A 60,948-nucleotide genomic window follows, 5' to 3' on the forward strand; every position below is an offset into this window, starting at 1 on the left:
AATCTGATTACTAATTTTATTTTTACCTGTGCATTCTGATGGGGGTTTATATTGTACATATGTTTTGTCCGTATCCTGTAGTGTGTTGTGTCTGTCTGTGTACTTAGACCAGTATTCAACTAGAAGTGTCTCTTCGGATCTGCTTGTACTTGAATATGGGCGTACCTGCGGGCAACTTTTGTCCAATTTAAAAAAAAATGCAAATGCACGCTCACTTTGTGTTACTTGATGAATCAGGCCCTTAATGTTTTGGGGTACGTTGGTTTTACCTGGTCTAGCTTTTTAACAAATTTTTTTACTTTGAAGAAGCAATTTTCTCCAGAGGGGGAGACAGATAGTGATACCAGTTATTAACGTATTAGATAAAATATATATCTTTATTTTAGGAACATTACATAGGGGAAAACGGGCCAGAAGTAAAAAAAATAGTCATGTTCAAGATACCAGCAGTCACGTTTACAAAATAAGTACAACCCCAAAATGTAAACATTTAGTTCTAATTTAAGGATAGCAATGGTATCTTATTTTACCAAATTGAAGAGCCAGAAATAAAGGCGATGTTTACAAAAAATATTAATATGATTAATTTTGTAACCTTGGGTGACCGTAAAGGGTCACACGAGAACCCTACAAGTCTCCCTTGTCACCAGCACAACAAGGGTTAAAGGGATTCTATTAGTAATAAACTGAACATTTTGCTTTGATCTGCTAGGAGGGCTTGGCAGAGTTCTGATTCATTTATCTTTTCAAAGACGTAAATTCTCAGTCCTGTCACATGGCGATATCACAGTATTTACCTGTCTATTGTAGATGTGCTTTGTGTATCTGTATTCCTCACTGTCATGCAGGCTGCTGATCACGTACAGTAGCAAACATTGGAGGATGCAGTCACTATCTTTGTTGGACCATCGTTTAGGTCTGGAATCTGTTGCACACATTCATTTTCTATGTGTAACGTGTGCAAGGTTACTCTGTGACAATCTGTGACAATCATTTGTAACAACGAGAAGCCGATACCATTATATACCAGATAACCACACAGTGCTTTGTGGCTTTCCATCTTACTAAGTAACAGGTCCTGCTTATAGGCAGCAGTTTATCACCCTGCTAAGCCCACCCACATACATATATTGTATATTGTTTCTGTGTTACCACCAAGCAGCTACTAAATGTCACAAAGAGCTGAGCTTCTCACATTTGCATACAATAGCCTAAACCTCATTACTCATAGCTCCCAACATTTTCAGAGGACACAAAAGTCATTCTTCGAGACAATCTGAAATATTATTTATTTATTAACAGCAGATCAAATATGTCTCCTTCATATTAATAATTCTTGGGTGCCCCAGTTCACCCAGGACATTCCTAGATTTTGGCTCAGTAAATATTTACTTAGGAATAGTAGAAGTGGGCTGGTATAAGGTGGTATGTCATACCGCCTCTTATCTTACTGCCTTCGTTGTAAAACTAACAAATTCCATTCATTTACATTTTCCTTATCGTCACTTCTAAATTTCGACTTCGTCCACTGTTTAGAATGCTTTTATTCCAACAACTTACACAGGTACCCTGGGTTCCTGTCTCTAATAAACTCCACCCTTCCCTCTTAGAATAAAATAAAGATAATTAACAAAATTATATAGGAGTTTTACTATTTTTTTATGGTCCATGTATTAATTTTGCAAAAACAATGGAATAAAAACATCAAATTCCCCCAAAAATAAAAAATCGGAAATCCAAAATACAGTCCCTTCTCCATAAAAATCTGAAATTTTTACAGATTATTTTGCATGGGGTTATGAATGGTTTTAGGTGGTTTTTGCTCCTGTGCGGCTAGATAGCCCGTCTAGCACACTTTAAGGAATACGCCTACTCAGGTTCTCAGAAGATGCCTTTACAAAGTGAAAGAGCTCTTATGAAAGAGGTTTCCCTAGAGGTGGGAAAATCTCAAGAGGTGCATTGTGCAAAAGTGTAGATGTAACATCAAAGTTCAATCTCCTAATCTTCAGAACCACACTATTCATTACATAAAACTTTTCTGTGTTTAATCTCAAGAACTGTACTGTTCAGTTTAAACTTATTTATGGCTTAAATTAATCAAGAGAGTGAGGGGCATTAGGCCTTTGTTACATGTGACTCATTTCTTGTTTTGTCGTTCTTATTTTTACATTGGGCGAAACGCGCCTTTTAATGCGCTTCACCACCAAAGTGCAACTGGGAGGTTCAAAACGCATCTTATTGTTTTATTGGATTAAATTTTATCTCTGCCAACTCAGACCTGGTGCAAAGGTAGACACTTTCCATACTTACCAAGGAATGTCCTCACTCTGCCCAGCTCCTCCCACGACCCATTGCAGCTGCTTCTCTGTCAATACTTTGGTCATTTTGCCCAGAAAAACACGTGCATCTTGCCAGAAATCTAGGCACACCTTTGCAAATCAATGGGCCACCAAAGAGGATTTTTTGCTGCACCTGAGCCATTTTTCCTTTATAAATGAGGATGAATGATAAGTGCAGCCAGTGCTGGACATTCCCAAAAACATTTTCAGTACAACATGAAAAGCTCATTCGTTGCTCGTCCTCCCTGCAAGAACTGTTTCCTGCTCCACTCTCCCAAAACAAACCCATATATCTTTTAAAGCCCCATTTACCCCAATTGACTCTCATACCTCCCCACTTGCCATAAAACAATCCTTCGGTTTTCCTACTTACTCTTGCAATGTCCCCTTTCCATCAGGCACCACACAAAAGGCTATGGAATCCCTGCTCTCAGCCGTCACTGGGAATACCAGTGTCCACCAACTACTAATCTAAACTACTAACTTAATCTAATTTAGTGAAGTTAGCAGGAATCACACAGCTGTGTCCTGTGGAGGAAGAAGAGAGACCATCTGGTACAGCCTGCATGTCCCCCTCCTCTTATCTCCGATGTGCAGCTGGCAGTGTGTGACCTCCCTGATTTGTATGGAGGAGGTCACGTGATGCCGAAGTTGGCTGTTCTGGGCAAATAATAAGATCTAGTTCAGTCTTAATCTCTGTTTTGTGCCTGTCAAGCATAACTCATGGCCCCAACTCCTATTCAAGATGGGTACACACTGAAGAATTGTTCAGACCGAGGTGTTGTCTCAAACGATTGTACCTACGACTGAAGGTCCGATCAGTCTGACAATTCGTGCCTACACACTGACACAATTTACCTTCAGATCTGTGCTCTTCATCTGGTCCTTCATCTGGTCCTTTAGTCCGGAGAATGACAGCACAATATTCATTCATTCATTATTGTCACATTGTCACACTGACTAAAACCGCCTGGTTATAGCTATCCACATGTCCTAAGGAATTTCGTTAGCATCTGTGACTCTGAAACAAAATATTCTGTCTCAGAACGAACAAATGAATTATTCCTTCTACAGCACTCTCTACATTTATTCACCAGGACATTCATCGCTAGCATCGGCTGAAAAGAGCACGACTCTGTAAACTCTATGGAGATCGTCAGCATGAGTGCACACACACTACATGATCGTTAGGTGATTGATCGGAAAATATTAAAAGGTGCGACCAACCAAATGAAACGATGATCAGCACTTTGGGACGATTTTACATCATCGTGTCACTATACACACTCACAAGATATCTGACCAAACGGTCAGATGTCGGCTGATTTGTCCAATTAATGGACAGAATCCTGTAGTGTGTACCCAGCTTTACTAGGAGCTGGGGCAATTGTTTGTTTGAGGCAACAGAGTTGGAGCCAATGGAGTATAAAGCACCAAGTCACAAACAAAAAAAGGAGCTCTGGGCCAAGGTCAATTCCCCGTGGGTCACATACACCCCTCGGGCTATCAATGCTCTAAGCAGTGCACCAATGAAACAGTTAAAATGTTAATATAACAAGAGCCCCAACCTGGAGGTCTGCAATAGGCATCTAATGTTTTGTTGTGCAAGTTAAATTTTAACTCTGTCACATCAAGAGCAAACTACTTAGAGAGATCAGTGTCTGCCAGTGATTGTTGCGTAACCTCGTCACATGATTTATGCTCTGGTCATACCATGGGATCTTTGAATAGCAGACTGTGAGTTTCCATGAAGTATGCACTGTATCACTTCCATTTTTTTTAAGTGCTATGTTTTTATGGTTCAAGTTTCAGAACTATAGACAATAGCCTTCTTTTTGTTTGCTGTACTTTATTTCACATTTAAAAAATACTGCAAATAGCAAGTTCATACTTCTCCCCCTACAGACAGTTGGTACTTCCCTGCTACTGTCAGGTCATTCACCTTCCGTAGCAGAATCCCAAGTCCCAGGGTTACACTTTATTGTCTGATTTTGAATTAAATGTCATAAAGAGCACTAGTATACTTTTACGTTCCTGATTTTTTACTGACATTGGGCATGATTCATGGAGGCACACATACTGAGCGCAACGTGCGTTTGATTAAAAAAATAAGCTGTAAAAAGCTGCTTATGAAAATAGAGTATTTACACCCATAAGTTGAGGTATAGAAATCTCAGAATGCATCCAGTCTGCACCATTAGTATATGTGCCAGGTTTACATCAGTCATGCTCAGGGCCATCTTTTCCATTGGGCACGATGGGCAGGTGCCCGGGGGCCCCACCGGCATGGGGGCCCCATAGGCAGGGCTCTTAATGAGAATAAATAATCCTGCAAAAGAAAAAAACCTGCAAAAAAAACCTTCAAGGGTCACTAAGCAAGTACATCTATCTATCTCTATCTCTATATATTTATATCTATATCTGTATCTGCATCTCTAAACATCTACACACATATATATTTTCAGAGGGCACAAAAGTCATTCTTCGAGACAATCTGAAATATTATATGTTTATTAACAGCAGATCAAATATGTCTCCTTCATATTAATAATTCTTGGGTGCCCCGGCTCACCCAGGACATTCCTAGATTTTGGCTCAGTAAATATTTACTTAGGAATAGTGGGCTGGTATAAGGTGGTATGTCATACCGCCTCTTCTCTTACTGCCTTCATTGTAAAACTAACAAATTCCATTCATTTACATTTTCCTTATCGTCACTTCTAAATTTCGACTTCGTCCACTGTTTAGAATGCTTTTATTCCAACAACTTACACAGGTACCCTGGGTTCCTGTCTCCTGTGTGTAGGGGCCCCAGTGTAGGGGCCCCGGTGCACTGCTCTGCCCGGGGGCCCATAATGTTGTTAAGATGGCCCTGGTCATGCTTACACTGAGGTACACTTACACCCTACCAGGTCATAAGCACCAAAAACAGATTTTTAACATTTGTTTTGATAGCAAAAAACTCTTATTTAAATAGAAAAGCTTCTGTAATAAACCAGATATAATTGAAGGCGGCAAAAAAACGCTCACAAAATCTTATAATATATGGATGATCAATGAAGAAAGCACCTATCAGCTTCAGAGGTGAATTCACAATCAGGCACTTTCTCCACGCCCCCCTCCCCCTCTAACCTCTCCTCAGCCAACCTGTCCACTTCTTTGGGATCCTGTCCCCTAACACTCTCCTCTATCCCCTGGCACCCTGTCCCCTTCCCTGATATCTCTAACACCACTTTATATGGAGTTTTTCAGCTTTATGGGCTATTTATTTATTATATTTTAGCATGTGAAAAAAACCCAGGAATAATAATTATTATATTAAGGACTTCATAAAGGGGGTGTGCAGACCCCTAATTGATAAGAGGTATCCCCATAGCCTGGGGGTGCCCCAATATATGGAAAATAGGAGCCATGAGGATCAGTTTTCACAATAAGGATGATAAGAGCCCCATCAGTGTAATGACGTACAGCAAAGTACCAGCAGGGTGGTCCCCACCTTCAGGGGTACCACAGAAACATCACCAGCATAGCAGGCACAGGTTGGCACTACAGGGAGAAAGACAGTGAGAGTCTGAGAGTGCCTTCTACCAGGTTCCCCATTGAGTAGCCCCCTACGAAAGTTGCAGCAAGTCTATTTGGAAAGTGCAGCTGGTGTGGAGGTTGGAGACTGTGTGGCAGAGGAGTCCCTGGAGAGTGGGATGGAGGTCCTGAGCATCTGTCCATTGTCCATCTGCATGACTACAATTGGGTGAGCTGAGTTATAATGTGGAAAGTCTGTGTGATACAACCTCTGGTCTGTGCCTGTGAACTACTGCTACCAGCAGTAGCAGCTGGTATCTAACCTGCTGTTATATTCTGAGTACTGTGCAGGAGTGTGCTGAGTGGAGAAAGCATTACTACCTGCTTATGATATGTGCAGGAGGAGACTGGAGTTTATATGTGTAAATCTTTGCAACTCTTATGCTTTTGTGTGTTGAAGGAAGAGGCGTTAACAAAGTTTGTTTCCTGCTTTAAACTGAGACGGCCTGGCGCCCAATATTACCCAATATTATTGTTATTGCACCCAGAGCCGTAACGAGGGTGGTGCGGGCGGTGCCGTCGCCCAGGGCGCAAGGTCAAGGGGGCGCAGCAGCCACCCGCTACCTGCCTCCAGAGAGAGACATTTACTTATAAGCTTCAACCCTTAAGTCCCGCAGTGGAACGCATGTGCGTTCCACTGACAGGAAGTTCGGCATTTGGAACGCAGTTTGCGTTCCAAATGCCTTCACCTCGTGGTCCCCCTTCTCCGCTGCCCAGTCCTTCATTCCTCCGGTGACCTGGTCCGGCCCGTTGCCCAGGTGGGCGATGCCCACCGCCCCAGCTCCTGGCTCAGGATTTCGCCCCCGGTCAGGTACACCTTGCCCCGCAGCCGAGCAGTGTCCCGTAGGAAGAGGGCTGTGCCGAACACCTCCCCGGCCTGTGCCCTAAAGCCCAGACGGCCGAGCTTCTCCGCGTACATGGAGCAGGTCTTCGTGCTGTTATTGGTCAGGTAGAACACCCGCTTCCCGGCATGCTTCAGCCCATTAACCAGTTTGGGTGCACCGGGCACGGCCTCGTCCTCCCGCCACAGCACCCCATCGCAGTCAAGCACCGTGTCCACCGAGGCCAGGAAACGCCGGGACAGCTCCCCTGACAGGCGTGTACACTTGGAGACCGCCATCTTTCTTCTGGGGCAGCTTGTGACAGGGCTGCTTAGATCATGGAGACACAGGTTATTACTGTTCAATCTGTTATGTTATTTACATATAGATAAATGATTGTACCACACACTGCAAAATAATTGTGGTACAACTGATTTTGAGTTATGAAGCTATGACATCTAAGTGACATGCAGTGAGTCATGTACAAAACACGATATACCTGACATGATGCATGGTTTGGTGAAAGAAAAAAGAAAAATATGTACATATTGCAGTTTTATGGCAAAAAAAATATACTTTTTTCAATACATCAGCTATGGTAAAATTTATGAGAAAATAAAATTTATTTACTGAGCTATATGAGAAAAACAGATTGTGTACATCCAGTCCAGCTGTCTCTTTCTATGTCCACATCTATTAAATGACACACTATAAATATATATATATATATATATATATATATATATATATGAATTATTTCAGTTAAGTGCTAGCCACACCCACATTAGGTTGGCCACACCCACTTGTCAAATGACACTCCTACTTACATGGGGGGGCGCCGGTGCCCTGTCTCGCCCAGGGCACCAAAACTTCTAGTTACGGCACTGATTGCACCACACACACTCTGGTGTCCACTCCATATCATGACTGTCTTAAAGACCTGTGTATTCAGGAAGGGGGGGTGGCGTTCGGTATTGGTTGCCCATACCCACCAGCTAGGCAACAAGGACCGAATGTAGTTCCATCATAGGCCACCAGGGGTACCCTTCAGATATGCATCAAATCAGGTTATACCTTATGTACTTATGGTTTTGAATGGTTTTCCTACAGTGCACCTAGATGGTCCATGTTTTTAGGCAGCTCCTGATTTTTTTTTACAGTAGGCCGGGGAGGGGGGAAATTCTTGAGAGACGAAATGTGCAAAACTTTAGAACCTTTAAATTAAACTTTTCAGTTTTAAATCCATACTTGCCAACTCTCCAGGAATGTCCGGGAGACTCCCAAAATTCGAGCCAGTTTCACGGACTCCCGGGAGAGCAGTCAAATCTCCCGCATCCCGCTACGGGCGTCTCAAAATGACGCAATTCGCGGTGAATCGCGTCATTTTGCCCCCGAAACAAAATGGCATTTCCGTCACGGGCGGGGCTAAAATTACGTGTTTGGCCATGCCCCATCCCCTCCCGCCCTCCAGTCTCATCCCTCTCCCGGAAATAAGTTGCCCAAAGTAGGCAAATATGTTTTAATCTAAAATACAGTACTGCTCGATTTAGCCTCATTTGTGGCTTACATTAGCCAAGAGTGTGAGGGGACGTAGCCTCGGACGTTTTTTGTCTTTGTAAATGAGGACCAGTGATTAACACTCCCGGGTCTGTCCTCTCTGCCAAAACTCTTCCCTCTAAACTGTGCACTGGAAATGAAGCAGTGACAAGGGTGATGTTCAAGAGCTGCACCCTGAAGGGCTGCATTGTGAATCTTCTGTTTTCTGGTATTAAATTGTTACACTATTATAACAAGATCACATCACTACTGCCAGAGACTGTTGCGTGACCTCAGCATGGGGCGCATGTTCTTGTTTGAATCTGGGATCTTTGTAAAGAAGTTTCCAAGAAGAATGCTGTGTACCACTTCCATTTTTTTTAAATGTTATGTTTTTATGGTTCAAGTTTCAGTACTATAGTCATTAACCTTTTTAGCTTGCTGTACTTTATTTAAAACCACATTACAAATAGCACGAATGTGTGGCAAACCATAGTAACCTTTTAACGTATTATAGACGAAGATGGTAACTGAAGACATGTACTCAAAAAAAATCCTTACTTCTTTAATTGTATCTCCTGTTTACGTGTACAGTATATGCTGTAGTAGTGTCAGATACCTGGTGAGTGCACACATCTCAACCACACGGCTGTAGCTCAGTCTCTCCTATGTCAGGTGATGCAGGTCAAAGAAGCAGGTGAAGTATATGTGAAGCGGGTGAAGTGGGGCACAGACACAGGTGATTAGAATAATGTGCCACCAGGTCATCTTCAGATGTGAATAAATTATGCAGCATTTAATTGCCAGCCCACTTTACAGAGCCCCTGGATAACACAATGAGCCTGATAATGATGCAAAAAAAAGTACCTGTACACCAGCAGTTCTGCACTTGTATCTTGAGTTGCGCTATTTTAATATACGAATCTGAGCGTGACCTGCCAGCTATCGTCTGGCTATCTATCGACTCTGTCTCTTTTAGTCAATACAGGACACAAAATTGTGAGGTTAATTCCATGGGGTATATTTACTAAACTGCGGGTTTGAAAGAGTGGAGATGTTGCCTATAGCAACCAATCAGATTCTAGCTGTCATTTTGTAGAATACCCTAAATAAATGAAAGCTAGAATCTGATTGGTTGCTATAGGAAACATCCCCACTTTTCCAAACCCGCAGTTTAGTAAATCTAGTCCTTAAACTTTTATGCCTTCAAATGTTCAATTTAGACTGAAACTCCACCCACTTTTTTACACCCCACCCCCTCCAACCACACATACACTTGTAGTCCCCCTGTTTTAGTGAGAACCGATGGGGCCAATAGGTGTCTTTTTGGTGTCCAGAACGCTGTCTGTCTTTATTTTATTTTGCAACCATTCATTTCTATTGCCTCAACATGACATCTGGTGGTAGAAAATGGGAACTGCATGTAAAAAAACAACTTAATTGAGCCTTAACACTGTTGAAAACACACTTTTGCAAGATGCAATGGGTTTCCTTAAAGCAACACGGAGTGTTACATAAGTGACACACAAAATGCATTTTTATAGTTTTTTTTCTTACTTACAAAACACATCTTCTGGCATGCATACATGTATTCATCACTATCAGTCGGCAAGACCTGCCCTGTAGCTGGTACAAGTGGTACGGATAAAATATACCATCCTAAGAGATGCACAGAGCCTGAATCGGATGCATGTGCACGCCCTTACTGTACATTGCCTAAATGCTTCCATCCCTTCCCTCCCCAATTCTGCCCTTCAAGTCGTAGGCACTCGGAAGTGTCATTTGTGTTTGGACATGAATTGGATGCAATTTCGTTCACTGGCGTGAAGTCCATATATGAGCATGTGCAGAGCAATTTCATGCAAAGGGAGTTACGTCGGAAAATGAACCAGAGCCTCAATGTCTGCAAACACCACATAATTACTACAAAAGTACTTCTGCAGTGTAGCTGAACAAAAAGTGTTGCGCTAATCTGGGTGGTGGAGCTGGTCAATAACGGCCACTTTGTCACAACAGTTATTAATGACTATTCTTTGAACCGACAGCCATTGTTTATTTAAATCATATTTCCTCTGCAGAGAACTTATTTCTTTGTAATGCAGTTTCTTTTCATTCACAATAATGTTCTTATGTATGATGCTTTCTAGTCTACACTTTAGCTACTGTACATCTGAAAATACTAGAAACAGAAAGGGCCCGATGCAGAGGTGTTCACAATGTGGGAGTAAATAAGTACATGAGGAAAATATCGTAATTTTACCCATATACAGAGCCGTGCATATAAGATACACTACGTAAAATGGTGTAGTACACACTCTGTATCAGCTGCAGAGAATTGAGGCTGGTAAGACGTGCAAAAAGGAAAAAGGGTATACATATCCACTTATAATAAAACATAACACAATGATGCCCCAAGGACTATACACAGGACACGCGGTCACTCCCTAAGGTTAAAGGAAAGGAAATTTCACAACCAGCAAAGAAAGGGGTTCTTTACAGTAAGGGCAGTCAAGATATGGAATTCACTGCCAGGGAAGGTTGTGATGGCAGATTCAATAGATATGCTTAAGAAAAGGTTAGTCAGATTTTTAGCGGAAAAGTGTATCCAGGGATACGACTGTTAATTAAAATGAAGGATAGTAGTGGATATAGGGTAAAAATAGGACTGCAATATTGAGTCTGGGGGGATTTTCACAACTGAAACAGATTGGCTTAATCTGGATCAATTTCAAATATAAGTGCTGGATCGCAGGAGATCCAGAATAGGTTGAACTTGATGGACTGGTTTCTTTTTTCAACCTCATCTACTATGTTAATATGTTACTATGATGCTGTAAAAAATATAACTCGCTGTACCGGGATTTCCTGAAATCAAGCTTTGAATTCCCCAGAAACATTCCTCACATTCTCAGCGTGCAGTTGGTAAACACACATAGATATATAAGCTGATTCTGGACTTCAGTTCAAGTATTGACCATTTGTCACATGACATGTGACTACTCCCCATACGTGTCTAGAATGGATTACCTTATTGAGTCATGCAGATGGAATCATCGTCCTGTCCACTTCATACCCTCTATGGCCCTAACAGAGCCATTACCATTATTTGCCCTTTATAAGACTGTCACACATATCAACTTTCATTCAAGAACAGTCAAGAGATGCCAAAATTTTATATATGCTCATTTTAGATGCTTTTTATAGCAGAAATTCCCAGTCCACCATCATGGTTGCAACAAACATCCATGACGGTCCACAGAAAGATGTGTTAGAACAGGGAAGCATTTCAGACAGTGCATAGGGGTTGGAGATGAGATAATAAATTATATCTTCACATTTAATTTTTTGCTTTACAAGAGTCTCTTTCTTTTAAATACCACGGTGGCTCCTTATATGCTATATTGGCATTCCACATGTAACATAATAACTAGTGCACAATTTACAACTAACCAAGTCAGATAAGTGAGTGAGATAGTGCCAAGATTTTATACATAATCTTGTAGTTTGGGAACAGCAGTACAGTTAATAACTGTAAAATACTGCACCCTTGATAAAAAAAAGCCCCTGTATATTTCACTTTTCTCTTATACTAGGAAGCTGCATAGCCAAGCCAATATTTGATTGATTTTTATCTTACTTAGTAAACAATGCTACATTTTATTGGTACTGTATAGTGTATAAATACTGCAAATCACATTCGGTGAATATTCACTTTAGTAATAACATACTATTGTGAGTTTCAGCTTGACTCGATCATAATGAGGCATCAGGTGAGTTTTCTTATACATACTATTAACATTTTTCTTATGTGCCACTCACAACATCTAGGGCCTGATTCATTAAGGTACTTAAATTAAGAAGTTTCTTCTTTAAGTCTCCTGGACAAAACCATGTTACAATGCAAGGGGTGAAAATTAGTGTTCTGTTTTGCACATAAGTTAAATACTGACTGTTTTTTCATGTAGCACACAAATATCAACTTTAAATTTCAGTGTACAAATAAGCTATCAAGTATTTGTGTGATACATGAAAAAACAGTCAGTATTATTATAACTTATGTGCAAAACAGAATACTAATTTGCACCCCTTGCATTGTAACATGGTTTTGTCCAGGAGACTGAAATAAGAAGTTTCTCAAGTTAAGATCCTTAATGAATCAGGCCCCTAGTTTGCAGAGCTGTGAAATAATTTCTGAAGCAGAATCCTTACATTAGTTTAAATAAGTTTTTATGTCACTCCAGATACATAATAAGCCCTAAAACAAAAATGTGGTACTTTTTTGTTTTGACAGCGAACACGGTAGCAAATATAAACACATGAATCTCCAACATACTTAACTTATATGTCTGTAGTGAGTTGTTTTTTCATTTTTATTTAATCTACTTAACCAACTAAAATGTAACATTAGTTCTATTTTAGAATGTAAAGATTTGTGAGACTGTAGATGACATGGTATTATAGACACTGCTCTTGTCTCTAATATCCGACTTAAAGACTTTGAACTACCAATAGCTTTTAGGGGTTTTCATAGACTCCTTGATATTTGCTCTCTACCAATGGATCTAAAGGTAATGAATATTTTGGCAATAAATCGCTATCTATTGAGACAATGTCTGATTCTTTTTTATAACGACATACCAAAAAAACTCTGCAGTTTTCCATCGCATTAGTGCATACAAGTGAATATAATTTGTTATAGTGTATTATTATTTTTTGGTATTAAAAAGTACCTGTTCTTCAAATTTAACTTTAGTGAATTGTTATCTTGATCCTTATTCGCATAGATTTAGAACCGTTCTACATACTGACCCTTAAAATCTCTGGTGGCCTTATAACAAAGACTACCTCACATATCTGGTGGGTTTAGTATACAGACCCCATACTATAGAAACTCACTGTACCATTTAAAGAGCCAATTGCCTAGCAGATCCACCCACCCGCCCCTCCAGTCACAAGCTTTTCTTAGCGGATATCAACTCTAAATATGTAATAACAGCATGGCACATGTGCAATGACGTAAAATAAAATACCATGGAAAACAGCTGCTGGTCATAGATGCACCAGATTGATCACAGATCTAAAAGAATGTCACACACCTGACTGTTGGGATAGTCTCTTAGAATCGGGACTGTCCTACCTGAATTGGGACAGTTGGGTACTAACTAAAGTGACACATTCCATTAATAAAGTAACTTTCTCATGTACTTAATAATGCATTTATATATATATTTATGGATGTATATGTATACATATATACATGTGTCTGTTTGTTTGTTTACGTGTGTAGATCTATGTTTCAGATGTATATCTGTCTATGCATTTTTTTTAAAACAAATGATAAATATATAAAATGGTGTTATGTTTCATTAACATCCTCTTCATTATCTCACCGCACCTTCATCATCCTCCATTTTACCGTTTAGCCCTTTATTATTACCCCTTCCATCATTTAATCTTTACATCCCTCTCCTTCATCGTCCCCTTCCAATATCCCACCTTCCATCATAAGACACCCTGTCATCATTACCTTCATCACACCTCCCATCCCCTACACTGTAGAATGCAGCAGATCGTGTCCAGATCCTGCTCCCTGCAACAAATCCCTTTTATTGCTGGGAATGTAGATTTTACCTTCAGAGCAGTAAAGTATATGACAGAACAACAGGCTCCAGTGCAGTGCTGTGTAATACCCTTCTCGTCTGGGAAAGTAGATTATATGTTTTCAGCAGTGAGAGATTTAAAGTGATTGCCCCCTTTGTGCATCCTGTAACTCACATGTAACAGACACTGGCATGACATGATAGGACATGTAGTTTCTCAGCAGCTGGAGAGACCAAAGGGTGTGTCAGGTCTGCTGGCTGGTGTAGGGGGTGTAAGCAGGGTCATTTCACCAGTCAAGTTGGAGGGGTTTGGATATCTCACCACTTAAACAAAAGGTATAGATCCACCCCTGGTCAGAGGACAGGTGATGACATCAGGTTATACTCATAACAGGTCCTGATTTGTGCCATGACAGATGGCTAAAGTGATTCGGTAGAAATGTTACTTGCCTGGTTTTTGACTCTCCGATACCATCACTTTGCATCTGTAGATGATGTCATTGGCCTTGCACCGGAGAGACATGCAGCTCTGAGAGACTGTCTCTTTCCTGTGTAGAGCGTTTGTGCCACTCACAGCATTTCAGGTGATGATGTCAGCTGGCAGGCCAGGATATCTGTACACCAGAGGTGCTACGAGTCCCACAAATGAAAGTTGGCCTCTGAAAATCTGAAGACCCTTCTGCATATCTTCCCACATTTACATATCCTATATCAGGACACGGCCACGCTTCCTCCGAAAAGGGGTTGAGAAAAGTTCGGGGTGTGACCACATCATGATGGTCATAGCCATGGTCCTGGCTCCCAACTCCCTTCCCCCAAAAAGACTCTTGAATTGCCATTGCTAGTGGGGACATACCTCCCAACTTCCCAGGAGTCGAGACAAACGTTCCAACCATGGGACAGTCCACTCACAACGGTACTGGGAGGTATGCTTCTGGGAACATGTCCCTGAAGGAGCAAAACACTCAAACTTGGATCTGTCCCCAGGGACGTTGGGTCACACGAACTTAGCTGCACAATTTTGTTATACTACCAACTCATATTCTAACACACAGACACCAATACGAATTGTGTCAAAATACCTGATTAATATAATACCTGATGCAGACATATGTATCACAAAGCCAAACATTTTAACCTTATATATATTCCGAGAAATATATTAAATATCTAAATATTTACTTTTTAATGACTAAAAGGCAATCCAGCTAAATATCTATATTAGCCTCTTGTTTACCTCTCTTGGCTCACAACAGTATATTGTTTAGGCTCATCTACATGATTGGGAGAAAAGTTGGTCACTGCTGTGATAAAAAGGTGACAAAATTTGGCACAACTTTAGCAAACTTAACAACAGTAACAAAACAAAGTAAAAACATTTGCGAGTGACTGCTGTGGGCGCTGATTTGGAATGAACCTTTTTAGTGAAGTCTCTTTAACTTATCAGTGTTCTATATATACAATGTATTAGCTATAATAGAATACAGTTTCTTAAATAGGTTTAATTAAGGTTTATGATTTTTGCGTTTGCCAAGAATTGGTTTTGTCAAAGCGTTGTCACTATATACAGTGTCACAGTTGTGGAAATTGACCACTTGTTCATTGGAAAACTGAACAAATTGCATAATTGCCACAGGATTTATTGCCAACCCCTAGCAACCCTAACAACATTCCCCTCCCACAGTTACTCCATAAGGGGGTATTCGTTAGGTGCCAGTGGTGATAGTAAGGTGTTTGGTCTCTGGGAGAACCCCTCTCCTAGACTAGGTCCCAACTATCTTGTAGTGTGTTATTTAGGATACATGTCCTGACCCCCCCAAAGTTCCTAGTTCCATAGGTGTTGTCACAAACGCCCAGCCTGTTTCAGATACAGCAATCTGAAAAGCTGGCCATGACTGGAGTCACCTTAGTCACTCACCAATGAATACACCTTTTCTGCCACCATGAAAGATTGAATATAGTGTCCTTACATTCACCAAAACCACTTATTAATGTTTCACACTTAAATCACATACACATGTAGCATGAGCCTCACTGGGCTTTGTAAGTTCACAAAAAATCACAGAGATTAGATTAGATTTAATCTAATCTGAAAAATGTTTCCAAGGCTTAATTACAAAACAGTTATTAACAAGACATACAGAATAAGTTGCACAAATAAGTTTCAGAAATAAAATAGGGAATAAAACCTACAAGTTAAGACTTAGGGCTAGATTTACTAAGCTGCGGGTTTGAAAAAGTGGGGATGTTGCCTAAAGCAACCAATCAGATTATAGCTTTCATTTATTTAGTACCTTCTACAAAATGACAGCTAGAATCTGATTGGTTGCTATAGGCAACATCCCCACTTCTTCAAACCCGCAGCTTAGTAAATCTAGCCCTTAGTGTGTGTGAGGGAACACAATTGAGAAAAATGAATCATCTCTGTCTTGATAGACTTCCTCATGAAAATGCACACGTTATTGTCTAAGGGAGAAGATTTGAAACCTTTTTCCACATAGCTAACCTCCAGGGGGGAGGGGGGGTGAGAGCTGTCAATAAGGACAGATTGATCTACAGAATGTCACAGGGCTTTCAAAATGAGTTAGGGATATCCTGAGATCTGGAATGTTCACAGGGCCTGAGTTCTCACCTCTGCTCATTCTGCTTGACCGATCACGTCCACATCCTCTGCATACAAAAAGATGCCTATCTATCCCTGGGTCTGGCTAATTTCAAAACATTATTGACACTTGCATAGGTTCAGACTGTCATACATGAATTCAACAGAAAATAACAATCAGTCATTAGATATACTACATAATCGTCACAGGTGTACTGTCCAAATCTGGATTAGTGGCAGCAAAGAGTAGATCCAGAGAGAAAACCTTTACAACGCCTGATTAGGAGAGAAAGGCGCAGCCCTTGCAGAGAAGAGGGATAGGAATACTGGTCTTCATTTAAAATGGTCTGCATTTAGGAAATTCTGGAATCGTTAATTGTTACGCAGCCGCATGAAATCTAAGTGGGTATTTTGCGTTGCCTGCAAAGACTCTATACTGGCAACTCTAAATTCACACTCAACTTCGCACTCATAAGTGGTACCTGTACAGGCAACTCTAAATCCTCACTTACATGGTACTGTAAACACTGTACTGATAGGACCCTCATAGCCCCAAACCACATACATAACCATTGGGAATACTGTATGTCTGAGGGCAAATTGTTATCTGTCTAACCTGAGCAGTCTGTATTTATGTGTAACTAAGAGTTGCTGGAGGAGAACATAATTAATGTTTCATGATATGTGGTTTGTGTTGCGCCTATGCCTTATTGACATCTTAAAACACTATCCATAAAAGCAGTCAGCGCTACAGGGAATATGAGATATATAACCGTGTACACCTACATTAGGCTACATACCATGTCTACCTGTTCATTTGACTTAATCCATTGGATTATTTTTAAGACTTTAAAATCTGTAAACACCTGCCATGTGAATTATACTTTTACAAGGCTCCAGAAAATGTTTACTGCAGATTAATAAGCATTTCTGATGTCATTGCAGGTGCAGAAAAGATCCGTCTATGTGTATGCTCTGCTCTTTCTTTGGACTCCTGTGCTGATAAGAACCTGTCTGGAAGACTATCGAATACACAGGGCAATTAGATACATCAACAGCACTATAATTCAGTAAGTATAAAGGTTACCGTGTCCGGGGGTAATGTTGAGTTGTAGTACCTCCACCAAGGTAATTATGGGATCTTCTGCTTGCCTTTCCCTCTGAAATTCACCAATAATGGACAGAACTATTGGGTGAAGCCCGTAGGTGTATTGATGTATAATAGACCATTATGTGAATATGTGTCAGTAATCAATTGTCTCTAAATTACTACTGTATTCATAGATGCCCTTTACCCCCAACAAGATCTCCACTATCCAGCACACGTGTATTTATATATGCCTATGTAGTTGATATCATTAGTTGGGTCAGGCTAATTGACACTGATCGGTCTGTCCGATTAATATTATTTTATCACTGTGATAAAAAATATAGTTGCACAGTAATTCATCAAGTTTATCTTGCCAAGACAGCACCAGCAAAAATTGGGTATGTTGACGAAACATTTCTACTCCAGAGATTGTTATCACTTCCTGCTTTCAGGGTTGGGTACGATTTGCCAACGCTGAACCTTTCGACGGTCAGAGCGTCAACGCCAAAATGTCGACAGTCAGAATGTCAACAGGTTCTGTGTGTCTACATGGTTAAGATAGTGACATTGTGACTGTCGACAGGTGGTAAAGTGGACAGTCACAATGTATTGTGCCGGAACCCAAGCACAATATAGCCTCCGGACCTGCCGGCTCAGTACGGAAATAATACAATAAAAATATAAAAATAAAACATCAATACATAAATAAAAAAATAAACTGAGTGCCCCACCCCCAAAAAAAACAAACCAAACTTAACCCTAGTGCTGCTAGGAAAATCGGAGGGATATCAAGTGTGGGGTTCCCCATATTTTACTAGTACCAACAGTAGGCTTTGTCAGCCGGAGCTGGTGACACTATAGCAGGGGAACCAACAGTGTGGGGTCCTCCTGCCATAATGACAACCAACCGCAAGATAGTCAGCACAGGGCTGGATTCCCTAGGGAGATGGGGTCTGCGGACAAAAAGCAGTCGTCATCCCCACCCCCTAGCAGTAGCCTCACACCTGGGAGGTGGTTGTGGGGTAATAACAAATATTTTATGGTTAAAAACATAATTTTGTCCCTGGTACACTACAGGACCTGGCAAGCCCAGGCTGCCATTAGCAGCTTGGGCATGCTGGTAGTACTACAAATACCAGCACACCAGCATACCCATGGATGCAAGGACATGCTGGCACCTGGAGAACCAGAAGTGCCAGCATTCCCTGGCACCCAGGGCCCGCTGGGATCTGTAGTACATGAAGACAAAATGTAAAAAAAAGTACATCCCGTTTAAAAAAAATAATTTTATTTGAAATGAAAAAAACTGTAGTACTCACCAGCATCCAGATACTTCATCTGTAAACCATACATGGAGATCTTGCAGCTTGAAACCTAAAAAAAAAATACCATGTCCAAAAAACAAAACAAACACATTCTCAGTGCTGCTGCATTGAAACAAAATAATCCACAGAATCCTTACATGTTAAAAAATAAAATCCATGTAGAACGACGCTAACTAGCTCTTCACGTGAAGAGCTCCCGCCGTGCAATGAGAGAACTACAGCCACTAGGTCTATTTATAACATGGGGCTTTGCCATGGCCACAGTGCTGAGGTCATGGAAATCCCCATGAATCAGTAAGGCTAGCTTGCGTAATGACGCACGCTAGTCCTATTGATTCATGTGAATTTCCTACGATCTCATTACTTTGCTACCAGTCGACAGTCACAATGTTGCCATTTTATCCATGTAGACACACTGAACCTGTCAAATTCTGACTGTCGACATTTTGGTGTTGAGAGTTTGACTGTCGACGAGTTCATCGTTAACAAATTGACCACATTCCGCATATGGATGGGTTCTACTATAGTGGATCAATTGCATGCATCTCCGCTATTACCTCCATATTTGCCTTGTGAGCACTGCTGCATGCCAGGTGCTGGTTTGGTAATGAGATTTAACAGATCATTTACCATGATCCTCTTTTTTGCCTCATGCTCCTTCAATCTCAGAGGCTGGTCTTAATGTACAGTTATACTTAATATATGCTGCAACTGTGCTCCAATAAAACAGAGCTCTGCGCTGGCAAATTTGTACGGCCCCATGTGGTGGTATTAAGTTGGGTTTTTCTTTCCATCCAAATGCAGAAAGATCAAGAATCAACACGCCTACGTTGTCAAGTTCTCAGAAGAACAATGCCAGCAGCTTAATGATTCCGACATAGCTACTGCTCTGCAGCACGAAAATACTGAGAGGGTTTTAAATGCGTTTAAAAATCAGAGGATTTATAAAGGGACAAATATGGTGTTCGCTTCTTTCAAAGACATATACAATAATAAAACAAAGCAAATTGGTAGGTTGCATGCAGAATACCGTCTCCTTTACCCTGTTGGGTCTGGTTTGTCACCAGTGGGATCTCTGCTGAACAAACCACCTTTTTCGGGATGTGTGATATTCTACACTTTTCTCTCTCCGTGTACAGCATCCTGCACTTTCCCTAAGAGTCCCAGTAACATCATAGACAAACTTCCTGTGCTTAAAAAATATAATGATAGATCATTTGTTTATACTCGTGTCTACAGAAAGGAAACCAGTAAACAAGCTGTTGGCCGGGCTCTGGAAAGCATTAATATGGTGGTTCCAGTCTATCGCTGTCATCATTATGGCTGTTTTAAATGCTTTACAGAAGACTATGGTAATAAACGCATCCAGAATGAACGCTGTGTCACAGACAAAGACTTTAATAGGACTTAGACCAAGAATAAACATTAATAGAAGAAAGTGCGACACAAATGTAAAAGTAGTAATTGATATTTAATAATGTTAGTTATAGAATTAAAAATACCCAAACAGTACGTCTAAATACCTAGAAACCATTCTTCATCTTTGGAGCAGATTAATGAAAAAGTATCTGTGTATTGCTGTAACAAGAGCAATGGTATTCAATGCATTGATACAAATAAACTCTCAAGGAACAATACAGATAAAGTGACACATGATGCATCATATGTGCTACAATAAGTTCCACAATGACTTTAATAAATGACGCGCCAATTTAACTAATAGAATTGCAATTTATTTCCTGTTTTTATACACACGTCACTAATCTGAATGCAATTTTTTTTTGCCTGCAGGAAAAATCCTGGCAATTTTTGAATGTAGCGCACGAAGGGCCTGAGTCATTAAGGAGAGCAAAGCACAAAAAAAAGGAGTAACTTTACACCTTGGCAAAATCATGTTGCATTTGAGGGAGAGGTAAATTTAAAATGTGGGGACAGATTTAAAGTTGCGATAGGTCATATCCTAGATCAGTGATGGGCAAACTATAGCCCACGGGCCAGATCCGGCCCACTTAGAGGTTCTATCCGGCCCGCCAATATTTTAAAAAATTTCATTAAAATATGCCTAAGATTATTAAAATAGAATTATTTGTTTTTATATTTAAATAAAAAAAATAGATACGAGGAACTTATAGAAATGCAGTCACAGCTTCATTCATCCCATTAGTTTTATAAAAATTTGTATTATATATTTCGATATTTGAGTTTTTTGATAAATTATATTGGCCCGTCTAAAGTTTTTCTTTTTTATTTGGCCTGCTCCTGAAAAAGTTTGCCCATCACTGTCCTAGATCAACCTTAAATTCCAGTGTAAATATAACGGGCCTGATTCATTAAGATTATTGAAGAAAGATGTTAATACAAACAGTGTCAGGCCTATTTATTGATTATAGAGAACTTAGCTACTTAATTCAACCCTAAAAATAAAATTGTATTCTGTGACCTGTAAGATTTTATAAATATATGCAGTAATAAAATGTATATATTACCCAGTATTGTTTTATTACTGTGTTTGTTATCAGTTGCAAAGCACTCTGGAATCTGCAGGCGCTATATAAGTAAATGTTGATGATGATGATGATTGTTCTCTAGTTGCTCTAGAGCCAGGTTCTCAAATTGTGATATGAGTTTCACAAGGGGAACCTCATATAGATTCAAGGGGAATTTCAGACTATTAGACAGAACATTACATTTATTAGTAGTAAAACATATATAAATCAATCAGGAGTGGCTTGGTATACATTTGATCAGACTAGGGTGTAATAGGTATAAAAAAAAAAAAAATAAGGGGATACTTAGCAATCATTTACACAGGGGTAAAAAAAAAAACAACAATTAAAAGACTGATTCCACTTCTAACTCCAACTTAAAATGTATATATTTTAAAAAGCTTAAACTGTAAGGGTCAATAATATAAAATATTGTGGTACTTGGCATTGATAGTTGGTTACATACATTCTCTTGTAAAGCCTATATAACAGCTGCTATTACCTCTTTGGTTACACCATTTAAACTGCAGGGTAAGAGTATATAGAGCCCACAATCAGTAGCATCATTCTCCCTACAACACTATGTACTATTACTGCTTTCAGTTCATGCACATAATAATTTCTGCAACTTAATGTGACATTTACATGCACCTATCATGTATAGTGACACCATCCAGCACAATGTACACAGTGATAGCCCCATACTGCTCTATGTATATTGCTCCCTCATTATAACAACAGCTTAAAACACATGTCAAGAACTGGTTTCATGGCTAATGTGGCTTATAATGTTATTGATCTATTTTAAAGCACTCCTACCAGGGGCGAACGGACCCAAAAAAAAAACACCCCCTGCTCCGTTTCTTCAGCGCTGTCCTATACAGCAGCCGCGGCGCTGTCTAAGAAGCGTCCGCGGCGGTGCTGTATACACTACAGCACCGCCGCGGACGCTTCTTTGACAGCGCCGCGGCTGCTGTATAGGACAGTGCAGCTATAGCGGCCACTTAGTTAGCGCAGGGGGGGGGGGGTTTCTGGAGACTCAGAAACCCCCCCCTGCGTGCGGCACTGCCTACGCTGAGAGAATACCTGGTGGTCAGTGAGAGTGGCATGGTGGGGCCTCACAAACCAACGACAATAATAATACTAATAAAATATAATTATTATTAGAATTTGTCATCCTGACAAATATCAGGTTAATAAGGGATATTGTCGCACAAGTTTCATATAGAGAGACTAATTTATTACTCTCGTAGACACCAATGTATGTACATTAATTATTGTACTGTTGAGGTGGTACCCACCAATTTGTAGCAGTACAAAACAAATATTATTTGAAAGTAGATAACTTTTTTGTGAGACTCAATATGTAAATTATAATCAGTGACAACAATACTCACGTTGGAATTAAATTACATTTGTGGCCTTCAATATTAGGTCAGAATATTCCACCTGTTTATATTATTCCTAGTAGGTTGGTTTCATATTGTTTTTTAGTTTTCTTTGGCTTGAAAAAGCACACAGCGAAATGCGTAGTTTTAATTAATTCAAGTGAGATAACAGTAAAATTAATTTAAAAAAAAAAACATAATAAGAACTATATAAATACAGGGATTATAAGGCATACACAACAGATTTTATTATAACTTTAAAGTCACATATTCACTTTGTTATTTCGCTGTTTTAAATATATCCATTTTAAAGATTATAAATAAAATTGCTGTTTAACAAAATTGGTGGGGTTTATAATCATTGGTTAGAATGATGTTTTTCAGAGACTGTCAGTGCACCATGTTAAAGCCAATTCTCTTTCTCTAACCTCAAATATCAGGTTAATACAGCTAAGCAATATGACATGCTGGGAATTGTAGTCCAACCCATCTTGTATTATGTAAGAATCAGTCTTGTTCGCTTGATGAGACTCTGCGAGATGTTAGGGCAATAAAACATTGTTGATTTGTGCTCAGACCTCTACAAGGTGCAAGCAAAAATATCAACAGCATTTTACTTAACGTAATACCCGGAATGGCAAAACAAGGCTGTGACGAGCGTTCGCACTTAATTGAATTCCCATGTTAAACTACAATTCCCAGTAGAGAAAAACAGAATACTACTTCAGAGAAATCTTATTTTCCCACAAGCTGTGCCACCACACTGATTTAAAACCTAAGCATACATTTATATAGTGAAATAGTTGGCACAGTCACAGCTTAAACATAAAGAAGTAGATATAAAGTCACATATAGAGCAAATGTGCATTAAAGTTTATTTTTACATAAACACATATAAACATGGGAACCTTAGAGATTTTTATAGCAGTCTCGCAGTTTTTAATATAGGCAAATCGTTATCATTGTGTTTGAGGCATATAAAGAGATAAAGAAAAAAAAAAACATATATAGTGTAGTAGCTCTTTGCAAAATGTCACTAAAGGTAGTTCTTAATTCAAAACACAAAGTGCACAGGCATGTATGAAATAGTAACACTGATCCCAGTTTTGTTTCACAGAAGAACCAATTGACTGTGCCCTTTAAAACAAACATGTGGTTTCCTCTATGTATGCTCCTCTGAAGTAATCTTCAATAACAAAAAGTTCTTATAAGAATATTTATCCCCTCAACAATGGCAGTACAAAGCGAGATATAGTGTGGTAAACTAATATATAGCATACTTGCCAGCTCCCGGGGGAGATGGCATTTCTCCCTCATCCCGGATTTCACCTGACGCGATTCTCGGTGAATCACTCCATTTTGTAGGGCGGGAGGGGGCGGAACGAGGCCAATCGCGTCATTTTGGCCCCGCCCCCCCACGACGCAAATTACGGTTTTGCGGGGGGCGGGGCCAAAATGACGCCATTGGCCTCATCCCGCCCCCTCCTGCCCTCCAGTCACGCCCCCTTGTTTCCGGGAGTTGGCAACTATGATATATAGCCTAACACACTCACATTCCCAGTAGGCAGATCTTTATATAGACAACATTCCATTCACACCCTGAATACATCACAGCCGATAAGAGCAAGTGTAGCATTGACCAAAATAATAGGGTGTACACTGGCTGACAGACAGTTATTGCAGCTAATTATTGTGAATCAGAGATGGAGAAGTCCCATAGAAATGTATATTTTTTTATATCTATTATGAAAGTTTCTAACCCACCAACAGGAGAACAAAGCTGGGAAAACTGAACATACGGTTATACGGCACAGGAGGAGCTCAGCTGCAACCCAAACATTACTTTATTCTAGTGCCAAAATGTTCCACCAATCAGATTCCTTTTCCTCTGATGTCACTAGTATCTGGGCAGATTTCTTCCAGCTCCTGACTCCCCCAGAAATCTTTATACATCCGTTCCCTAACCATAATGCTGCATGAAGGGGCTCAGTGAAGGTGGCAGTGACGGTGTGTAAGTGTCTGATATGGTCACACACAGCATAAAAGGACAGCTGTCCAGCCTCATAATCCAGATATATCCTCACTCTATCACAGGGAATTTTGTAAGGTAACCAGATCACTTTAGTGTCATGTGTCACTGAAAACTGATTATTATACCTATCCAAACACCAGGACTTGTTATTATCTCCAATGTATGACTGATCTCCTTTCCTGTCTATACTAGGATAACACATCCCTACCCCCCACCACTCTGATTTACTGATCTCCACTTCCCAGTAATGTCGCCCTGAGGAAAATCTCCCGATGCTTATTACCTGATTACACTGAAATCTTTCATTTGTTTCTAGACATTTCTGGTTTATATCTGACCTGGATACAGTTTTCCTGTCACCTGATATATGTATATTATTACCAGTTGTGTTTTTATCAAGCAAAATATCTGTAGCTTCCTGCATATAGATCCCCATATTTATCCCTATTGTTATATCAGATAATGTATGTAATTTTTCTGAGATGAGACCCACATCCAAATCTCCTACACCATGAACCTGGTCATCATGTCTCTCTCTGTCCTCAGTATCACACAAGTCATCTGTGTCTGGTTCCTGTAAGACAGTCACTGGATCAGTCATGTTACACAGCTCCTCAATGTGACGCATCTTCCTGGACAGCTCGTCCTTCTTTATTTCCAGCTGCTGGATCAGATCAGAAACAGAGAGTGAAACGCTCTCTTCCTGCCTGGAGATCTCACTCAGGACTCTCTTCTCTAGATCTTCCAGCTGTCTCCTGATGTCTCTAAACAGGGCAGTGACTCTCTCTGTTACACCAGATGCTTTTTTTTTTTTTCTCTCCTGCGCTCCTGCAGACTCTGGACTCTTCTCTCAGTCTCCTCTCTCTTTGTGGTCAGTTTCTGCAGAACATTTCTCAGTTTCTCCTTCTTCTTCTCAGAGGCTTCATCCAGAGTCTCCACATGGTGTACCATGTGTTCTCCAACCAAACTGCAGGACACACATATACAGACAGAGTCCTCAGTGCAGTAATACTCCAGGATCTTCTTATGAATGGAGCATTTTCTGTTACCGAAATTAGTGGTGGGATCAGATAAGACGTGTTCTGCTGACTTGCTGTGTACTCTCAGGTGATTATCACACAGAGAAGAGTCACACAACAGACAGGATTTAGAAGCAGGTACAGGAAAATGAATACAGTAAGTGCAGAAGATCCCAGTCCCCTCCTGATCTGGCTGAGTAGAAAGAAATCTCCCCACTATGTTACACAGAGGAATGTTCCTTATCAGTGCAGGACGCTCCTGACACTCTGCTCTGCATTCAGGACAGGTATAAACTCCAGACCCCTCCTGTGTATCCAGCACACGATCAATACAGACCCGACAGAAGTTATGTCCACATTTCAGTGATACAGGATCTGTATAAATGTTCAGGCAGATGGAACAGACCAGCTCCTGTCTCAGATCAGCAGACGCCATCGCTGACAGCAGAAGAGAGAAATGAAAATGAAAGTCTCTGACACAAAGAAATCAATGGGTGTGTTTCACATAAACTGCATACTTTTGATGCCTCTCCTTGTTGCACAAATTTTCTACTTAATTAAACTTATATTCACATCAATAAATAAAGACACTAACACAAATTTAGATCTTTGGCAAAAGGTCACAGTTTATTAACTGACATAACTTATGGTGGCGGCGAAAGCCTTTGCAGGTCAGCTACCAACTAATACCTGAACCAAAACAATGTATGGCTGACTGGCACTAACCATTGGTTCCAAAATATACTCCTTTATAATTTGACCAAATGCTAGATCTGGCGTCAGTGTGACTACTCCCCTTCCGGATTTATAATGACATGCCCACACAAAGCAGGTCAAGGGATCCCCCCACACAGAGGGACCAAGAGCTATGTTACTTCGAAAAGGGCAGTGACCTGCGGTCAATCAGCGTAAGTACTATTATCACGGTTCTGCAGATAGGATTCTTGATCTGCCCAATTTAACACTACTCCTAGCAAGGCGCGGGGTCTAACAAATGGACAGTGTTCACCAGGGACCGCCACAAGGTGGTTTGGTCTTAGCTGTGTATGGGCGCAGGTCGCTGCCCATACTAGGAGTATCAGGCAAGATCTTTTAGAGGAATGGGAAGGATGAAACTTGCAGATAGCAAGTAACGGCAGGAGAGATGGAGCCAAAGCTCAGAAGACAATTGAGAAACTAGGAGTGGTGGAGCCTGAGCTCTGTAGACGAGCAGTACAGCAGAGTGGTGGAGCGCAACCTCTGTAGACAAACAGTACAACGAAGTGGTGGAGCGTAAGCTTTGTAGAAAAGCAGTACAGCAGAGTGATGGAGCGTAAGCTCTGTAGGCAGGCAGTACAGCGGAGTGGTGGAGCGTAAGCTCTGTAGACAAGCAGTACAGCGGAGTGCTGGAGCGTAAGCTCTGTAGACAAGCAGTACAGCGGAGTGATGGTGCGTAAGCTCTATAGACAAGCAGTACAGCGGAGTGGTGGAGCGTAAGCTCAGTAGACAAGCAGTGCAGTGGTGAGATGGAGCGTGAGCTCTTGTAGACAGCGGTATAGCGGGAAGAGATGGAGCGTAAGCTCTTGTAGCCAGTGGTACAACGGGATGAGATGGAGCGTAAGCTCTAGTAGACAACGGTACAGCGAGGTGAGATGGAGCGTAAGCTCTTGTAGACAGCGGTACAGCGGAGTGGTGGAGCGAGAGCTCTGAAGACGAATGGAACGCACAGGAAGCAATGGAGCCACGTCTGATACCAGGCAGGTAACACGATCAACAGGCACTGAACTGTAGGGGGAAGTGCCTTTTAAAGTTTGGAGCCGATATTGGTTGTCCAATAGGAGGTATGCAGAGGACATAGAAGATCGAGTCAGCCCATGCGCAGACCCGAAAACAGGACGCCGACGGCCAGAGCGTGGAGGTCAGCGGGAGGCAGGTAAGTGTGTCAGACCACGGTTGTAGAAACCGAAGGTCCACCGTGTGACAACTATATGTATTAGTCGCTGACCGCAAAAGCTTTCCTACCAAAGCTGGAATCCTTTAAGGGACACTGTTACGAACAGCACTCACCTGAGTCTGCGTGACGCTTACGTGACACAGGGTTAACCACACAACAACCACTTGGTATGTCTAAAATGATTAAATACTTCCCTATCTATGCCACACACTAGCTTTGCGATACTAATTACCACCACCAAGGTTTTTTCGGATAAGAGCTGACACTCTTATTTAGGAAGCCTTCGGTTCTCCCTAGCATTAATCCAACACAATTTACTTTAATCAGAGTTCACTTAAACCACAAGGTTTTCACAGTTTCAATTAGGTAGCGTCTGGACCAAACTGTCGCGTGAATTCATAAGAACACAGAGACTAGAACTTATTAAGTGTAATTTAATATGGAAAATACATCCACAATGCTTAAGATAAAAAGATAATAAAATGACATACAAATAGAGTGCAATTGTTTCTTATAAAATAAAAAGGATAAAACACAGAATTGATACCTCACTTAGAATCAAGTTTGTGGTGCCGGGAGGAGCAGGAAAAAATGGAACCTCTTCAATTAAACTCCCTCAGAAGAAAAAGAACCCCGAGTTACATTTTCAATACAGTTTTAAAGTCAAGCTACAGGGCCCCCCAGCCCCCTTCCCTGTGAGGTCAGAACCAACAGGAGGGGAGAATGCAAATTAGGGTCTTATGACTTTGCTGTTTGAATACCTCTAAGTCAAGTTTTCTTTACACCGTCCTAACTTTTCAACAGTATGGTTTACGAACATGATTTTACCTTCACACAACAGGTCCTAAGTTTCCCTTCATCTGCATACCACACATGCCTCTGGTATGTATGATATTGGAGAAAATGATATGATCTTTTCCTGTGCCCTTATTCAGCTTAAATCTGTCATTAACATACAACCCAGTCTCTGCAGTCGGCCTGTCTGGGGCCTCCCAAACATGTGTGAGATTTCATTGTCTTGCAAGAGATCTCCTCAAAGGCATTCACATTTGCCATCCTGCCATAAATGGTATAAGGTGCTACCCTTATCTACCAGCCCCCCTGGGTGGTTTAACATACACAAAACCCCTTGATCTAACAGCTCCTAAGAGAACCATGTCTCACTATTTCTAGGAAGTAATTCACAAACATATATTTGCAGATTTATGCCTAAAAATTAGCTTGCACATGACACCTCCCCGTTCTAGAGGGTGGCAGGGAAATTGTTACCTACAAGACGATTTTCCCTGCTCACCTGACACAAGGCTTTCGTTCTGACGGGATAATCCATCTGCATTACCATGGTGGCTCCCTTTTCGGTGCTGAACAGTGAAAGTGTATTGCTGGAGGGTCAAACTCCACCGGAGCAACTTCCCATTGTCCCCAGCCACCCTGTGCAACCAGCTGAGAGGGTTGTGATCTGTGATTACCGTAAAGTCCCGTCCGTACAGGTAGGACTGCAACTTTTGCAAGGCCCACACTATAGCTAAACACTCTTTTTCCACAACTGCGTAGGCCACCTCCCTGGGAAGCAGCTTCCGACTTAGGTACAGTATGGGGTGCTCTTCCCCTTGTTGATTCACTTGGCTGAGTACAGCTCCCAGCCCATAGTTGGAGGCATCCGTTTGCACTGTAAACCTCCGGTCAAAATCAGGAGCCTGCAATACTGGGGATTGGGTAAGTGCAGACTTCAATGCGGTGAATGCCTCTTCACAGTCTGGGGTCCAAGTCACCACTTGGGGCAACCTCTTTTTTGTAAGGTCAGTTAGGGGCTTAGCTAAGGAGCTATATTGGGGCACGAATTTTCGGTAATATCCAGCGGTCCCCAAAAAGGACATAACCTGTTTCTTGGTCTTAGGGGTGGGCCATGCAGCAATAGCATCTACCTTAGTTGGCTCGGGACGCAGGGTACCTCCTCCTACTCGGTGCCCCAAGTACTGCACCTCATTCATACCAATCTGACATTTCTCAGGTTTTATTGTTAAACCCGCCCCCGCTATTTTAGCTAGCACACTGCTCAAGTGGATCAAATGTTCTTCCCAGGTCTGGCTAAACACAGCAATGTCATCTAGGTAGGCTACAGCATACCTCTCTTGGCCCTCTAGCAGGCTATCAACAAGTCGCTGGAAGGAGGCAGGGGCATTTTTCATCCCAAAGGGCATGACCAGGAACTCATACAGACCAAACGGGGTGATAAATGCGGACCGCTCCTGAGCCTCAGGCGTCAGAGGGATCTGCCAATAACCCCTACTCAGATCCATAATGGTTATATAGCGAGCGTGGGCTAACCGTTCTAGCAATTCATCTATCCTGGGCATGGGATAGGCATCAAACACAGTAGCCTCATTTAACCTTCTATAATCCACACAGAACCGGGTTCCACCACATTTTTTGGGGATCAGCACTACTGGTGCAGCCCAGGAGCTGTGGGACTTTCTAATTACCCCTAACTCCAACATTTCTTCAATCTCCCTTTTCATATCTGTCTGCACTTCCAGGGAAACTCGATAAGCTGTCTGTCTGAGGGGAGGCTGATCGCCTGTGTTTACATGATGAGCAACTAGATGTGTTTGCCCTGGCTTCCCTGTAAAATGATTCTGATAGGGCCTCAATGTCACAAACAGCTGATCTAGCTGTACTTCTGTCAAGCTCTCACTACGCTGGGTGGTCTCTAATGATCTCCCACTCTTGGCAGAGGCTACTAAGTCTAACAAGGGGTCTGGCTCCTGGTCCCCTTCAGGTAAGCTACATACAGCTAATACAGAGACCCCCCTTTCGTGGTAGGCCTTGATCATGTTCACATGATATACCTTGTGCCTCTTCCGTCCCTCATCCCTGGCTACCACATAATTGACATCATTGATGCGTTGAACTATCAAGTAGGGGCCCTCCCAAGCAGCCTGTAACTTATTCTGCCGCATAGGAACCAATACCAGAACTTTCTGACCCACTTCAAAGATACGCTCCCTAGCACTGCGGTCATACCATTGCTTCTGCTTAGTCTGGGCAGCCTTCAGATTACTATGCACCATCCCCATTAGGGATTGCATCCTCTCCCTGAACTGCACCACATAGTGGACCACGGAGGTTTCGGGGGTGATTAATTTCCCTTCCCAATCCTCTTTGATCAGATCTAAGGGACCGCGCACCCTGCGCCCATACAGGAGTTCAAAGGGGGAGAAGCCAGTGGATTCCTGCGGCACCTCCCTGTACGCAAACAGGAGGTGCGGCAGAAACCTCTCCCAGTCTCTCCCCTGGGACTCCACAAAGGTTCTGAGCATCTGTTTGAGAGTACCATTAAAACGCTCACACAGGCCATTAGTCTGTGGGTGGTAGGGGCTGGCTATGAGGTGTTCCACGTGCATCTTTTTGCAAAGGCTTTGCATTAAATTAGACATAAACTGTGTGCCCTGATCAGTTAACATTTCCTTGGGGAATCCTACCCTGGAGAAAATGGATATGAGGGCATCGGCCACCTTGTCAGCCCGTATGGAGGAGAGGGCCACCGCTTCGGGGTACCGTGTGGCATAGTCCACCACAGTGAGAATAAATTGTTTTCCAGAGCTGCTGGGAATGGCAAGGGGTCCTATAATGTCCACAGCTACCCGCTCAAAGGGTTCTGCTATTATTGGCAGGGGCACTAGAGGGGCGTGTCCCACATCACCAGGCTTCCCCACCATCTGACAGGCATGACAAGATCGACAATAATTGGCAATATCTTTGCCCATTTCTGGCCAGTAAAACTTTTGCTTTAAGCGAGACTTAGTTTTCTTTATGCCTAAATGCCCTGCCAGCGGGACCTCATGAGCTACCCTGAGTAACCCTTCCCGATACATAAGGGGTACCACTAGCCGTTTCTCCATCACCCCCGCCTCAGGTACATCTCTGGCTACACTTTCCTTATACAACCTTCCCTGTTCCCAAAACACTCTTTCTTTATCAGACTCAGTGGGAGGACTGCCTGCTAGGCACCTCAGTGTTTCCAGTGTAGTGTCAGTCTGCTGTGCTTGTTGAAAAGCCTGGCTTCTCACTTGCTGCTCAGTGTCTGGTGATAAAGGTAAGGCGTCTGTAACTGCAGGTGCTGGAGGGAGGGGGGTTAGAGGGGGAGCTTCTGGGTCAGAGGGACTTTCTACCTCTCTCTCAGGAGTTAATTGTGAGGACCTATCCTTCTCTGCTTGCCTACGTGTGACCACTGACACTGAGGAAATAGTTACATCCCCTAACTCCTTGGATACAGACAGTTGACCTAGGTCGGATACAATTGAGCAATCATTTTCCTTCTCACATCCTAGTTTACAGACTTCAGATACAACTGAACAAACATTTTCCCTGTCACATCCTGATACCTGGGAAAAAACATGGTTAAGTTCAGAGTCCACAACATCACTACTAGCAACATAACGAGATAACATCCTGCCTAAATCAGTTCCAAGCAAAACATTTGTAGGAATATTGTCCGATACCCCGACTTCCCTTAGACCTCTTCCAGCACCCCAGTCCAGATAGACCCGGGCCATAGGCACAGCAGGGTGTATCCCTCCCACCCCGCGCACAGCAATAGTTTTCCCTGGAATTATATCCGATGACCCCACCAACTCTGAACGCACCAGGGTAACATCAGCACCCGTGTCTCTTAACCCCACAGTTACCTTGTCACCGACAGTGACCGTTTGCAGATTGTCATTCCGGCTCACTTGGGATCCCGCAACACACAGGACAGCTGGAGCAGACCGGGGAGGAGGTGGTCCCACAGTGGAGGCTGTAGATGTCTTTCGGTCTGGACAGGCGGCACTGAGGTGCCCTGTCCTGTTGCAAATAAAACAACGGCGGGTATCTCCCTGAACAGGCTTGGCCCCCACCCTCCCAAAAGATGAAGAAACAACAGCAGGTGAATGTGCTCCTCCTGGCCGCTCCCCTTTCCAGGCAGACTGTCCTGGCACAAAAGTTCCTCTTTTAGCTGCAGGGGCCCGGGTGACAGTATACTTGTCAGCCAGTCTAGCTGCTTCCGCAGATGATGCAGGGTCCCGATCCACTACCCATTCCTTCACATCAGCTGGGCACAAAGTCAGAAACTGCTCCTGGATCATCAAATCTTGCAGAGCATCAAAGGTGGTGATCTGTAGCCCTCCAACCCACTGTTTGAAGGAAGCACACAGCTGGGCCACAAGTCCTGAATATGTGTCAGAGGCACTGCGTTTTAAATCTCTGAATTTCTGCCTATGCGCCTCTGGGGTGATGTTAAAACGTTGCAACAGGGCACTTTTGATTGCCTCATAATTTCCATCCATCTCAGGTGGAATATCTGCAAAGGCCTCTAATGCTTTACCTCGCAAACCAGGGGTTAAATATTGTGCCCACTGATCTTTGGCCAGTCCATACTGTCGGCAAGTCTTTTCAAATCCTCGCAAAAAAGCATCTACATCCCCGTCTTTTTCCAATACAGGGAAATTCTCAGGACGGGGTCTGCTAATACCAGTGTCTTTCGCTTCTGACTGGCGTTTGAGCTTGGCAAGCTCCAGCTCATATCTCCTATCTGCCTCTCGCTCGGCAGATTCTCTTTCTGCTTGGCGCTCCGCTGCCTCCATAGCAGCGCGCCTCTCTGCTGCCTCCATAGCAGCGTGCCTCTCTGCTGCCTCCATAGCAGCGCGCCTCTCTGCTGCCTCCATAGCAGCGTGTCTCTCTCTCTCCTGACGGTCAGCAGCTTCCTTCTCCTGGAACTGCTGTATGAGTTGCATTTTAGTTGTAATGTCCGCTGGGCCCAAATATTTCAGGGCGGTTTGCATATAAACGTCCATAGCAGTGTCCACACATGCACCATTAGAATCATCCGAAATTAACCGTCCCTGGTTTTGAGGAATATCCACAGTCAGGTCCGCTCCTGAGTCCTGGCTATGCTCTTCCTCAGACACAACTGTGAGTTGATGTTCATCCCTCTGTACAAGAGCTTCAATCAATTGCTCCTTACTTTTGCCACTGGTGGGAATTCCTGCATCCTCACAATCTGAAATCAGCGCCTCCTTTGTCAAACGTTTATATGCAGCAGCCATTTCCTCAGTTTAATGCCAAATAAAAAAAGATAAGAAAAAAAAGAGAAGGGGAGGGAAAGAAACAATTGCTGTATGTCTTATAAATGTTTTAAGCATTGAGTTCAGTCTCTGGTGAATTAGTCTGTATTTCCTCTCTCAGGGATCACACAACCCTAATTCACTTAAGTTCTTAAAAAAAAAAATTAAAAATATATCCCACAAGCTTGCCACCAATTTGTCACGAACAGCACTCACCTGAGTCTGCGTGACGCTTACGTGACACAGGGTTAACCACACAACAACCACTTGGTATGTCTAAAATGATTAAATACTTCCCTATCTATGCCACACACTAGCTTTGCGATACTAATTACCACCACCAAGGTTTTTTCGGATAAGAGCTGACACTCTTATTTAGGAAGCCTTCGGTTCTCCCTAGCATTAATCCAACACAATTTACTTTAATCAGAGTTCACTTAAACCACAAGGTTTTCACAGTTTCAATTAGGTAGCGTCTGGACCAAACTGTCGCGTGAATTCATAAGAACACAGAGACTAGAACTTATTAAGTGTAATTTAATATGGAAAATACATCCACAATGCTTAAGATAAAAAGATAATAAAATGACATACAAATAGAGTGCAATTGTTTCTTATAAAATAAAAAGGATAAAACACAGAATTGATACCTCACTTAGAATCAAGTTTGTGGTGCCGGGAGGAGCAGGAAAAAATGGAACCTCTTCAAATAAACTCCCTCAGAAGAAAAAGAACCCCGAGTTACATTTTCAATACAGTTTTAAAGTCAAGCTACAGGGCCCCCCAGCCCCCTTCCCTGTGAGGTCAGAACCAACAGGAGGGGAGAATGCAAATTAGGGTCTTATGACTTTGCTGTTTGAATACCTCTAAGTCAAGTTTTCTTTACACCGTCCTAACTTTTCAACAGTATGGTTTACGAACATGATTTTACCTTCACACAACAGGTCCTAAGTTTCCCTTCATCTGCATACCACACATGCCTCTGGTATGTATGATATTGGAGAAAATGATATGATCTTTTCCTGTGCCCTTATTCAGCTTAAATCTGTCATTAACATACAACCCAGTCTCTGCAGTCGGCCTGTCTGGGGCCTCCCAAACATGTGTGAGATTTCATTGTCTTGCAAGAGATCTCCTCAAAGGCATTCACATTTGCCATCCTGCCATAAATGGTATAAGGTGCTACCCTTATCTACCAGCCCCCCTGGGTGGTTTAACATACACAAAACCCCTTGATCTAACAGCTCCTAAGAGAACCATGTCTCACTATTTCTAGGAAGTAATTCACAAACATATATTTGCAGATTTATGCCTAAAAATTAGCTTGCACATGACAGACACCCAGACCGCCACCGCGTGAACTCATTATTCATCTTTACTTCCAAAACAACTGCTCAAGGAACAACCAAATGCCTTCCTCCGAAAGATGCGCCCCCTCTGTCCGTTAAAACCAAGTCTGATCCACCGTAATTAACGGGTGGTGTATCACTACACCCCCAAGTGACCTAACTACATCGGTTGACTTTCTTGACTAGGGTCTTCATTGTGGGGGCAGGGGTACTGGTCCTCCAGGAAAGCCTGGGAATAACGTCAGACCAGCATAAGCGTTTTCCCCAGGCCAGGTAAAGTGAATGGCACACAGATCCTCCCTAATGGAGATCAATAAATCCAGTGATTTGCCCCTACCCAGGTCATTACTACCCAAGTGGATGGCTAGTACATCAGGGGGACCTCTGACATGCACTTCAGCAGAGAAGAGGGGCAGCAGGGCCACCAAGCCATGCCTCTCCTACCCAACCATTTCACATCCACCTGTTGAGAGAAAGCTGACCTGTCTCGAGCCAGCCTACTGGATGCCCAGTAGACATAGGAGACATAGGAGTGTCCGATCGCCCATATCTGAATCGCTCTGCCAGCTGAACCTAAATAAGAACCTGAACAAAGAAAAAGGTCCTTCATGAAGCCTCAACTCAAGCCGTTCCACCATTACCATGGTTTTCCCACAATGGGGAAGCCAACCGGAAAGGGAGAGGAGAAAGGTAACCCATATGAAGGTAAAAAAACCTGTAAAACCCTGGAGGCACGTAACTAATCAGGCCTGGAAAAAACAGGAAAAAAAATCCCTTCACGCCCTAGCTAAAAGTGACTAGTAGAAAAGCCCGGGGTTACCGAAGGGGGAAGGGGGTGGCGACCAAGAGCAGACTACCTCTTAGTTCTGATGTATGACTTATAAGCATCAAACTTCCACCTGCCAAGTGATTTCATCGCAACAATGGAATGGCTGCCTTTGGCTGATGCATTAGTCACCCCAATTCGGAAAAAATGGGCACCGTAAAAGGCAGAGCCTAAACTCTAATGAGTGCTAAACTGGAATTTGAAGAGGGGAGTCCCGCTGGCATAAACTAACCACAGCTCTCCTACCACAGGTCTAATACCATAAAATCTAGTGCACAGTCGAACTGGACATATGTCCTGATTACCATGAGCCAGAATCTGAATCCACTGACGATGACCACTCTGATCTGACTTTGATCTGAGGAGCTTCCAAGACATCATGCTACCATGTACAATCAGGTGCCTAGTCAGCAGCACTGCTCGTACCTCACTTTTAGACTGCGCCACCAACTCGCTAACTTGGAAAGCGTCAAAGAAAGCTGGTGAAGAAACCACCTGGGGCCGTCATGACAAATTACCCCAGTAGGGGGGCTGGGGCCCACACACCTTGCCTGTGATGGTCCCCTTAAAAATGGGCTAGGGGGTGTGTGGGTTTATACCCCCAAACCCACCCATCTGCCTGCTATGACATAGGGCAGCAGGGTGGTGGGGAGTGACTAGGTCCCACCCTAGTGGGATTGTAGGGTTGTTCACACTGTTCCCCCTTATACCTGGTGGGGGCCGGGGATGAAAAATTCATTGGTGGCTCTGGGGTGTTCCCCACTGCCTTTCCGGCCCGCAGCTGCTGGCGTGGGCTGCACCGTGAAGACAGAGGGGTCACTAACAGTGGTGCCAGCTCTGTCACAATGGGAAAGGCAACTGCCCCAAGATGTCTCCCCAAAAAGGGTTGGAAGCCATGTTGGTAACAGGCGGAAGGGGCAGCATGACAATTTGGCCGCAGCATGGTAGTGCAGGTGGCGGGGGGTCAGATTGTGAAGTAGGGGAAATGAAGTGAGGTTGAACATGTGAGGAAGGCGGGGCTAAAACTACAAAAGGAGTGGGGACAAAGTAGTGCAAGAACAGCTATGGGATAAGGAGGAAGGGGGAGATGAGAGGTGGTACAATTAAAGGGGAAACTAGTGTGGTGGAAATTGGTTTAAGGGAGGGTTGTGGGGAATGACCCTGTAGAAGGGACAGATTTAGGAAAAAAGTGGTGAAACAGGGAACAAAAGACAGAAGATAAGAATGGACAGGAGGGAAAGAAGAGAAGAAGAGAAAAAGCAAATGCAATAAAGGACAACAAAGAGATACTGAGCCTGCACGCTGGTGTGCTTCTGCTTAGCGAAATTTGTGCAGCAAACGAGGCCCAAATTCCACTGGGGGAAGAATATATAGGGCAGTCACAAACCCATCCCCTTGCATACTATTTTCAGGAGTATGCAGTGAAACGTAATCTCCAATAGGTAAGTGAACTGGCACAACAGCAAATCTGATGCTGTTAGCTGCCCTGCCAGTGCGCCCGCACTGACAGGGCAGCTAATAGCATTGGATTTGCTGTTAGCTGCCTGTCAAGAACACAGAAGTGCCAGCGTCTGAAGAGAGGAGGAGCAGAAGACAGCAAGGTAAGTTCTGCCTTTAAATATCAAGGGGGAGGAGGAGGTGATACACAGACTGTGGAGGGGGGAGATTACTGGTGGGGGGAGGGGGTTAATGGGTTAATGAATTGGCTGCAATGGGTTTGAAGAACTGGCTGGGGTGGGGGTGGGGTAATGAATTGCTTGCAATGGGTTGATGAATTTGAGGGGGTTAATGTATTGGCTGCAGGGGGTTGATGAATTTGCCTGGGAGGGAAATGAATTGCCTGTGAATGAGTTGATGAATTAGCTAGTGGGGGGTGCTAATGAATTTCCTGCAATGGGTTGATAAATTGGCTAGGGGGTTAATGAATTGGTTGTGGGGTAATGAATTGGCTAGGGAGGGTTAATAAATTGGTTATGGTGAGGTGACTAATTGGCTGGGGCGGTGGGTGAGCAAATGAGTGGTTGTGTGGGTGATGAAATGGATGGGGCGATCATAAATGTTCTGGTGAGGGTTGATAAAAATGGCTGGGGAAGGTGATGAAATAGCTTGTAGGGGCCATGATCTCTGCATTGTGTGGCAATCATGCGGTCTCAGCGGTCACTAGAATGCTAAATACTGGACAGATGGGGCTGGTAGATATTTGTATATGAAATTATAAATAATTTTCATATATTTTATTGTCTATATATGCCTGTATTAGGGGGTTGTTTTATTTGGTCATAATGCAGTGTTGTGTTTGTATCATTCAGGGTTTGTTAACATTTTGTACTATAATAAAATTTTTGCACATTTTCATTACAGGACTCCCAAGTTTCCAGAAGCCAACTGACAACAACGCTCCAAGAACAAGCAAGAGAAAACATCAGGTAATCTACGCTGCAAGATCAGGTAAGAGAGAACGGCGCAATTTGTCTAAATTTCAATGCTGAATCTTACTGTAATGATATTTTAATATGTCTGCAGAAAGAAGTGTGTTTTATCTATTAATTAATATTTTACAATTTTGTGTTTGTGTGTGTATATATATATATATATATATATATATATATATATATATATTGTGGCAAGAGTCCGCTACTGCAGAAGCACACGCGTACAACTTCTTCCTTTTTATGGTTCTTTATTGTCAGGATGGTAATAATGTTTTGACACCGTATACTTGCACAGCAATTATGGAGACCCTCAATGCCTACTATACATAGTCCAGCTCACTGTCCAGCTCTCTGTCCAGATCAGCCAGCTAGCCCAGCGTTGATCTCCCTGAACAATGAAACAAGCAGGGTTTTATACCTGACACTCGGAGTGTCACACTCCTCCCACAGGCCTAGCTTGATGGACAGGCGACACACCCACCTTCTCTTTAAAAGGAAACGCCCATCCCTGGCTCTGTTTAGACTATCAGACCCACCCTGTCTGTTTGCTGAGAGGAAGCAGCCTTTAAATCATGTAAGTAAACCAACTTTTACTACACATATGTTTTTACCTGGTATAATCTCCACCTAGGTACATAACTGTGCCAATGTTTTACTCTACTTCCCTGCTTTATCTGCATATTGCCAGCTAAATGTCTCTTTTTGTTACATTATGTATATATATATATAAAGAGAGAGAGAAGTGTATTCTCACAGCGCTGTTCTTTCTAGTGGTTTCTTTTGTATAGTTTATTGAGAAGTATGCAGTGCTTATCTGAACAGCAATAATACTAATACTAATACATATATATATATATATATATATATATATATATATAGTGATGGAAGTGGGCTGGTAGACGGTGGTATGCCATACTGCCACTTCTACTGTCTTCATTGTAAAACCTTTCTAAATTTCCACTTTGACCACTGTATATACATTCGTGGTGATTGGCTGGGGGGCAGCAACCAGTGTCCAGGGCGACTGGAACCCTTAATCAGGCCCCGTGTACCATACTGCACCCCTGTCTTGTCCAAGCATCACCAGCAGCTCCTGAGTGCAGCAGAGGTCCCCTCTATCATATTGCGGGTGCCTGCATGAGGAGGGGATTTGAAAACACCGCTGCCTGAAACAGGCAAGCAGCAGAAGCAGCGGGGACAGCATAGCTGGACGACCAAACCAGGGCACTAGCTAGACTGGGTGATATGCTGATCCTCAGGAAAATAATGTATTATTGTATAACTCCATGAACTACACCCAAAATTGAAAGTTAAGTTATCCTTTAAAGGCCGACTGACCTCAAAAATATACTTTGATTAATTATGACTAGTAATGGGTTTGTATATGATATCAGTACAATTTTTTCTGTGTGTATGAATTGCACAGTGCCACTCCCAGAGTACTATTATTAATTTTATATTGTATTATAGTTGTCATAGCTCTGGGGGACATAGTAAACGGTCAGAGAAGCATGACATGATGAAAAGGGGGAGTACCATGGTGAACCCATGACTAAGCCCCGTCTAACATGGACACCTCTGCTGCTGCAGGACTGTGTCAATGTCAGGATGTTTAATATGATCTTTTATTTGTTCTGTGCATTTCTAACCTGCTAATTTCAACACAGTGGCATGGTGACGGGAGTGAGAATGTTAGCAGAGAGTGCCCGTCCCACAGACAATTTAGACAGCTGATTTGTTTAGTTTCAGGTACATGTTGGATTCACTTTACTATACACAAATAAATGTTTGTAGGATGATATATTTCGAAAATAGACCAAATGGTTTTATTATATTTATTTATATACTAGTATCTAGTGGAAACGTGGGCACAGCATGCCCATTCTGTTTTTCCTTACTATCCACCTTATCTCATGTCTGTTCCTCCTTCACTTTATGACTTCAGCAGAAGCGGTTCAGTTGATAGCCCCTGAAATGGGAGGAGGCAATAAAAAAAGAGTGCCCCCCTCAGTCCTGCACAAATTATGCGCTAGTTTTTGGAGTGGCTGAGATTACAGTGTTTACTTAAAAATGAAGTCCCTGGGAATATCAAGGAGGCAGGATAATACTGAGGGTTCTATTCATCACAAAACAGGATTAAGGTTTTGGGTGGGCCTGGGGCACTTAAGACAGGGGAGCCCCTAAGGTATAAAATTAAGAGCAATGTGCCATCATTCAGTAAGAATTACTTACTAAGCCAATTTTGAATCACATGGTCCTGAATATACCATACTATTAGGACCCTTGATGACCTAAATGAATAATAGTGCCCCCTTGATGATCTTAATTAATATTAGTGTCCCCTGATGACCGTAATAAATAGCAATGCCTCGTTAATGGTCGTAATTAATAATTGTTCCCCCTTCATGATCTAAATTAATAACAGTGCCCCTTGATGATCTAAGTTAATAATAGTGTACTGTTGATTAGTGTAATTAATAGTTGTGCCACCTTGATGAGTGTAATTAATAACAGTGCCCCCTCAAGGATGTTAATTAATAGTAGTGCCCCCTTGATTGTGTTAATTAGTAATTGTGGCCCCTTAATGATAGTATTTAATAGTTCTCTTTTGATGATGTTAATTAGTAATAGTGTTCCCTTGATGATGTTAATTAATAATAGTGCCCCCTTGATTCACCATAACTCAGACACACAACTTCCCACTCACACTCTACCCTCTAAGATAGCTTGTTCACCAAGTGCAAGTTTCTCCCGCTATAAGTGGGGAGAGTACTGGGTGATGGTGCAAACCAAGGATACAATGGCACACAAAGCCCTTATAAAAATCCAGTTCATAGCTATAAATCATATTCATGCATTATTATCCAGTTGCTCTAGACCCAGGTTCTCAAACTGTGATACGAGTACTGCAGGGGGTACCTCATAAAGATTCAACCGCAAATCCAGTCCTTTAAATAGATCATTACACTTAGTATAAACAAACATATTTAAAGGGATAGTTAGAAATCATTTACCTTTAGACAGGTGTACTTGCTAAGAAAACAAAAAAATGAAGAACTGATTCCACTTCTAACTCCACTTGAAAATATATATTATAAAAAGCTTAGACAGTAAGGCTCAATAATGTAAAACAGTTGGTACTTGGTATTATTAGTTGGTTAAATACATTTTGTCGTAAAGCTGTAACAGCTGCTATTACCTCTTTGGTAACACGTGGCTGCCATCAGAAACCATTTATACTGCAGGGGAAAAGTACACGGGGATCACACTCAGCCGCGTCATTCTTCCTATAACACTACACGCTATTGCTGCTTTCAGCTTATGCACATAATAACTTCTGCAACTTAATGTAATGTTTCCATGCACTTATCATGTATATAGTGACACCACTCAGCACAATGTACACGGTGATATCCCATAACATGATGTATACAATGCTCACTTTGATAACAACAGCATAAAACACAGGTAAAAAGTGGTGTCATAGCAAGGATGGCTTAGAATGCTAATAATACATTTTAAAGCTTTCTTATTCTAAGAAAATAACTGCTCATAAGTGAGAGTAGCATTAGAAAGGGGGTTATTTTGCAACTTTCAGTGTATGTAATAACTACTACTGCTATCATCCTCTCCTGTGTCTAAGCCATATTTCATTGCAACTTTCAGCATACCTCCTAACTGTCCTGATTTAGGCGGGACAGTCCCGACATGAGTTCTTTGTCCCACCATCCTGATCAGGACCGTGCAGTTGTGACGTCCTTGTCTCTGTCCCTCTACCTGTCCTGCCACTTCCACCTTTGTAAAATCTCCAAGATCTGTTAAAATCTCTTTCTCACTTTCGATTCAAGTAAAACTCTCATCCATCTACTCCTTATCTCGCGCCTTCCTTTTCCCCATCTCTCCCTATTTTAATATGTCCTCAACGCTGCTGCCTGACTTGTTTTCATCTCTTGTTGCTTGACCTCTGCCGCCCCTCTCTGACAGTCGCTAGGTTGGCTTCCAGTCCGCTTTAGAATCAAATTCAAATTCCTTACCCTCTCCTAGAAAGACCTCAACCAATTGCTACATATCCAACCTCATGTCAACACACACTCCCTCCCGCCTACTCTGCTCTGCCAAAGACTGCTGCCTCTCCTCCTCATCTCTTCACCCCTCCCACCTTCAGGATTTCTCCTGCATTGCTCCCAACCTCTGAAATGCACTCCCATGGCTAATTGGACTATCCAGCAGTCTCCAAGCCTTGAAACAAACATGTGCTTAACACTCATCTTTGCATTCCATCCTACTAACCCTCTCCTTAAATCCCCCACCTCTACCCCACCACTCAGATTATCCCTCTCTGTGTATGTCCATCCCCTCTAGGATGTAAACTCTCATGAGCAGGGCCCATTTGTTGTTTGTATTTACTTATTTTGTAACTTTAGTACTTTTGTTATCTTGTCATTTTATTGTATGTTCTAAACCTTTGTGGTGATTTACAAATAAAAGATAATAATAATAATAATAATAATAATAATAATAATAATAATAATAATATAAAAGGGAGTACTGTTTAACAATAATAATAATTGCCCTTTTCCCATTAAAATGTATGCTGTCTCATGAGCAGGGTCCTACCTACCCTTTCTTTTCATGTCTGCATTTATTTTGTCTACCTTGTACACTTCCTGTTTTATGTGTGCCCTGTATTCCAATGCGGAACATTGTGGTGCTTTACAAATCAACAACAAAAATATTATATAGAGAAAAGTATTATAATTTGCAATTCTGGCAAATATAAAGTTGTAGTCCAAACCACAGTTTATTATTTAAGAAATATAGCTCTGAACTGCAATTCCCAGTAGGGGATTTACAAAAACAACATTCCATTCACTCTCTGCATACATCACAGCCAATAGGAGCAAGTGTAGCACTGAATACAGTAATAGGGTATACACTGGTTGTCAGCCAATTACAGCTATCTGTGAATCAGAGATGGAGAAATCCCATGACTATATATATTTATTTACAGCTCAGCTTTGCTCCACCAATCATATTCCCCTCCCTTTGATGTCACCAGACATATTTCTTGCAATCATTTCTCCCAGCTCCTGATTTCCCCAGATATCTTTATTAAACCTCCCCATACCCGTAATGCAGCATGAAGGGGCTCAGTGAAGGTGGCAGTGACGGTGTGTAAGTGTCTGACCGGGTCACACAGAGCATAAAAGGACAGCTGTCCAGCCTCATAATCCAGATATATCCTCACTCTATCACAGGGAATATTGTCAGGTAACTGGATCCTTTTACAGTCATGAATCACTAAATATTGATGATTCTTATTATACCTCCTCAAAAACCAGGATTTGTTATTATTTTCAAATGCTGACTGACCTCCTCTTCTGTCTATACTGGAATAACACATCCCTATCCCCCAGCTCTCAGATTTACTGACCTCAACTTCCCAGTAATGTTGCCCTGTGGAAAATCTATTGGTGCTTATTACCTGATTACACTGAAATCTCTCTGGTGTTTCCACATGATTCTGGTTTGGTGACCAGTATGCAGTTTTCATGTCATCTGATATATGTATATTATTAGAAGCTGTGTTTACATTCAGTAATATATCTGTAGGTTCCTGCATATAGAAGCATACATGTATACCTCTTATTATATCAGATAATGTATGGAATGTCCCTGACATGAGATCCACATCTAGATCTCCTCCACCATGGACCTGGTCATCATGTCTCTCTCTGTCCTCAATATCACACAAATCATCTGTGTCTGGTTCCTGTAAGATAGTCACTGGATCAGACATATTACACAGTTCCTCAATGTGACGCATCTTCCTGGACAGCTCGTCCTTCTTTATTTCCAACTGCTGGATCAGATCAGAGACTGAGAGTGAAAAACTCTCTTCCTGCCTGGATATCTCACTCAGGACTCTCTTCTCTAGGTCTTCCAGCTGTCTCCAGATGCCTCTAAATAGAGCAGTGACTCTCTCTGTTACACCAGCTGCTTTTTCCTGATCTTCTCTCCTGTGTCCCTGCAGACTCTGGAGTCTTTTCTCAGTCTCCTCTCTCTTTGTGGTCAGTTTATGCAGAACATTTCTCAGTTTCTCCTTCTTCTTCTCAGAGGCCTCAACCAGCATCTCCACTCGGTGTCCCCGATGTTCCCCAGCTGAACAATAAACACAGATACAGACAGCGTCTTTAGTGCAGTAATACTCTAGGATCTTCTTATGGACAGAGCATTTCCTGTTCCCCAGGGAAGTGGTGGGATCAGATAAGACATGTTCTGCTGACTTACTGTGTACTCTCAGGTGATTATCACACAGAGAAGCCTCACAATGCAGACAGGATTTAGCTGCAGGTACAGGAGAGTGAATACAGTAAGTACAGAAGATCCCAGTCTCCCCCTGATCTGGCTGAGTAAGCCACAATCTCCCCACTATGTTACAGAGAGGAATGTTCCTGATCAGTGCAGGACGCTCCTGACACTCTGCTCTGCATTCAGGACAGGTATAAACTCCAGACCCCTCCTGTGTATCCAGCACACAATCAATACAGACCCGGCAGTAGTTGTGTCCACATCTCAGTGATACAGGATCTGTATAAATGTTCAGGCAGATAGAACAGTCCAGCTCCTGTCTCAGATCAGCAGACGCCATCGCTGACAGCAGAGAGAGAAATGAAACTGAAAGTCTCTGACACCCAGAAACTAGTGGGTGTGTTTCACATTCTCCACACAGGGAGAGGCTGTCACTCAAATTATATCTATAGGCTCTGTTATACTAAGCAGCACACCTAATACATAAAAGGACTTAATTCAGAAAAGTATAATAGTTTTGCAAGCAGTAAAGGCTACATCGCAAGATGAAAAATATAAATTTGTAATTACTTTATAAAGAAATACAGTTATTTTGGCTGTTAAGATTTTCTGATGAAAAAATATTGAAATGAATGGCACGAATAAGAGTTTATTTGTTTATTCCCAGATAATTTAGTAAAAGCCTTTAATTGCTGTGACTATGTAACTAACTTTACTAACACCAATATTCCTTATTATGTCTTACTATCTACCATTCATAGAATCTGGTGTTTACATTACAAATATAAAGCGTTTATTAGCTATGCTGCATCATATTAGCATACACGTGTTATTTAATCGTTAAAGGAACACAAATCTCAGCGAAAGAGGCAACAGAGTGATACCCTGGCACCCACCACCACATGAGCTCCAGTACTTGCCCTGGTTTTAGAGGGGTACAAGATTTTTTGTAGGCCAGATTCTCCTAATGAATAATGGCTTGTGCTGATCAGGCTGGGGCTGCTTTCACATTTCGACCCACATTGCAAGCCTTCCTGTTATAGGGTAACCAACCCAGCCCGAAATAGCCTGGTGTTGTTTTCCCGATTTTGCAAAAGGACCCCACAGTCCTGGGTATAGCACTGATGCTGGTTACTTGATTTTGTATCTTGAGGCATTTGCTTATTTATTTGGGAACAAATCACCTCATGTTGTTTCCTGGTTACAGATCTCATGCCCTGTCTTGCTTTCGGTCTACTTGTCAATTTGGTGTGTTTATCAATTTGGAGGTCCATCTCTTTTAATAACGATTTAGACAATACTATTGTTCCACATAACATAATGTTTAATTATGTATATCTTCTTTTATATTGCAGGAACATATACTGCATCCATGTACAAAGCTAGAACCTTAATTAGGCAATGCCTCAGTAGAACTGACAATTTAAATTTCCTCTACACTTACAATGACAAGTGTGGCAGAAGTAGAATCCACAGAAACCTCCTCACAAATGCTTTTAAATAAGGAAATAGACATATCTTATTACGGGTTTTTTGTTACACTTTTTTAAACACTTACATGTCAAATAGTTTTCAATGATTATCTGGCAGATTGTATAGTAGACAGCAAGCCACCTTTACAGGGGCATAGAGAAGCACACACCACCAGATTTATCAAGGTACCTGAACCAGGGGCCTGATTCATGAAGGATCTTAACTTAAGAAACTTCTTTTTTAAGTCTCCTGGACAAAACCATGTTACAATGCAAGGGGTGCAAATTAGTATTTTGTTTTGCACATAAGTTAAATACTGACTGTTTTTTTCATGCAGCACACAAATACTTGATAGCTTATTTGTAGACTGAAATTTAAAGTTGATATTTGTGTGCTGCATGAAAAAACAGTCAGTATTTAACGTATGTGCAAAACAGAATACTAATTTGCACCCCTTGCATTGTAACATGGTTTTGTCCAGGAGACTGAAATAAGAAGTTTCTTAAGTTAAGATCCTTAATGAATCAGGCCCCTGGTCTTCAGTAGGTATGTTCGAAGGTATGTTCCATCATGCCCCTAGTGGTTATATGTGACATCCTTATAGTTATGCTTTGCTGGTCTATGGTTATTAGCCATGAGCGACACCCATAACCTGAATCACCTGAAATGACACCGATGACATTTTACATTTAGTTAACATATCTTGCAGTTACAATATGTTAAGCATATTAAACAATGTCCTGAGTTATTCTTGTTTTTAATACCAAGTAGCCATCCCTTTGGCATTTTCCCTCTCTCAAACTATATATAGGAGTCATGACAAGAACCAGGATAGCCTTCCACAACTTATATGCATGTTTGTATCACAGACCACCTGCTGAGTCAGAGAGTGATAGTGGAGGTGGTTTGTGGTGAGGTGGTCTCAGACTATTATAGCGACTAAGAAATGAGGTACCCAGGAGACCCTATAGAAAGCTAGTTTTAGCTCATGCCACTGTGCCTCCTTGCTGGGGAAGAATATATAAATGCAACAGTGTTTGTAGTGCACATAACACTTGAGAAAAGAGCCTTAATAATGTTGGTGGTACATTGATAGGAATGAACATGTGACCATAAAGTGTAGAGCACATAATGACAAATGAGGCTGAATAGGACGAATGCACTTAAAGGGCGACAGGGTTTGTAGTAAGCTGTACAAATACCTGAAGGTGTTAACATGGGTTGGCCCGACCAATGTGTAATCCAGTGGGAGGGACCTTGATTGATATAGGAGGCTGCACTTCCTGTTCTGGTTCATTCCACAGCACAAGATTGCCTGGGAAGGAAGACATCAGAGAGAGAGGGCGGATAAGTACCTGTTTCTTTTCCTATCTTTGCCTTTTCCCTCTCCTTTTCTTGTCAGCTTTTCCTCCTGCCCTCTGTGTTCAATCATTTCCTTCTGCCTTCCCTTGTTTCCCTCCCTCTCCTTCACCTGTTTCTTTTTTCCCCTGTTTATTCCCCCCTTCCCCCCCTTTTTTTTCTTTAGTTAATTTTTTGTTCCTTGTCCGTTTTCTCCCCTTCATTTTAGCTTTCTCCCCCACCAGCGTTTCCATCATGCCCCGTCCAAGCCGCCCCACCTCCCGCCCTGTCCGTTACAGGTCCCCCTCTCCCCGGAGCACTAAGCGCCATTTTGTAGGCCCCACCCCACCCCCTTCTCTCCCGGCGGCGGCCGCGGGTCCCCCTCCTCCTCCGCAGCGTGAGTCCAGTATCCTGGCTCACGCTTCCTCACCAGGGTCCTCTGGCACAACGGTGCTTGATAGCGGGCGGCGGGGTCGCTCGACCCGGCCGGCGGCAGCATCTGGGTCGCGCATGCGCAGACCCAGGCCGCCAGCCTGCTCTGCTGTGGTCTCCTCAGCCAGCGGCAGCGGTGGGGGGGATATGCCTGCGGGTGCCCCTGTGTCACATACAGCTGGAGTCATGCCTGCATCAGCCCAGGCTGCATATGTTTCCCCATCCAGGGGCAGTGCGGGGGAGGGTAGAGTGGGGGTAGGTAGCGGCCCGCTGGTTGAGGAAAGGGGATCCGGCTTGGGGGTGTTTATCCACTGCCCCATCACACCACCCATCTCGGCCCGCAGGGGGGACATGCAGACCTATAATCCCCCTGCCCCTCATCAGTTGCATTTCCCGCCCAGCCCCTTTTTACCCCACAGTGGCAGGGGTTCTTCTTGGGGGGCTCATTATGGGGGGGCTCCTTTGTCTGACATGGGCCCATTTAGACCATACACACCGGGGACGGACAGGGTCCAGAGTGTCAGGCTGGGACAAAGGCACGTGGGATCAGATAGGCCCAGTAGGGGGAACATGGAAGTTTTTGGGGACAGCCCCTCGGCGCCTGTGAGGCCCTCTCTTTCCCGCCACGTTCTTCCAGCAACAGGCGAGTGGACGTACAGGTCCCGGCGGGCCCCATCGCCGTCTGGAGCGTATGCCAGCACCAGTCAATGTAGGCCAGGTCCCACGCGAGATAATCTAGCATACGATTACCATCATTCCAGCGGCGGTAATACGTCTCAATGGTCCCCTCCGAGGCGCACCCAGTCCAGACCAAGTGGGTTTTTCGAGGAACCATACCGGGCCCCGTATGACGAGGTCCCCCCTCAGCGTCGGGTCATATCGGGGGGTTACTATAGCCCGTCACCTATTTTGCCTTCCAGATTAGATCCCTCTGGCCCAGCCTTGGGATTGGCGCGGCGGCGTCTGGACTACCTTCCCAGATCTCAGCTTACTGCTCCACTTTGTGTTTCAGAGCCTGTGGTCGCGAACCAGGAGATGAGGGCTGTCGGTGGAGGTCGTTCCGGGTCCGAGTCTCGAGACCAGAGGTCGGCAGGGATTCGTGTGGAACCAATCCCGGGATCAACAGATGCCCAGCCGGGTTCAGCCAGTGTTGTGGAGGCACCAGTCGCGGCCGGGAATCCTGCTCCTCATGGTGAGTCCGTTTCTGGTACCACACACGATGTACAGTTGTTAGGGTCACCGGTTCTTTCCACGAGCAGTGGTTCCTCAGATTCGGGCGATAGGCCCAGAAAACTCATCAAGCTATTGGAAACTAAATTGCTAGGTAAACGCAGCAAACAGGCACCGCAGTCGGGGGGCGAAGACCGGATGGTGGCTAGGAGTGATTTAGGGCAGGTTGAAACCCTAGAGATAACCCACGGTATTAGGCCGAGTGTACGGGATAGGATTAGACGCGGAAAGTATGTGGACATGTTCGCCCTGACAGGGGAGGGAAAGAAGGCTCTTGCCGCGGCTTTTGAAAGGTCCGGCATGGGGGAGGATAGGTTCAGATTGTTTACTAGATGGTCGAATTCCTTCTCTATTTTTGCTACTATTTACCTGGAAACTAGGCCCGGTGAGCAGGATGAGGTGTGGAGATATATGCATCTTATTAGCGGGACGGCGTTAAAAGATGGCCCCTCAATCTGGGGAGCATATGACGAGCCCTTCTGCGGGCGGATGAGCGGTCGCGAGAAGCTCCCGCTGGGGTCAAAAGACATAGACACCTGGTTGGAACTCATGAGACCGAGCAGTCAAGGGGCCGAGGGTTACACGGGCAGGAGGTTTCAAGGGCCGGGGAGGGTTCAAGCAACCCTCCCCACAAAAGGTCGATGTTTTGATTTCAATGCAGGCGCCTGCCAGCGAGGCACATCATGCCGATTTAAACACAATTGCACGGCATGCGGAGGTCAGCATCCAGCCACCGAATGTGCAAAGGCCCGACGGAGTGGGGGTAGTGGAAGAGGTGCAAACCCAGCTGTGCCGAGTCAAGGGTCCATCGCCAATTAATTCGGCTGAGCTGGACAAATGGCTCGCTTGGTTCCCAGAGACACCGCTTCTCTCATACATGACGGTTTTCACATAGGTTTTAAATTACCAGTGCAGGGCAGCATTTCTACGGCGACGCCGATCAATTTGAAATCGGCGCTCGCTCTACCGGAAGTCCTAGACACTAAAATCGCGAAGGAGGTTGGTCTGGGTCGCATGGTGGGCCCTTTCCCGCTTCCTCCCATTCAAAATCTTATTCTGTCCCCGGTAGGGGTAGTACCCAAAAAGACAGCGGGTAAATTCAGGTTGATACAGCACTTGTCGTACCCGGCTGGTCTGTCAGGGAACGACGCTATAGACGCCACCCTTAGTTCCGTAAATTATCAATCGTTTGAATCCGCACTGGCACTGGTGCAGGAATGTGGGAGGGGAGCCCTGTTAGCTAAGATCGACATTGAGTCGGCTTTTCGGTTACTGCCCCTTCACCCGGAGTCGTATCGATTCATGGGTTTTCGGCATCGTGGTGGATACTATATCGATCGCTGTCTGCCTATGGGATGTTCGATATCCTGTGCGCTATTTGAGAAGTTCAGTGGCTTCTTGCATTGGTGCATTCAGGCGGGAACGGGGTGTCGGTGGATCGCACACTATCTTGATGACTTCCTAGTTATCGGGCCTCCTGATTCCACTTGTGGTCGGGATACGCTTTTTTCCACTGAGGCTCTCTTTAGGGTGCTAGGCGTTCCCATTGCCGTGGATAAAACGGAGGGTCCAGCCACGTGTCTCTCGTTCCTTGGAATTGAGATCGACACGGTGGCCGGGATTTGCAGGCTCCCAACTGATAAAGTGTCCAAGATGTGCGAAGCTATTGCAGAAGCGTTGGAATCCAGCTCCAGCCTGCTCAGACAGGTTCAGTCCCTGTTAGGGAGGTTCAACTTTGCCTGCCGTGTGATTCCCATGGGTAGAGTTTTCTGTAGAAAGCTACAGAGAACCACTGCAGGGAGGAGCAGGCCGCATGCGGCCGTGCGTCTCTCTAGGGTCATCAAGGACGATTTGCAGATTTGGCTCACCTTCCTCAGTGATTTCAACGGGACACGAATATGGCCTTCACCACCCGTAACAAACGTTAATATTGACCTGTTTACGGATGCTTCCGGAGCATGCGGCTTCGGTGCTTACCTGGACGGGCATTGGTGCGCGGAAAGCTGGCCGGAGGAGTGGCATAGGGTAGGAATTACCAAAAATTTGTTGGTCCTGGAGCTATTTCCTATTGTCGTGGCAATTGAACCGTGGGCGTCCACGTTGCGGGGGAAGCACATAGTTTTTCTGGTGCGACAATTTGGGGGTGGTCCAGTCGATCAATAAACAAAGCGCATCCTCCCATCATGCAATGTCTCTGCTGCGCCACCTAGTGTTGCGCTGCCTGCAGTACGATATTTCTTTCAGGGCTAGACATGTACCAGGGGTGCAAAATAGTTTGGCCGATGCTTTGTCCCGAGGACAATGGAGCAAGTTTCGTAGTATGGCTCCCCAGGCGGACAATGTTGGTATTCCGTGTCCCTCTTGTGTTTGGCAGATCATCAAGCCGGCATAAGGGGGCTCGTAGAACAGGCGGTAGCCCCTTCCACCCTGAGGACGTATCAGGTATCATGGAGATGGTGGTCACTATTCAGCGGGCAAAAGATCAATCTGAGGCAGGTCAGCGTGATGCTATGTTAGCATTTATGTGGGAGAGCTATTCCAAAGGGGAATCTAGAGCCTCTATGGCGTCTACTTTGGCGGGGATATCTTTCATGGCCAGGCTGCAAGGTTACACGGATGTCACAAAGGGGTTCATGATCAGTAAGGCCCTAAAGGGGTGGGCTAGGGCTAGACCCTCGCAGGCGGATGCGCGCTTGCCTATCACCAACAATATTCTGGACCAGTTGATAGGGACCCTGGGAGGGATTGCAGTTGATGAATATGAGAAGACCTTATTTAGCACTGCGTTCTCTATGGCTTTTTTCGGTGCTTTTCGGGTATCTGAATTGGTGGCTAAATCCAGGGGGCATCAAGAGTCAGGTTGGAATGCAGAGCATGTCAGCTTATGCGGAGGGGTGGTTTCAGGTAAAATAATTAGATCTAAAACTGATCAGAGTGGCAGGGGAGCATGGGTTCAGTTAAATAGGCAGCCTAATGGTAACATCTGCCCGGTTAATTTAGTGTCACGGTTTATGAATATGAGACCTCAGGCTCGTTTGTTTTTATGTCACCATAACGGCATGCCCATGACGAAATATCAATTTTCGGCCATTATGCAGAAGTCCCTACAGTCATTAAATCTAGACAGTTCTATGTACGGAACGCATTCGTTCAGGATCGGGGCGGCCACATCTGCTGCTTTGGCGGGATCCTCCACTGAGACGATAAAAGCTCTGGGCCGCTGGAAATCCACAGCTTATAAATCTTATGTCAGGATTGACAATGTTGATGTTTGAATGTTTTGTTCCACTAATCAAAAGGTTGCCTTGCAGTTTTTCTTTTTCTACAATTTCACTCTCTTATTGTTACCCTAACCACCCCCACTGCCCTCCCCTACCCCACCTTCTCCCTCCATTTGGTGGGCTACCCTGGGCTTTTCCGCTCGTCGCTTTGAAGCGGGGGCGCGAAGGGATTTTCACCCGGGTTTCCCTGGGCGTAAGTCCTGATTAGTGGTGTGCTGCCGGGGTTTTTCCGGGTGTTGTTTACCTTCGTCTGGGTGGCCTGCTCCCCATTTGTGTTCCTCTTCCCTGATCCCCCTCTGTTGTACGGTTTTCCCCTATACTATCCTTCTCATGCTTTTATACTATGCCTGGCCTGTCTTCCAAATTATGGTGGCATGTTTGTAACAATGTTTTTCTGATTCCAGGTGATGGTGTTACAACTAAGATGGTGTGGATCATGGGTCATTCCTTTGTGTTCTGGGCCGCTGGACACCCCAGGTCTAACAGTATGCCGAATCACGAAGGTACCGTAATAAGATGGTTGGGTAGAAGGGGATTAGGTTGGCCTGATTTGGTTCCATGGTTGGCGAGGCTAATTAAACAGCATGGCCCGCCAAATATTTTAGTAGTGCATGCGGGAGGCAATGACCTGGGGAAAGGAAAGTCTCTGGAGCTCATTATTTCGATTCGGGAAGACCTTAGGCAAATTCACGAGGCATGGCCACATATCATCATTGGTTGGTTGGCATTAATCCCCCGGCTGGCTTGGAGAACAACTATCCCCTTAAAAAAGATGACAGTTATGGTCAGGAAACCGAATAGCGCCATTAGGAAAGTAGTGCGGTCCATGGGAGGTGTAGTTATCAATCACCCGGGATTAGGGGTAGAGTCACCTCAATGTTTTAGAAGTGATGGCGCACATCTAACGGAGGAAGGTATGGGGTTGTTTATAGATAGCATTTGCGGTGGAGTTTTGGCGTGTTTAGATTAGTGGTGGCGGGCTGCGGCGTCTGTGGGGCGCAGCGGGGTAGGAAGGCACTGCGTTCAGCGGCTGATTTGTGGGCGCACTGGTAGTTGTCGTAGGTCACTGCCCCCCGTTGAGGCACCAGTAACTCCCTTTTTGGCCCTTCGGTGAGGAGGGTCCCTGTTCGACTCGGTGAGGGAGGGCAGAGTGAGTTTTAAAGGGGGCAGTCACTCTGACGCCAACTCAGCGCAAAAGTTATGTTGGGATTTGTTCCCCGTGGTGGTGGACGTACGGCGGTTTGCGCCAGTCCACACGTGATAGTGTTTCTCAGCTTGAGAGTTGTTTCGCAGTGCCCTTTCTCCGCCACCATAGGTCTAGTTAAAATTAAAATCATAATAAAATTTCTGGCAATTTTTAATAACTTATACAAGTCTCCGTGTGTTTATTTGCATGCAAAGGTTTAGAATTATAAGGTTGATGTAAGGTTTACGGAGCATACACGGTGAGCCCTTTATGACAAATGAGGCTGAATAGGACGAATGCACTTAAAGGGCGACAGGGTTTGTAGTAAGCTGTACAAATACCTGAAGGTGTTAACATGGGTTGGCCCGACCAATGTGTAATCCAGTGGGAGGGACCTTGATTGATATAGGAGGCTGCACTTCCTGTTCTGGTTCATTCCACAGCACAAGATCCCACCCGCCCACTCCTTTGTGTAGTATTTTCGGTTATGTTGCGGTAGGAAGGCACTGCGTTCAGCGGCTGATTTGTGGGCGCACTGGTAGTTGTCGTAGGTCACTGCCCCCCGTTGAGGCACCAGTAACTCCCTTTTTGGCCCTTCGGTGAGGAGGGTCCCTGTTCGACTCGGTGAGGGAGGGCAGAGTGAGTTTTAAAGGGGGCAGTCACTCTGACGCCAACTCAGCGCAAAAGTTATGTTGGGATTTGTTCCCCGTGGTGGTGGACGTACGGCGGTTTGCGCCAGTCCACACGTGATAGTGTTTCTCAGCTTGAGAGTTGTTTCGCAGTGCCCTTTCTCCGCCACCATAGGTCTAGTTAAAATTAAAATCATAATAAAATTTCTGGCAATTTTTAATAACTTATACAAGTCTCCGTGTGTTTATTTGCATGCAAAGGTTTAGAATTATAAGGTTGATGTAAGGTTTACGGAGCATACACGGTGAGCCCTTTATAATTTTATGCATCCCAGACACCGCATTGGAGTTTGGTATTCAAGTCTCCAAATCATCTCATCTGCGCATGTTCTGGAAACATTTACATAACCTCTCAAGACGGAGTCCAGAGCCAACAGCGCTGTAATAATTCTGCAGGGCCTCCTCAGACACTGGTTCTGTTCCTTATTGCACAGGCACAGTTACATATAGGTTTGGTGTTCTTTTCTTTAGGCTTCGTAGGCCAGCATAGGTCAATGCCCTGCGATTTGAGCATTCTTGCTTCACACAACCACCTCTTTTTCTATGGCAGGATTACCGACAGCTTGATAACATTTTGTGATTTGTACTCTTACTGTGTAAAACAATCCGGACGGCGATGTCTAAAGTGGAGCATTGAAATACATCTGGGTTTTTGGAGCAATGTGGCTTTTAGGGAATCTAATGGTTTTCAAGGCACCAAGATATTCGCTGAAAAACTGATGATTTCATTTCTCCACCCTGAGGTCCACCGACATCCATAAGTTCTCGCTCCACTTTGGAGTCCCAGTGCCTATTTAACTCTACTTCACTGACCTCCACATTATGCAGCTTAAGGCTCATATGAACTGGGATGGGAACAGCAGATGTGGGTGGCTCTAAATTTGGAGGTTTCACTCTATTTCAGGTGGAACGTGGTACCTCATATTCCACAACTTCTCCCCAGTCTCTTCTAATCTCTGATTGGAGAAATTGCACACAAGTGACCCATTGTATTGGTCTGAGGTGAAAGCTTTGGTTTCCACAGTCACAGACATTATTCCTCACTCCACGGAATACTTCCTACTTCCCTTGCCAAAACCTGATACCACCAAACATGTAAACAACCTTATTCGTTATATCCTAAGAGACGAGCGCTATCCCTCCTGCTCTTGTTTTGACAATTAATCGTATATGGCAGTTCTACCTCATGAACTACATTGTGTGTCCTCTGACACTCGGTGATCTCTTTCTGGCAGCAATGGGTGGACCATAGTGATGCCTCTCTTAAAGTGTGAAATATCTATCTGCCAGAATCAACATGATATCGATGGGAATGTTACCCAGTCTTAAATCTTTTTTCTGATACCTCCTGATACCCTTGGAGGTCAGGATCTGACTTGAAAACAAAATAAGATAATTCATTGTTTTTTGCAAACATCTAAATACATACATTCTGATAACTATATGAGTATTCACAAAACTTTAGAGAGAATATCCTTCCAAAACTTAAACCTCATTAATATGCTGCCCCGATGATACTGCTGTATTGAAACATATGCCTTTCATATTGATATACCTTACAGGAGCGGTGTGGGATGACTGAATCACACTAGGATTCTGGTGATAATTGAATAGGAATTGCCGACACTTGAATAATGCATTCTGTCACCATGGTAACAAGACGGGCCAGAAATGGGTGACTAGGAAAATGGCAGCAAGGAGAGGTGAGGGGCTGCGTAAATAAGTAAATGGAGGCAGTGGACAGACTCAATAACAAAGGTGTAAAATCGCAAAAGTGATTTATTATATAGAAAAAAGGCATTAATCATTAAGCATTATTGTGGCTGGATCACTTATAAATAACTTATTTGTGGCTGGATCATGTAGAAATAACTTATTGTAGATATTTATTTTAATTAGGAATGCAGTGCACCTCTCTATATAATTGCAAATGTACGTCACTTTTTATATTGGTATGTGTTTTGTCGTTACCTTTCTTTTAATGTTAATGAAATTAATGCTATTGAGGTTAATAACAATGTAGGGATAAAAAAAAGAGCTGAATTATGTGATTTTAGCAAAAAATAGGGATTTTAGAAAAAAATTGCCATCCAAAACCAAAACACGCAAGGGCGGTTTTGCCAAAAAAAACAAAAAAAAACAAAAACAAAACGCAAAGTTAATCCAGATCCAAAACCAAAACACAAAGTTAATCCAGATCCAAAACCAAAACACGAAGTTAATCCAGATCCAAAACCAAAACACTGGGGTCAGTGAACATCTCTACTTAAGAGGAAGACCCAATATATATTCTCCTTAAATAGTATATATTAACAATCTGTACATATACGCGTCCATTGAGTAATAATGGGAGAATTGAAGGCTTTCAGTAAGGAAGTTTTATAACTATCATGATAACTGTGTTGTACCCCTTGAAAAAAACACACAAATGTTTCACTGTTTTATATCTATGAGAAGATGATTATGTGGGAGGCAGGACACAGAGCTGATCTACAGTGCAGCCATCTCTAACTGCCGTCTGCATGCACCAGTACAATACATAGCAGGTCAAAGCGGATCCTGTTCAGCCCCACTCACAGAATTATTTAATGTAGCTCCCATATGTTCATGGCCTGTCCTTATTATGACATCATAAAAAGACACAGCTGGTATCTATGTCATAGACTTCTCCACTGGCCCAGGTTCAGCCATCTCCATCTGGTGTCAGTGCAGGAGCAGAGTCAGGAGAAAAAGACAAAACCACAGGAGCAGGTGACCAAGGACAGGTAATGAAAATGATTATTAATTACTGGATAACTAGCAGGGTAGATCAGGGGTGTGACTAGACATTTTCAGACCCTATTACAGGATTCTTGTAAGGGATTCCATGCAGCATCCAAAGGGTGACAAAGACACATATAAGAGTCTTTGGTATGGAACCGCTTCTAGAAATCCTGCATTTGCCCCTGATAATCGTGGTAATATCTTCATGATGTATGTGGAGATTGACATAACTACGGCCTGATTTAGAGGTTGACCGTACGTATAAAAATTTGGTTGCAAAAGTGCGGCCTCGCGTATGTATTTTAAATCCTACCTATCTCCAGGTACATCCAAAATACAGTAATACAAATGTGTAAACTTACGCTCAACTATAGCGTGGACATGCGGCTTAACTGATTGGTACTAAGTAAGAAAGTTCCATTACTCTATTCATACACAATATAATGTAATGAAGTGTCATACACACAAAAGAGAATAGTCTATTAACAGTGCTGTTGATCTATGCGATAGTTGCATTTTCCATATAAAATGTAATTATGTTATATGGAAGACATTGTTCTATCTATATTGTAGGGCTTTGACTATATTGCTATTTTTTTTTGCCTTTATTGTTTTGTCCTATTTTTCTTATTTGTAATCGCTTATTGTATAATCTCTGTATGGTGATGCGGACCCCTTGTGGTGCTTTACAAATAAAAGGTAATAATAATAATTATAATTAAATGCAAACACCCCCCCATCTGTTGTTTACTGCTCTATAAATCTAATGGAATTCATCTTTCCTGCAATAGTCCAAATAGAAATGACAAATAAGAAATCCAAATAGATAGACGCAATTTAACATAATATAGCTACAACACTAATTAATGTAGGACTATGAATACACAAATAGTCAATCAGAAGCAAATAGATTGGGTTGTCGGTGTCACCGTTGTTATCCTAGCCTCAGGTACCCCAAAAATATATATCTGCACTCACCCTTCCCTACCACAAATTCAGGTGGAACTCTTTCAGGCTACTATCAGGAGACAGGCGCACCAAACTTTAATTCAGGACATCTGTGGTGTCATCTGCATCTTAAACTTCAATTTAGAATGTGTGGGGACAATTGTAGGTCAAACTTTATTTCAGACTAGTGTGAAGTCATCTACACTCCACACTTTATCTGCAGGCAGATGTGTGAGGGCATTAATCACAACTGTAATTATATGGGGAATTTTACATAAGTCCCTGGTCTGTGGAATCACACATTCTTCCATCAGGTTCTAGCCATCTCCACCCTTGGGATCACACAATAATACCAGCAACTATGATCAGTCTCACCTAGGACATCACACAAGGCTCCTCCTAGCAACAACCATGACATCATAACACAACAAGGCTAGCTCCGATGTCATAGTTGGAGACATAGGCTCAGTCACTTGCATCTAGTTCAGCACATGAGCTGTGTAAGGAGCAGCACATGGACCACATGAGCAGATGACTCTTGGACAGGTGAATAATATATCTATAATATAAATGTCTAGTGGCGTGTGTTAGTCTGTCTGTGTGTGTGTGGAAAAAATAAAACCAAGCTGCAGCGCTACCTGCTGGGCGGAGTTATACACTGACCTACTAAATTGTTAGTGTGTGTGGGAAAAAAAAATCAGAAAGGGCTGAAATTTGGTATACTAAGATGTTTTTAATTTGTTAATTTAATTTGTTAATTGTTAAAAGTGTTTATAAAGATTTAAAAAAAATATATATATATATTTCTTGAAGGAGAAGTGACAGTGGGGAGTGGTTGGTGGTTGCCGGGGGTGACAGTGGGGAGTGGTTGGTGGTTGAGGCCTGGGCTATGGCCCAAATGCATGACAAGAACCTTTTTAACACCTTAAGTAGCTTGATTTGACTAGAATGCATGAGTATCATGCACGGGTTAATTTGTATTAATATAAATATGAATTACTGGTTACTGTCAGGCTGGACTCTCAGGGCCTGATTTATTAAGGAGCATAAATGCTGGTTTGGGCTGTATTTTCAGCAAAATAACACTGCACATACCCGGAAACTAAATATACAGCAAAGAACGCAGCAATGTCCAATTCATCTTTCAAGCGCAAAGGACCCTTACTACAGCCAGCAATTTCAGTTGCGGAACGGTGAGGGGACTGGGTGTATGTACGTAGTCAATGTACAGTAAGTGTGTGTCAAGCTCGAGCGCACGCAGCAAGGTCCGATTCAAGCTTTGGGGATCTTAAAGGTACGTGTTTTTCAGTTGTATCACTTGCATGTCCGTGTGTGCAGCCAGAACATGTGTATGCATTCAGGAGCAACTGTAAAAATGTATTTTATGTACAGTAGATATATATAACATGATCATACATGTATATTAAAGAAGATAAAATGTAAAAAAACAAATTTTTATTTTTAAATGTTATGTTATTAATGGCTAGATTATTAACTGGTGATATTAATTGAATGGTTTTTTTTTTCCTGTGGGATCTCTTGTGACTTTATATTCCACATATGTATGGGACGTATCCTGCAGTGTCTTGTCTGTTAGAACAGAGCGGACCTAGACCCGTTGTTGAAGTCGTATAATTGGATGAACGAAAGTATATTGGTTTAATATTGGTTTGCCGTGCGTATTGCGAAGCGTACGCCACGTGTTACGTGACGTGGTGCGTTCGCACGGTAAAATACGCACGCACACACTCGCATTACAACAGTTAGTTATTTATATAATTTCATATTGGTTCTGTTACACTGTAATTCAGGAGCAGATAGTATTCGGTTTATTATTAGTCTATATATATATATATATATATATATATAGAGAGAGATATATATATATATATATATATATATATATATGTTGATTATATGTACATTGTAGTGTTATTAAAGGTTTAGGTAATAGGAAAGGTGTCATGCCTGATATCATATTGAAGCCCTAATCATCAGCAGCTGTCCGGTGCAGTCGGCGAAGAGATCGCACATTGCATACTTTAGTTATTGATATTAGCGAGTAAAACCTTTGTATGATACTGGCTATGAAACGGAGCAGACCCCCTGGAGAGAAGACCCCCACCTTTGGATTCCTTAGATTGAATCAACCTATTACCTGTCTGGCCTGGACCCACCCAACGTCTGGACCTATAGAAACAATCTACGTCATCTCTATTGTTCACAATGAAACACTGACTGTATATATATTAGCTACATCTCACTGGTGCCTCAGTCAACTCTGACACAATATTCTATACAGAATATTGTCCATCGGGTCCCGTGGGTGCGCATGCGAGCGCAAGCGATTGCATTGGTATGTACTTATCTTTTGGTATTGGCTGTGCTGTACTGTACTTTATCATAGCATAATAATGTATTGAAATTGTTGACTATTTACATCTGCTAAAATAAATCACTTTGTGCTTTGGACACACATTCAATTGATTGGGCAATGCTTATTTTAAAACGATAGAATTACTTTAATAATTTGGGGGCTCGTGAGTTAGGAGTTACGTTACTGGCAGGTATGCAACGCTTACGATATTCGGTTCCTCAACAAAGGGTGGATTGACGGACGCGTCGCATAAAGCAGGAAAGAACGTAATGCGTCTAATACCTGTGGTTCACTGTGTGTTGCGAAACCGAATGTCCGTTGTTGCATAGACTGAAGGAACGCTAATTAGAATCTAGGGACAAGAAAGAAAAATGTTTCTTTTTATTGTCGTTTTAATGGTTTAAAGTGTATTGCATTGCTGTGCGTATGTGTACTTCCTGCTGTGCGTACGCAAACTT

The 60,948-nt window shown here is 42.9% G+C and overlaps 3 protein-coding genes across 3 annotated transcripts; all 3 read right to left on the reverse strand.

The window, feature by feature from the left end:
- Positions 1-24,280: 24,280 nt before the first annotated feature.
- LOC142150212 (E3 ubiquitin/ISG15 ligase TRIM25-like) lies at positions 24,281-26,253 on the reverse strand. The gene is given in 2 exon segments (XM_075205419.1): positions 24,281-25,611; positions 25,614-26,253. Coding segments are annotated over 2 exon segments (1,641 nt in total). The 3' UTR covers positions 24,281-24,610.
- Positions 26,254-28,586: 2,333 nt separating this feature from the next.
- LOC142153051 (uncharacterized) lies at positions 28,587-33,857 on the reverse strand. Its single transcript, XM_075210305.1, has one exon. It carries the CDS (start codon positions 33,834-33,836, stop codon positions 29,016-29,018), a length of 4,821 nt encoding a protein of 1,606 aa, XP_075066406.1. The 5' UTR covers positions 33,837-33,857; the 3' UTR covers positions 28,587-29,015.
- A 9,397-nt stretch (positions 33,858-43,254) lies between these two features.
- On the reverse strand, positions 43,255-45,113 carry LOC142150213 (E3 ubiquitin/ISG15 ligase TRIM25-like). Its single transcript, XM_075205420.1, has one exon. It carries the CDS (start codon positions 45,111-45,113, stop codon positions 43,536-43,538), a length of 1,578 nt encoding a protein of 525 aa, XP_075061521.1. The 3' UTR covers positions 43,255-43,535.
- Positions 45,114-60,948: the final 15,835 nt, after the last annotated feature.

This window comes from Mixophyes fleayi, chromosome 4, assembly GCF_038048845.1.
Source record: "Mixophyes fleayi isolate aMixFle1 chromosome 4, aMixFle1.hap1, whole genome shotgun sequence".
Classification (NCBI taxonomy): domain Eukaryota; kingdom Metazoa; phylum Chordata; class Amphibia; order Anura; family Limnodynastidae; genus Mixophyes; species Mixophyes fleayi.

Coding starts and splice junctions, on each gene's coding strand:
- LOC142150213 (XM_075205420.1), bottom strand. CDS start 45,113: ATGGCGTCTGCTGATCTGAGACAGGAGCTGGACTGTTCTATCTGCCTG.
- LOC142153051 (XM_075210305.1), bottom strand. CDS start 33,836: ATGGCTGCTGCATATAAACGTTTGACAAAGGAGGCGCTGATTTCAGAT.